Raw genomic sequence first — 72089 nt, 5'->3', positions numbered from 1 at the left:
CATTTAAGATCATATAAGTACCATACAAAAAAAGGTGAAAAACTCATCAAAAAATTCGAACAATAGCTAGATACGAATAGATCTTACTTCCTATATAATTTTTACCTTTTAAAATATATAAAATGGATTGAACATTTCAAATCACTCATAAATTCAAAGAAAATAACGTTTGATTGCAGCATTATGCCTTGGCAGGACTTGCTTCATTTACTTTTGGAAAGCTAAACTTAAAAGTTGAAATGGAAAAAAAGAAATATGCTTTAGTGGTGCATTAGTTGACTGAATGTATGGAAAAAGAAATATGCCTTAGTTCATGATTACAGAATAAAGTAGTGCATTAGTTGACTAAACATATGAAAATAGATATCAATACAAGATTTTATGTTTAAAAGGTGAATTTATAAAAGTTTAAGAAAAAAACGAAAAATAATTTTAATTAAAAATATAAATTAATATCTACAATATATATAATTTAAAAATTTAGGTGATTGTCTCAATCACTCCACTTATCCATCCCGGTATGAAATTCTCTCTGAATTATTGTAAATGGGAAAATGGTAAAAAATAAGCGGAGGGATCAATTATTTATGTTTTTTTTCTAAATCATTAAGTGGGAAAAATAGTAAAAGTTATTTTTAAAAAACATTAAATGTTCAATTTAAAATTTGTATAAATTTAGGGAAAATATTTGGGTCGGGTAAATATAATTGAGTTCAAATTTAATTTTTCAAGAGTAAAACATTAAATTAAAAATCAGCATTTAGTTTTAGAAATGCTATATTTAGTAAATTGAAAAATTAAGTTATATAGTTACAATATTAAGGATTAAATATATTAAATGCTAAATATATCTTTATCTATTTGTATTCTTTTTGTATTTTTATGAAAAAAAATAATTTAATTTTCATTTTAAATTAAACACTTACAAAAATAAATCATTGAAAATAAAAAATAAAAAACTTGTTTTATGGAAATATTTAAAAATGATTTTTGAAAAATAAATATGAATATGATTAAAGAAATTAGGGTAATGATTACATTGGCTATTAAACTTTAGTTTGTGTATAGATTTGGTCACTGAACTTTAAAATATTTTAATTTTAGCATCAATTTTTTATATTAATTTTTTAATCACCAAGTTAGTAAATCATTAAAGGCGTGATAACATGGTTGCTTCTTTCTTATTTTTGTGTAGAAAATAATATACTTTGAACTTCATTGATAGTCGATCATCACCCATCACTGATCGTCATTCATGACAAGATTGCTACTAAAATCTTCGCATTCCACAATTGATTTTCCACGAAAATCACTCAAAATTGATGAAAATTTATCTAAACCTTATGATTTCCTTCGATAGTCGTATGATGAGATTACCTTCGAGGTATATTGCTTGTCTCCTTGAAAGCATACTTCCTACCTTTTGGGGGTGTTTGGATCAAGAAATGTGGGATTCCCATGGGAATGGAATCCACATTCCCATATTTGATTGGCCGGGAATCTCATTCCCAGTAATATTTTATTATCAATAGTAGATTTTTGGGATATATTATCGGGAATGTCATTACCTCCATTTCCTTAGGTATTATTGGATTACCGATGTTTTGGACTAAAATGCCCTTAAATTTTTTTTCTTTCAAAAATACCATTATTCTGTCATTGAATAATAAAAATTCTACGAAGGTTAAATTACAAATTTATCCTTAAAATATTTTAGATTTACAAAAAAAAAGTCTATAATTAAAATTTTATATGAAGTTCAGGGGTTCAAATAAAATTTTACCTTTTCATTAAACCTTTTTATATTTTCAATTTTGTAAAAAAAATATATATATAAATTTTATGAATTCGATTTTTTTAAAGAAATTATATAAATATTATATAAATATTTTCCAACTTGTTAAAAAAATAAATATATAATAAGGACAATTTTGTCAAATATACATTCCAATAATCTTTTATTCCTTTAACCAAACACGATAATCTTATATTCCTGCTAAACAAACCAAACACAAAATACAACATTCCCAGTAATCCTATTCCCTAGTAATCTTATATTCTGTGAACCAAACACATCGTTTGTATTTTCAAACAAACACTCAAATCTTTCAAATATAAGAATATCTACAAACCCTCTAAAATGATGAAATTTTTATAATTTTGTGTGTCAGAGGTATTTAGAAAAAAAAATATATAAACTGATAAAGTGATATATATAATTTGATGAGATAAATTTATTAGTGTCTAAAGTGACTAAAAAGGACGTCTAAAAATAATAGTTTTTAACAACAACTAAAATAATGAAAAACCTTTAATTTTCATGAAGATGATAAAAAGGTAAAATAAAAAATATTTTTTTATCTTTCACGAATATGTCATGTTATCCATAGTTTAATGATTTAACAGTTTAAGGACAAAAAAATCAATGTAAAAAGATTAGTACTAAAATTGAAGTATTTTAAAGTTTAATAATCAAATCAATACTCAAATTACAATTAAGTGAGTAATGAGATAGTTTACCCTAAAAATACATATATGGGCCTCGGCCATCCACACAACAATAAAATGGGGAAAAAGAGCTCTCTTCAAACCCTCGCCTCTCCCCTCCGCAACAAAACACTGGAGAAGTATCTTTCTCTGCCTTCCTTTCTTTTCGACGCAGAGTTAGAGGCGGAGTCACTTCAACAATTCTCTCACACGCTCTTCTAAGAGGTAAATATTATCACTCTAAAATTATGCTAAAATGTCAGATCCAATGTTCTTCATTTTGGCTTTTACTTATTTATTAGTTATATGCTTACTCTAGTTTTACTTTACTGTATGTGATTTTAGATCTGTTTATTTTTTTTCCTTTTAGTTCGAAATGCTTTGGAATAAATGTAGGTTTCTTTCGGTAACTATCGCAATTTACTGCTCTTTTCTCTTTTATTGCAAATCAGTGGTGTAGAAATCTGTCAGACTGGTGTTTATTCCTTCGCTTACTGTTTGGATTCTTCAGATCTGTTGATTGAATTTGTTTACGGTACTGCATCTGCGTTTTCAAAATATGTAGTATTGTTTATTGGATTGCATGTTGAAGTACTTGCGTGCATATGGATATGGTAGATCAGGTGAAATTTTTTTATTTTTTATATTGTGTATGTAACTTCGTTGATATTGGATGGTGTAATAGCATAACCATCTATATACATGCTGGATTACCTGATCCATTCGTCATTTGGAGGATTGTTTAGGAGGATAATTTGATTGGCAGTGCGTTTCAGTATATTGTTTACTTTCTTGTTTTCCTCTGATGGTATTTATTACTTGCCTTCTGCTTGAAATTGATGTGATGATTAAGTTACTGAATTGATGAGTATCTTTTCTTCTGCTTGAACAGAGTGCGATACACCTGCAGGATATCATGTCAATTTACTTTGTTGTTCCTTTGCCTTTTACTTGTTACAAAGGCATTGTTTACTTGTTGCTGTAGCTGACATGGATGAATTGAATCAATGTTATGTTTGTAGATGATTTTGCCTAATTTTTGTGAAACACATTTCTATTTATTCTCTTTTTGTTGTACTCTTTGTTTATGCGCTCATTTGCATTCTTGCAGGGAATTGAAATGGATCACATTAAACACCCAACTGTCATGCAGAAAGTAGCAGGTCACTCCTTTCTTCTAGCCTCTCTCGGATGTTCAAGTTTTATGATGGATCTTTTAGGAGGCCTACTGCATACCAAGGAAATTTGCATATGGGAACTACTCCAATGCTGCATTGGGCTATCCTGTTGCTCATGCTTGTGGAACCATCAGTGACATGCACATTGTTCCATCAACAGCATCTGCCATTTGTGTTCAAGCTCCTTCAGAGAAAGGATTTACCGGCTTTGCTATTGATTTCCTCATGGGTGTGTTTCTGCTGCTGTATCTAAAACAGCTGCTGCTCCAATTGAGCGTGTTAAGCTTTTGATTCAGAACCAGGATGAAATGCTCAAAACTGGTAGGCTCTCTCAGCCCTACAAAGGTATTGGTGATTGTTTCAAGCGAACAATCAAAGATGAAGGATTTGTTTCTTTGTGGAGAGGAAACACTGCTAATGTCATCCGTTATTTTCCCCACCCAGGTTTGTAGCTTTATTTCATCTCTTTGGTTTTGTTGTTGAATATTGATTATTGCTCCTGTGTTTTATGCTTTTTGTTTTGCTCATTTTGCAACAGGCCTTGAATTTGCTTTCAAGGATTACTTTAAGAGGCTTTTCAACTTTAAGAAAGACAAAGATGGTTACTGGAAGTGGTTTGCCGGAAACTTGGCATCTGGAGGTGCAGCTGGTGCTTCTTCCCTTCTCTTTGTCTACTCCTTGGATTATGCTCGAACCCGTCTTGCCAATGATGCAAAGGCTGCAAAGAAGGGAGGGGAGAGGCAGTTCAATGGCCTTGTTGATGTCTACAAGAAGACCTTAAATCAACGGTATTGCCGGTCTTTACCGTGGTTTCAATATTTCATGTGTTTGGAATCATCGTTTATCGTGGTCTGTACTTTGGAATGTACGACTCTCTGAAGCCTGTGGTTTGACCGGAAATTTGCAGGTTATAGTATGATGTCTAAATTTATGTTATGTTTATGCCCTTTTTTGTTAATCAATGGTAGTAAGTTCTGACATTTTGCTCTCTTTTGCCCATCATGAATAGTTTCTTTGCTAGCTTTGCTCTTGGTTGGCTCATCACGAATGGTGCTGGCCTTGCATCTTATCCGATCGACACTGTTCGTAGAAGAATGATGATGACTTCGGGTGAAGCAGTCAAATACAAGAGCTCGCTCGATGCATTCGCTCAGATCTTGAAAAATGAGGGTGCGAAGTCTCTGTTTAAAGGTGCCGGGGCTAACATCCTTCGTGCTATTGCTGGTGCTGGTGTGCTTGCTGGATATGACAAGCTGCAGCTCATTGTGTTCGGAAAGAAGTACGGATCTGGTGGTGCTTAAACCTTTTATTTTTCTTTCTTTTTTACTTCCATAAAAGGAAAATGGTTGTTTAGATGGTGATGAAAAAGCTCCACTGTGAGAGGTTTATTTCTGCTTAAATAATTCAAATTTAGAGAACCGGGGAGTAGATTAAATTAGACATTTTCTCCTAATTTAATACTTAATTTTTTTTAAAAAAATCTGAATTAGGTACATTCTTAATACTTAACAAATAATCATTATTAATTTTTTTATAATTTATATTATCACATCATCGAAAGTTAATTGTAAAATATATAAGGTTGACAATAAAATATAAAGAATAGTAGATAAATTAGAAATTAAATACCTGGAAAATTAGAGTTTAAATATTAAGAATAAAAAATGCTTAGGTATTAACTTAAATTATTTAAGTTTATGTTAATGAAAATAATTTGAAAATATTATATAATTTTTTTTATTTATTTGAAATTTATGGTGTGGAAAGACTAAAATTTTAGGCTTATATATATATATATATATATAAAGTAATTGAATTAGATATTTTCTCGAGTTATTACTTGAAGAAACTTGTTGATAAATCGATATCTGATTTTTTTTTACCATCTATGATTTTGTTCAAATCATTTAGTAAACTCATATTTGATTTAATTTGCAAAATTTATAATAAAACAAAAAGTTTAGCTAAATAATTTGATAATTTTTGTGATTTGATCCATAATTTTGCCAGCTATTATAAATTATCAAATATGTGTATAAATCACTATATGAGTTAATCATGTTTCTTCATTTCAAGTTTATTCTCTTACCAAATATAAATCACATGATGAAATGCTATATAAATACATATAATTGATTATTGTTCAATCCAATCCCTCAATTTTAAATAATCGTATTTCTTCAATTACTCCTTTAGTTAAATCCATTTTGATCAAATTCTACCACTATAAAATGCTTATGTAACCTCAATTCTTACTTTTTAACAATAAATTTACTATTTACCTCTATAAAATAATCGAATCGTGTTTCTTTATTGTTTTATATTTTTTAAAATGTGTATTTTTGTCAGCTTGGATGTATGTGCTGACATATACATATCCTAAATCATGTCGTATTTAACCCATTCCATATGGATGAATATTTCATATGATATTGATGTGGTTGTATGCACATGATAATGATTCAAACAATAACCAATAACACTATTAATGACACAATTAAAGCACATTGTGGGAAAATTCTGATTAATGATATTAGTTGAAGCATATTTTCATTTATAGTCACTGGATGGATGATTCAATAGTGTTGACTGGAAATTCCGGTGATAATTGTTGGATATTGTTTTAGAAGTTGAAGAAGATAAAAGATTTTAGTACACTGTCAAAAATAACAGCTGGAGAGGAATATGCAGAAATTTAGGTCAAGTCTTGTTGGATTTTGTTAATGTGCAGTAAGATATGTCATATGCTGTGAATTGGCACTGTGCTTAATGTGTGGTAAGATTTATAGCCACATGGTATCTCAAAACCCTGCCTGCATGCTCTCACCCATCTTATCACTATATGGTCCCATTTGATACTCGCATCACACCTTTCAACGTTCCAACCCCAATGAATTAAGAATTTTTAAATAAATATTATTTTATAACTCTATCGGACAAAAGAAAAATACTCAAAAGTAACTGATTTAAACTCCACCCATCTTAAAGAGCAAGGAAAATATATTAATATCTACTTTTATGCATGATAAATACATTGTTTTTTTACTTTATTTTTGAACCATCTTTGCCTACTTTCCATTCTGCACGTTTGGGTTGCGAGTGTTTCCCAATGACGCATTGTTTCAAAGTGCTTGATTCCTTTCTTCTGTCCCTTCTCCACATTAGCCGCTTGCCTCTTCTCTTCTAATTCTTCCTCCAACTGCACACACAGCTGATTCAAAAACATCATCATCCTCAGATTAGATACTTTAATTTAACCCACCACTCGAATCAGGGATAGACGTAGGATCTTATGAGATGAAGATATACGCACCTTTAGTAAGCGGTCCTCTGCTTGGTCCAGCCGCTGAATGAGCGTTCCTTTGACCTGAGTCTCCACCATCACATCCATGGGACGGCAGTACTTCTCCAGACTCTTAGCCGTAGGCGAGAAATCGACCGACGACGGATGACCGTCGGTGCATGTGCTGGCCAACGTTCCACTTGAAGGTGTCGATGCACTAGAGCTCCTTGGGCTGGAAGACCTCAAGTATTGGCCATTATTATTGCTCCCTCTCATTTCCTCCAACTGCCTTAGCTGTGATCATCAACACCGTATTAACGTTAGGAGAATCTCCGGTGACAGTCAGGTCCGAACGACACTTTAAAATTTTTATTTCCATATTTGAAGGACACTTTAAAATTTTTATTTCCATATTTGAAGGAATCAAAGAGATTTCCCTCGACAATAAAACATCGTCAAATAAGTAAATAATCTAACGCAGCATGCATGCAAATGGGAAACCAAAACACCATACCAGGTTGTCTAACCGATCTAGTCTAGACAGAACCGGTTCTTCACCGATGATACCCATCGAGATTAGGTTTATGTTTCTGAGTTCACGAGAAATGAAGTTTGATGAACTTGGTGACCAGGAGAGAACTAGCTCGAGATGTGTCTTAAACCAACAGCGATGATATATAATGTAAGAAAATATTAATAAAGACTGTATACGTATTGGATGGATGATTACACGTGGGAGCATCCTAGCAAACTGCACAAGTGTCACCACTAAAATGTTGCACGTGTTTGAGGTATGGGGACGATAGCGATATTGCCAGGAATTCAAGATGGATAACGATAATTGATGAATTACACGTCATGCAATGGATGTGGGGTGAACACGTGGACATTTGCAGACCATAGATGTTATACGTACGTATATTTGTACGTATTGTTGTAAATCTACTGGTAAACATTTAAGGCATTGCTCGCATCATTTGCCTTGGCCCTGTAATGTAATGTAATGCAATGGATTAATGAATCTTGTTTCCTTACAATCCAGAGGAAAATTTCCATATTTTTGGTATCTTTTCTAAAGGAAAACCTCTGGTACTAACTTGTAATTTTATGAAATAGAATGATAGACTCCAATTTGCTTCTACACTCAAACATGTGTCTATATACTTGAATAAATAGCAGTGTTTTCCAGATGCTGCAACCATACGGCCTATATATATGGCACACCGGTCGGTGTCCGTTTTGCTGCCCCGTTGGAGCCTTCAGGAAGGTGTAGATGGATCGCCTTGAAGGTGAAAAAACTTACCAAAGAGAGACCCCATGATTGATAACCACTGTTGATGGTATAGAAGATTCCTACAACAACCCAAACCAAGTTTATGATAAGGAGATTGGATGGTGGGATGAGAAGGGTGTTCATTAGAACATGTAAAGTTCAGCAAAATCTGAGTGTTCATCGAATGTTTTCGAGGTAACAGTGAAGTTACTGTCAATACCCAACCAACTGATAAGTCTATGTGCATACATGCGAACGAAACATGGATTATGTAGAAGAGACTAACCTGTAGGATGATGGACTTGTTAGCAAGCAGACAGCAGGCAATGTGCAATACATGAGAAGAGGAAGCAGTGACCGGTAGATGGTAGTGTTAACATATGCGAACCGTTCAAGCTAACTTCAGCCTATCACCATAACCATATGAGATATGCAATGCCTACTTAAAAGAATTTCCACAGAACCAAGGACCCGTCAAGCACTTGGTTCAGACAATCTGAAAGATTAATAGGAGCAGACTCTTAAAAGGCTGGTCGTTTTGGCATGTACAAAAATGACTACCAACCATAGGCATGCATTTTGAGTCCTGTAGTAATATCTTCTGTAACAGAACCATAGATCCATCCAATCTGCAGGCACTGAAAACAATGAAAATTTAACTCCATTATGGCAGAATGAAGGGAAAGATTTAACAAGATGAAACAAAAATACACGCAGAGAGGACTAGAGACAACCCTGTACACAACAAAAATTGAAATTTAGAATGGAATAAAAGCAAGCATTTGATCAGCTTCCACCTTCCCAGATCGCAACATATTTATAAAATTCAAAACCGAGTTAAATACAGTCACTGATATAGGAGCACCAAAAACAAGCTTAGATTCATCTGCAATAATTTATTGGTTATATACCATACTCTTTCTTTTCTTCTAAACCCCGAAAACAATAATTTTTAAATAATTCAAGTATGTTACTAACATAAGCTCAATAACAGTGAAATCCAGCAATCAATCTTACGTGTAAAGTAATCTCACTATTTTGAACATTTCAGGTTCAGGGAAAATGGGAGAGAAGAACTTACCTCACTTCACCAGATTGTTTTGTCCTCATATTCATAGCTGATAACATCAATTGCTTCCTTAAGATGTGCTTCTGGCATAGAAGACAGAGGAACACCACCATTCTCCGGAAGTGCAGAGGCAACAAAAGCTGCCAGACTGACCAAGGTTTCTCCTGCTCATTTGAGAAACTAGTAGTGGCTTTTCATCATTAAACTCAGCACCTAATTTCACAAATCGCAATGCAGGATATTGATGGAACTTTTCCTCATTAGGTCAACAGGCATGAAACAAATAATCACCGCTTTAACTCAAAAACAAGAAAGTGATTAGTTTACCTTCAACACACTCCTTTATATCATTTATACTGAATACTGGCACAAGAGGATCAACAGTCTTGCCAGATTTCGTCTTGGCTGGTCCTTTTTTACTTGATTTTGATCTCTCCTTCTGAGAACCCGTAGAGAGTGATGAAGACCCGCTTCCCTGCTTTTCTATGCTTGGGGGTTCATATCCACATAAAGCAAACACAATGAAGACCATCCCGTACCTGACATAAACAGGTCCTCAAATGCCATCCACACCCTTCAAGTTTAAATATAATTTTACATAGTATATACGATGTGTCAAAAGGAATTCTATTGCTAGTATGTTCTACAAAAAGCTGACACATGATAACCATTTAGGGTCTAATTACTGAGTTTTGATTGCCAACATATTCCGGAATACTTTTCCTACGAAGCATAGAGAAAAATAAGCATAAAGTAAATAAATCAAGCAGCAAGAAAAATCATTCTCCAAACTTTTTCAACAGAATAAATATTCTAAAAAACACAAACTAAAACATTTAATGTCATCTGATTGTAAAAGCCTTAGGGGGTGTTTGGATGGGGGAATGTTGGATTCCCATGGGAATGGAATCCACATTCCCACGTTTGGTTAGCCCGGGAATCCCATTCCCGGTAATGTAAGATTACTAATAGTGGATTTTTTTGGGTATATTACCGGGAATGTCATTATCTCCCTTTCCTTAGGTATTATTGGATTACCGGTGTTTTGGACTAAAATGTCCTTAATTTTTTATTTTTTTTCAAAACATCATTCTTCTGTCATTAAATAATAAAAATTCTACGAAGGTTAAATTACAAATTTATCCTTAAATTATTATAGATTTACAAAAAAAAAGTATATAATTAAAATTTTATATGAAGTTCAGGGGTTAAAATAAAATTTTACCCTTTCATTAAACCTTTTTATATTTTTAATTTTGTAAAAATATATATAAATATTATGAATTTAAATTTTTAAATAAAATATATAAATATTTTCCAACTTGTAATATTATACAAATATATAATAAGGACAATTTGGTCAAATATACATTTCAATAATCTTTTATTCCTTTAACCAAACACGGTAATCTTACATTCCTGCTAAGCCAACCAAACATAAAATATAATATTCCCTGTAATCCTATTTCCTGGTAATTTTACATTCCCACTAGTAATCTTACATTCCGTGAACCAAACGCACCCTTAGTTGTATATGAAATAACTAGCAATAAATTTAACAAGAAAATTGATGTTTTAGTCATACTCATACCTCTCTAATGGAAGGAGATCAATTTTATGCCAACCTTTTCAGCATTTACCCACGAAATCTGCAGATTGTGTAGGTGTAGCAGAAACAGAAGTGTCATGCACAACCTATGAAATTTGCCTAGAACATTGACTATCAATGCTAAATGCATTCATATAAAAAAGCTTATACTAACATTAAGGAAACATGATTGAGCCGAAAAAGTCATTCATGTGCCAGGACCATGACAAATCACTTAACCTGCACAATTATTATCAAAAATAAAATAAAATAAAACAAAGCCAAAAGTGACTCTTGAGTAAATGTGTAACACAAAGTGCACATTCATACAAAGGTAAACGTAATATTATTTCAAATTCTATTGTGAGTCTATCATTAGCAACAAATCATTACTCCTTATAAAAGATGATTCTATCGCACTAACATAGAAGATTTAAGATCCATTCCATTCTTTCAAAGAAATTTTGTAAAGTTAAAATTTTTCAGATAATTCTAATATTGAGAAGAAGCCAGTGACTTACCATTCCGTTCTTTCATCGTTTCCTCAATTTTCTAATCATATGAAGCCATGTTAGTATCCATTCCCATTGTACAATAGGCAGCATAGTCAAGCAAAATACCGTTCCCTTTCATTTCAGAGAACAACTCCTGTGCTCTATTAATATCACCAAGTCTTTGATACCCAGCAATTAGAGCGGTATAAGTCACCACATCTGGGTTGATATCTCGTTTTTTCATTTCATCAATTAACAAGTTGGCCATATCCATACAATGTACATTGCAAAATCCATCTATTAGACAGGTGTAGGTAACAACATTGGGAGAATATCCTCTTTGCACCAATTCCCTATATAAAGCCCAAGCCTTCCTCATATCCCCAACTCTACAAAATCCAGCTATAACAGATGTATAAGAAATAGTATCAGGAATCAAGCCCCTTTCCAACATGTCCTTAAACAAATTCCATGCTTCATGCATGTCTCTGCTCTGGCAGAATATGTTGATAAGAATTGTATATGTAAAAGTAGTTGGTGTGACCCCAAACTTTAACATTCTAGTGTACAACATCAAGGTCTTCTTTAAGCTCAACTGTTTAGCAAATCCATCTAATAGGATGTTACAATGAACATCATGAAGAGTGTCCATTTTAAGCATTTGGGGAAGAAGTTCCCAAGCTTTGTCTATGCTGCTTTGCTTGCAAAGCCTCTTAATAAATCCATTATATGTATAAGTGTTGGGAAAAATGCCAAACTCATGCATTTCATTTATCAGTTTCAAAGCTTCCTCCATATGACCCGCATTGCAATACCCATCGACAATTACATTGAAAGTGAAGACAGTAGGTAAGACATCACTTTGCAGCATGATGTTGAAGAGTTCCAAGGCTTTATCCAAGAGCCTCATCTTACAGAATCCATGAATCAACCAGTTGAAACTGTTGGCAGTAGGAATTAAGCTATTGTTGATCATCTCATTAAAAAGTTCCATGGCAGAATCTAGATCCCCTTGAAGACAAAAGCCCTTGAGCAAGACACTGTAAGCAACCAGGTCATATTCATATCCGGAGGTAGCAAGATTACGGAACATATTCAGTGAAACATCTGCCAGTCCGCTCTTACAGAGCCCATCAAACAATGATGTATAAGTAACAAGCGAAGGCTTCATGTCATTATGTACCATCTCCTCAATCAAACTTAGACCTTTCACAGAATCACCTCGTTTACAAAACCCATCGACCAAAATGCCATAGCTATGAGCATCTGGTGATATCCCAGAATTCTTCATTTCTTCCAAAACTTTTGATGCTTCATACGGCTCACCTTTTGGCAAAGCCCATACATAACAGCATTATAACAGAAGCTATTGATAGGCTGGTTTCTAGATCTCAAAACTGAATGAAATCTAGAGCAAATTCAACATGACCAACACTACATACCCCATAAATATATGTACTGTATGTTACAACAGATGGGTTTATCCCATCTCCCTCCATATCCTCCATAAGTTTTGTTGCTTGTTCGATGTCTACACCCCTCCCATGATATCCTTTGCAATAAAAGTTCATCATAATCGTAGGTGTAAACATTAGGTGATGGCCCAGAGTTTTTCATTTCTCCAAACAAACTTCTCACAAATTCTCCTCTGTTTTCTTCAACTAAACACTTAAGCAACACCCCTCCCATGATATCCTTTGCAATAAAAGTTCATCATAATCGTATAGGTGTAAACATTAGGTGATGGCCCAGTTTTTTCATTTCTCCAACACACTTCTCACAAATTCTCCTCTGTTCTTCAACTAAAACTAAGCAAGAAGTTGCTGACTTAATACTTAGCTCAAGCCCAATTGCTTTAGCCTGCACAAAACGTCTACACCATTATCAAGCATCAAATTGGATGCAAACACCTTGATGAGCACATTGAATGTCAGCTGATCTATGGACATGCTCAGGCGAATCTAATAGATACGGTAATAATTCAAGCATATCATTCTTAGCTAGTCTGTAAGCAAACAATATCTCTAAGCAAAGCATGTGCTTCCATCTGCATCCCTGTCATAGCAAATATATGAACAATGATCCGAAACATATATTGAATGATCAAATCCATACATCTCTACAGCATTATGAAAACTTTTTTCCTTGCAGTGAACCAATTCAAGGACTTAAATACCCTAACACTGGGAAAAAGCCTGGGGTTTCTACAAAATTTGAACTTCTTATTCGGAACATGAACTTCCCCAACTCATTACTATCACTTTCAATTTAGGAAGCGTTCAAAGTCACGCTCTCCAACAACAATGCAGATGAAGAAGCATAATATACCGTAAAAGACATTCTTGTGGTGAGCAACAATTTGTCGAAGTAAACCGCATTGAACAAAACATGATTTTGAATAAGGCCAAATACCCATTAATACCCAGAGTGAAATTCACCAAAAAGTTTTCTGCCGTGGGATAGGCCACCATTGAAGCGTCTTCAGCACCATGCTTTGGAGGAGAAAAAAGAGCAACTAACTTTAAATACTCAAACTAAATAGACTTGTTTTAAAAGAATCGAATAATAAGAAAATGAAATCAGAGAAGATAGAAGAGAACACATATCAGCAAGTAGTAAGTGAGCTGAAATACCTCAATACAGAGCACGTTAATTTGAGCCAAGGAGAATGACTTGAAAAAGGGTTTGCTACAAACCTTACGAATTGGGAGATTGCAACTTTTAACGGCCACGGACACGTTTTGTGTCGGTTCAAAGAGGTGAACTTGACCTGAAACCGCTTCTCTTTGGAGTTTCATTTGTCTGCGCGCCTGTTATATACCTTAGGGCTGCAATTTCATTCCTGTATTTTAAAAATGAGCAAACTCAGTAAATTTAGGATAAACTACGACAGTCACTAAACTTTTAGGAATATTTCTTTTTAGTCACATAACTTTAACACTTATATTACTATCATTAACTTTGAATTTGTTTTAATTACGATCATCATTTTAAATTCTTTATTTAAAAAAATCTAAGACACCAAATTGACAATTTTTCGTAAAGATTAAGTTTTTTTAAGATTAATGAACAATCTTCGATCAATTCCAACTATGGAAAGACTTTGTTGAGCAGATTAACATAGTTCGATTTCAAGTTGATGTTCCAACTTATAGTGATAGATTTGAATATTTTAGTTTTTAGTTTTGATTGATGTTTGAAGAGATTAAAAGGTTTTTTCTTCGTTTTTAATCAAGAAAAGAAAAAAATGAGAAGAGTGTAGTTCGATGATCTATTCGATTGGAGAAACCATTGAACAACGGTAAAAGGAGTGAAAATATCATTTTAAAGGTTTTCTAATATATAACACAGTTTTTCGTTAATGGTTTAACGATCGAATAACCTAAATATTTTTTTCTCTAAATTGTTGTGACTATTGAATTTTATTTATTTATTTATGATCAAAGTGAAAGCACCTTCCAGTTAGATACATTAGTGTAGTTTATTAAAAAGATTTATCATTATTGTTCATGAAAAAATGTTTTTTTTTCTACCCACTTATCAATCCAAATACAAATGCTTATACTCTTATTTTCGTAAGATAAAAGAATATTATCAACAATGATATGGATATGTCATTTTCATACATTTTATAGATATTTGTCAATTCCTACCACTTTAGATAAAATTACACTTAACTAATATTTTTTTCATATTAAGGTATTTATTGTATTTTTAAGAGTAAAGTACACAAATGATCCTCGACTATAAGATATTATTTTGCTGATCCTTTGACTATTAAAAGTTATAAATAATTTCTCGACTATAGGGAGTTACTTTGTTGAGTCCATTAACTATTAGAACTTACAAAATGGTCACTCAATTATTCATTGTTTCAAATTCGTCATTTTCCGTTAAAGATTAACAATCATCCGAGATGGACGTTAACATGCTGAATAAGATATATAGTCTTTTGAGATTATGAGATCAAATTTATCATATCTCAGTCAGCAGATTAATGTTCAACTTAAACTATCGTTAATTTTTAATGGAAGGACGAGTTTAGACATAATGAATAGCAAGTGACCATTTTGTAAATTTTAATAGTCAAGGGACTCAACAAAGTAACTCCTATAGTTGAGGATCATTTTGTAACTTTTAATAGTCGGAAGACTTAACAAAACAATCTCCTATAGTCAATGGACTATTTGTGTACTTTACCCTTATTAATCAGATAACTAATTATACGGGTTGTAAAATTTTTAAATATTTTTATTTTAATATTACTTAATATTTAAATATTGTTTACATATATTTAAATATTGTTTACATATATTTAAATATTTTTTAATATTCAATGTGTTTAATACTGTATTTTATGATGTATTTAATATTATATTTTTTTAAATGTAACATCTAAATATATAGTTCAAGGTATAAATTTGATTGAGATAATGTAATTTAATTCGATATTGAGCTTTATTTCAATATGAAAATTTAACTTGCAAGCATATGAAAATGAAGCTATTATAAGATACTTAAATTCATTTGAATTTGATTTGATAATGAAGCGTTAAAATTCAAAATTTCAAGATTATTTTGTTATAAATTTTAATAAAAATATACATTTATAATATTTAATTTAAATTAATCGATTAATTCATCGGTTTACTAATTGTACAAAATAATATATATTCTGTCTTATATAAACAAACTTGTAACATTAAAAAGATGACACTATCTTGCTCGTATTTATATCCTACTACCTATATTGCACATAATATAATTAAAGACAAAGAGAATATCATAATTCATTCTCACCTTTCCTATTCCCAGCCTGTTAAGAAATCAACAATTGACTCCACACAGTTGCATCTGGCCCCGGTAACTCTAATGGTGAAGGGATCGATCCACACCCATAGCAACGAGAAAATGGAGGCGAGCAGAATCGATCACAGCAACGATGTCCGATTTTGTCGTTCCATCAGACCCTTCAGGAAGGGGTAGAGATGGATGATCACCCAGAAGGCAAAGAATAACTTACCAAGACAGGACCCCATGATTGATAACCACTGTTGATGGCGTAAGAAATTCATGCAACAACCCCAAGTAAATTTATTATAAGGAGAGTCGTTGGTGGGATGAGAAGGGTTGTCCATTTGAACAAGTAAAGTTCGGTGGAATCCCCGTGTTCATCCAATGCTTTCGATATAACTGTAAAATTGGTATCGATGTCAGCAAGAACACCCTGATTAATTCTTATCGATCGGTGTCGCACACATAATTTTTGATGATAGTCTCTTAGTAGAGATTTTCTGCATACACAAGATCTCAAATCCGAAAACTCCTTAAGCGATGTCAAGTTCCTTACAACCTGAATAAACCCGTTAATAGATGGGCTACAATTTTTTATCCAAAAACACCATAAGTGGTTTAGTTTCCGTTTCCTTAAATTTACTAATAAATAAAGCAAAAACTGCATCATTAAATATTTATCTTATTACATACTCCAGTGTCTTCCTCCAATTCGATCGTCACTTGCTTATTATCAATGACTCATTGATAAATAAACGAATTATACCTAGAACTAAACTAATAATTAATGAATTATTTTAACACATTACCAAAGAATAAAAATTATCATTTTTCCTTATCGAATTAGTACACAACTTATTATCAATATCAAATGGAGTATTTAGCTCGATTTTACAAATCATACATAATATTTAACATATTTCACAACGATACCACAATTTACGTATCACACACAAAAGTTAGCATGTTCAGATATCATTATAGTTTCATTGCAAAAGCACCATAACTTATGTTATCGAATCACATGTTAGTTGAATGCTCGAATTGAGCTAAAATTTAAGTATTAGACATTTTACACAACCTACCTACACAAATATAAATTCCTCGGATTACACTCACCTAATATGAACTTACGATATTTCTCGATTTTTCCATCATAATCGGCTAACAAAAGTATATGGAATAAATGCCATTAAAAAATCCAATAGTTGTATTCTTTAAAATTTGGTTCTTGAACTTTACGAATATATCAAAAGACCTTGAACTTTCATTAAAACAAATAAACGCATAGGAGACGAAGCGTCGTGGAGCTTGAGAGGAGAAATAGCGGTTATGGTCGTCGTTCGACGCTGGCGCAAGCTATATATGATAGGAGGAGAGTTGGCAAGCAAGGTAAGTGGGCAGTGTTGTTCCGGGGTTGGGCAATCCTGGATCGGTATAGGCAAGGAGAGGTTCTGATCGACATAATATCGGTTTCTCGGTCTTCATCGATAATACTAGTAAATGGTGTTTCGATCTGTATTGTATGAAGTGTTCAACGAAATGTAGACCCACAGACCGATGTGGGTGACCCGATCCGATCTGAAGTGTCACATTAGGGCCACCGGAGCTACCCACCGTAAAAATCTCGAAAAATTTAAAACTTTTATTAAACATATAAACTCATAAATGATTTATAAATACAAAAGTAAAATTTCTCAGTAATCCGAAATAACACAGATTTTTAGACTCGGATATAACAAAATACAACCTACATGCCCCCTAATCACCTGTACCATACTCTGCAAACAACGCCGGAAGAACTCCCTTACTGATATCGATAGATGCACTGGTATGATTCTTTAACCTGAAAAGGTGAGTAACAGAGTGAACTTTAGAAAGATCAGTAATACAGAACTACCAGATGATGCTGAAGACATGAAGATAACAGATAAACATATGTTTCCTTATTAGTTCCGACATCTATAGATTTTAGGCGGAGTTGAGGTCCCACTGATATCTCAGGTAGTAACAGACATTAAGTTTTCCTTTCAGAGGGAAATATTTCGGGTGCCTGGGTTAAGGAGATCAGGATAGGGTGTCTAGTGTGTTCCCACAAAACCATAATAGTCCCTCCAACCGAACGTCATATGCAGCTCCCCAGAACTGCATAACCTAAGGGAGTACCTTAGGGCCTAAGAGCCTACCCAAGAAAATTCTCGGGGCCACAAAGGCTTAGCCAAGAAAACCATCAGGGTTGCAGAGCCTACCCAAGGGTCGCATTAGGTCCATAAGGAATTACCAGTCGGTACAGAACCTATAAAAGGAATTAACCGCAACGACTGAACCTGTCAGAGTCTTCATATCATATCCCAAAGTATCCCGAGTAAAACATTTTCATTCAGTAAACAGAGATATCAGAAATTAGAGCAGAGATCAGAATAGAAATCAGAGAAAATATTCATGTGATTAGGGAACACACTAGAGGTTCCAGATATAGTTCAGAGATACTGGATAATCTTATCGGATAGAGAAACATGAATCTTCCATATACCGATAGAATGCCGAAAGTTAGAATCACTATCGGAAGAGTTCATTAGCTGACGGAATCATCAGTTATTTAGAATGCGATTTATCCGAATCATATAGTATTCGGACATGTTTCGGAGGCACTAGGTAATCAGAAGGGTATTCAGAGTCCTTTGCATTTGAGTTACTTGTGTTTTCAGATATGACCGGAGTGATTCTATTATTCAGGAAAATCAGGGGCATTTTGGGTATTATGTTCTTAGAGAATTCATAGTGATTTAAGTTGATAAGGGAGAAACGAAGATTTAGAGCATCTACGACTTGTGTCGATTTATCATAATATCGAGTTAACTCGAACTGTACAAGTCCCATCAATGATACCTATCAATCGGTCAAATCGTTGCACTTCCAGGGTATTCACTTTTTAATACAGACAATTCTTGTGAAATTGATCATCAGTGTTTCCAGACTTATCCAAGTTATTTACTTAATTCAAGGTCATCGGGGTACTCAATTCAATTAGTCAATTTTATCCCGGTCACTTCGGAGTTTCTAGAGCAATTCTGTCATTTCTGAAATTCAAATGCATATAGTTCTTTTATTCTATTCAACTAGGTCATATAATTTAGTCATTTTTGGTGCTCAGCGTTATTTCGGTCATTCAGAGCTTGAGAATATCCAATCCTTCCTAGGCTTCGTGATATTCTTGGGTCATTTGCATTCTAAGGTATTTTGGTGTAATATCCCAATCAGGGTCAGTGACTAATTGTAAATTTTGAAAATTTTGTGCTCGATTTTGAAATAAGATTCAAGGACTTAATTGAGAATTTTATTCTAGAGGACTGATTGGTAAATATGAAAAGGCTAAAAGGGTTATTTGGCAAGGAAAGATTTTTATTCTTTCCCTTTTAAGGGAGTAACGGCGTGGATGAGAGGAAGAAATATCAAAGCTTCCAGAGTTCTCCTATTCTCCTTTCTTCTTCTTAATACGTGCGAGGTCAAGGCAAAGGTGAGAGTTTTTACTAGTTGATTTTCAGTTGAATTTTAAGTTTGGTTTTGATTATCAAGTGACACTTAAGCTTAAGGAAAGGTTAATTTGTCATAAATTAATAAGGAAATGAATAGAAAGGATTAAAAGAAGGAAATGAATCAATGCAATCTTGGTAGGAAGATTGTTATTAGATTTCTAGTCTAAATTTGACTTGTCAAGGGTTTAATTAAGAATAAATTGAATTTGGAACACGTTGAAAATTGAGTGTAATTCTTGAATTACATGTGGAGGATAAATTTTGAGGTTAAGATGTGATAAATGAGCATAAGTAAGTTTAAGCATGTGTATGTAAGTTAAGAATATAAAAGGAATGATAGATGAAGTGTTTGAGATGAAATGGAGTAATTTTTATGCTGAAAATAGGATTTCTGGGCTAGGGGTATCGGTACCCATTCAACAGGTACTGATACCCTCTCAAACGAAAAAGAATTTCAGAATGCAATGAGGGTACCGATACCCTAAGGAGGGTATCAATACCCCCTAAAGGAAAATGTGAATATTGGTTTATTAAGTTTGTTAAGTTGGTAGTATCAAATTACAAGGTGTAGGTATCTAATAATTGCCTTAAATGTATATTATGTCGATACAGAGCCTGAACGAGTTCCGGAACATTTGGCAAATAAGATCGATCGAGAAGAAATAAAGGATCGATATTGACTAGTGAGGTCAGGTGAGTGCATACAAGTTTTTTATAATGTTTAATGGAAATAAGACTTGCGACAAGTCTATTTCCTATTAGAATGTATGAATTTATGATCATATGCATATGTTTGATTTGAGTATTTGTGATATATTACAATATGTGTTAAATGATTTGTGTGAATACATGTAGTGTGATCATTATATGATTACATGAGAAGGGTGATGAGTTAAATAGAGTAGAATATAGAGTAATATGAGATAGTGAATGGAATTGAGTATAAATGATAATACCAAACTATAAGATAAGTGTTATAGACAAGAAGTATACTTAGGAAAACTATGTACAGTAGTTATGTAAAATTAACCTAAATAAATAGATTAACTAGTATACAAATAATATAGATATGCAATATAAATTATATCTTATGGTATAAGTAATTATGAGAATAAATGAAAAAGCGAGATAGATAAGTATTTACTTATAAGATAATATGAGATTATATGAATATATATAAACTTTATGAGGAAGACTTAGGTGTCATATTATAAGGTATGTGAATATAGGTATATAAGATGAGCTACATGACTATGGATTAGGTGAAATTAAGTGGTGAGAATGATACAGAAAAAGATATAGAGAATATGTTATGAGAAGATATAGAGCAAGTTATAAGCTATATGATCTGATTTCTGTGAGTACATGCATGTGATAATCACATGATATGAACATATGATATGGGTTATATGACAAAAATGATATACATGCCACTCAGTGGGACTTATACGAGCTGTGGCGATGTGCACAACCTCAATGTACTCGCATATATTTAGTTCTCACGGAGATACATGAGCTAATAAAGAGACAACAATTAATATATTACATGTAATGTATATACTTTGGTGATATGAATAGTATATATGATTTATATGATGAGTGTATATTACTTGGTTAAATAAATAATCTGTTGATTAACGAATAGAAGAGGATGATTTTATAAGATATATTATAGAATATTGATAGTGGGATAATTATAGATGGAAATAGTGTGTGACATGTATATGTGTATATTACGTTGTATATAATATATTATATCTTTTGGTGTGGCATCATGAGATGATATGTTCATGCATTTTTTTTGAATAGTTAGATTTATTTTATAAGTTTAATGCCTCACTAAGTCATAGACTTAGCGCATAATTGTTTTACATGTAGGTTACAGAAGAGATAAGAGAAGCTAAGAGGAGCAAGACATGTCAGCATCTTCCTTACGAATATCGGATCAGAAACATATTAAATATATGTATTTTGTTTTATAGAATGTAGTTGGCATGTAGTTTAAAGATTTGAATAATATAAGCTCTGATATGTTTTGTAAAATCTATTTATGTCAATTAATATAAAATACTTATTTTATCGAATAATTAGTTGGATTTTCATCCTTATGTAAAGGAAAATAATTTGAAAAGTCAATGTGACACCTCAGACTCGGATCCGGTCGAATATGGATTGGGGCGTTACATTTAATGGTATTAGAGCTAAGGTTTAGCCGATTCTAGGCTTAAACGAAGGTAAAAGAGTTTTAAAATGTGTACATGTCAACATATAGTGAAATTTCTGATCTGATATTGTAAGGAGTATGTTGTCTTGCTGATAGAATTAGATTGCTAAGTTATAATAGAAGTATGATTATGATAATTTCGAAGTAAAGTAAAAGGTGATATTCCTGATGTGATAGTTATTCACCTACCCTGTCAGGTAGGATGAAGAGTGGACACCTCAGGAAGTGTCTCGTAAGATCAAAGGTTGATTTCAAAATGTTGAAGTCATATTAGAATAGTATAGAAGATCTTCATTATTTTAAATCAAAAAAACGATATGGAGTATTTTTATTATATACATTATAAGATAGAATATGGTGATCAAGTGTCACTATAAGAATGTTAAAAAGATCAAAGGATGTGGTGAGTATTTGTATAAGAATTCAAGAATAGATGCATCAGTGGCAAGTGTATAAGAGAAATATACCCGTAAAAGACATTTCTTGTGGTGAGCAACAATTTGTCGAAGTAAACCGCATTGAACAAAACATGATTTTGAATAAGGCCAAATACCCATTAATACCCAGAGTGAAATTCACCAAAAAATGTTTTCTGCCGTGGATAGGCCACCATTGAAGCGTCTTCAGCACCATGCTTTGGAGGAGAAAAAGAGCAATTAACTTTAAATACTCAAACTAAAGATAGACTTGTTTTAAAAGAATCGAATAATAAGAAATGAAATCAGGAGAAGATAGAAGAGAACACATATCAGCAAGTAGTAAGAAGTGAGCTGAAATACCTCAATACAGAGCACGTTAATTTGAGCCAAGGAGAGAACTTGAAAAAGGGTTTGCTACAAACCTTACGAATTGGGAGATTGCAACTTTTAAACGGCCACGGGCACTGTTTTGTGTCGGTTCAAAGAGGTGAACTTGACCTGAAACCGCTTCTCTTTGGAGTTTCATTTGTCTGCGCGCCTGTATATACCTTAGGGCTGCAATTTCATTCCTGTATTTAAAAATGAGCAAACTCAGTTAAATTTAGGATAACTACGACAGTCACTAAACTTTTAGGAATATTTCTTTTTAGTCACATAACTTTTAACACTTATATTACTATCATTAAACTTTGAATTTGTTTTAATTACGATCATCATTTTAAATTCGTTTATTTAAAAATAAATCTAAGACACCAAATTGACAATTTTCGTAAAGATTAAGTTTTTTAAGATTAATGAAACAATCTTCGATCAATTCCAACTATGGAAAGACTTTGTTTGAGCAGATTAACATAGTTCGGATTTCAAGTTGATGTTCCAACTTATAGTGATAGATTTGAATATTTTAGCTTTTAGTTTTGATTGATGTTTGAAGAGATTAAAAGGTTTTTCTTCGGTTTTTAATCAAAGAAAAGAACAAAAATGAGAAGAGTGGTAGTTCGATGATCTATTCGATTGGAGAAACCATTAAACAACGGTAAAAGGAGTGAAAATTGTCATTTTAAGGTTTTCTAATATATAACATCAGTTTTTCGTTAATGATTTAACGATCGAATAACCTAAATATTTTTTTCTCTAAATTGTTGTGACTATTGAATTTATTTATTTATTTATGATCAAAGTGAAAGCACCTTCCATGTTAGATACATTAGTGTAGTTTATTAAAAAAGATTTATCATTATTGTTCATGAAAAAATGTTTTTTTTTTCTACCCACTTATCAATCCAAATACAAATGCTTATACTCTTATTTTCGTAAGATAAAAGAATATTATCAACAATGATATGGATATGTCATTTTCATACATTTTATAGATATTTGTCAATTCCTACCACTTTAGATAAAATTACACTTAAACTAATATTTTTTTCATATTAAGGTATTTATTGTATTTTTAAGAGTAAAGTACACAAATGATCCCTCGACTATAAGATATTATTTTGTTGAGTCCTTTGACTATTAAAAGTTATAAAATAATTCCCCTATAGGGAGTTACTTTGTTGAGTCCATTAACTATTAGAACTTACAAAATGGTCACTCAATTATCATTATGTTTTAAATTCGTCATTTTCCGTTAAAAGATTAACAATCATCCGAGATGGACGTTAACATGCTGAATAAGATATGATAGTCTTTAGAGATTATGAGATCAAATTTTATCATATCTCTGTCAGCAGATTAATGTTCAACTTAAACTATCGTTAATTTTTTAATGGAAAAGGACGAGTTTAGAACATAATGAATAGCAAAGTGACCATTTTGTAAATTTTAATAGTCAAGGGACTCAACAAAGTAACTCTCTATAGTCAGGATCATTTTGTAACTTTTAATAGTCGGAAGACTTAACAAAACAATATCCTATAGTCAATGGACTATTTGTGTACTTTACCCTATTATTAATCAGATAACTATTATACGGGTTGTAATTTTTAAATATTTTTATTTAATATTACTTTAATATTTAAATATTGTTTACATATATTAAATATTGTTTACATATTTAAATATTTTTTAATATTCAATGTGTTTAATACTGTATTTATGATGTATTTATATTATATTTTTTAAATGTAACATCTATATAGTTCAAGTATAAATTTGATTGAGATAATGTAAATTTAATTCGATATTGAGCTTTATTTCAATATGAAAATTTAACTTGCAAGCATATGAAAATGAAGCTATTATAAGATACTTAATTCATTTGAATTTGATTTGATAATGAAGCGTTAAAATTCAAAATTTCAAGATTATTTTGTTTATAAATTTTAAATAAAATATACATTTATAATATTTAATTTAAATTAATCGATTAATTCATCGGTTTACTATAATTGTACAAAATAATATATATATTCTGTCTTATATAAACAAACTTGTAACATTAAAAAGATGATAGGACACTATCTTGCTCGTATTTATATATCCTACTACCTATATTATGCACATAATATAATTAAAGACAAAGAAAATATCATAATTCATTCTCACCTTTCCTATTCCCAGCCTGTTAAGAAATCAACAATTGACTCCACACAGTTGTACATCTGGCCCCGGTAACTCTAATGGTGAAGGGATCGGTCCACACCCATAGCAACGAGAAAATGGAGGCGAGCAGAATCGATCACATAGCAACGATGTCCGATTTTGTCGTTCCATCAGACCCTTCAGGAAGGGGTAGAGATGGATGATCACCCAGAAGGCAAAGAACAACTTACCAAAGTCAGGACCCCATGATTGATAACCACTGTTGATGGCGTAAGAAATTCATGCAACAACCCCAAGTAAATTTATTATAAGGAGGAGTCGTTGGTGGGATGAGAAGGGTTGTCCATTTGAACAAGTAAAGTTCGGTGGAATCCCCGTGTTCATCCAATGCTTTCGATATAACTGTAAAATTGGTATCGATGTCAGCAAGAACACCCTGATTAATTCTTATCGATCCGTGTCGCACACATAATTTTGATGATAACAATATCTCAAATCCGAAAACTCCTTAAGCGATGTCAAGTTCCTTACAACCTGAATAAACCCGTTAATAGATGGGCTACAATTTTTTAATCCAAAAAAACACCATAAGTGGTTTAGTTTCCGTTTCCTTAAATTTACTAATAAATAAAGCAAACTGCAAATCATTAAATATTTATCTTATTACATACTCCAGTGTCTTCCTCCAATTCGATCGTCACTTGCTTATTATCAATGACTCATTGATAAATAAACGAATTATACCTAGAACTAAACTAATAATTAATGAATTATTTTAACACATTACCAAAGAATAAAAATTATCATTTTTCCTTATCGAATTAGTACACAACTTATTATCAATATCAAATGGAGTATTTAGCTCGATTTTACAAATCATACATAATATTTAACATATTTCACAACGATACCACAATTTACGTATCACACACAAAAGTTAGCATGTTCAGATATCATTATAGTTTCATTGCAAAGCACCATAACTTATGTTATCGAATCACATGTTAGTGAATGCTCGAATTGAGCTAAAATTAAGTATTAGACATTTTACACAACCTACCTACACAAATATAAATTCCTCGGATTACACTCACCTAATATGAACTTACGATATTTCTCGATTTTTCCATCATAATCGGCTAACAAAAGTATATGGAATAAATGCCATTAAAAAATCCAATAGTTGTATTCTTTAAAATTTGGTTCTTGAACTTTACGAATATATCAAAAGAGTACCTAGAACTTTCGTTAAAACAAATAAACGCATAGGGAGACGAAGTGTCGTGGAGCTTGAGAGGAGAAATAGCGGTTATGGTCGTCGTTCGACGCTGGCGCAAGCTATATATGATAGAGGAGTTGGCAAGCAAGGTAAGTGGGGCAGTGTTGTTTCGGGGTTGGGCAGTCCTGGATCGGTATAGGCAAGGAGAGGTTCTGATCGGCATAATATCGGTTTCTCAGTCTTCATCGATAATACTAGTAAAATGGTGTTTCGGTCTGTATTGTATGAAGTCTTCAACGAAATGTAAGACCCCCAGACCGATGTGGGTGACCCGATCCGATCTGAAGTGTCACATTAGGGCCACCGGAGCTACCCACCGTAAAAATCTCGAAAAATTTAAAACTTTTATTAAAACATGTAAACTCATAAAATGATTTATAAATACAAAAATAAAATTTCTCAGTAATCTGAAATAACACAGATTTTTAGACTCGGATATATAACAAAATACAACCTACATGCCCCCTAATCACCTGTACCATACTCTGCAAACAACGCCGGAAGAACTCCCTTACTGATAACGATAGATGCACTGGTATGATTCTTTTAACCTAAAAAAGTGAGTAACAGAGTGAACTTTAGAAAGCTCAGTAATACAGAACTACCAGATGATGCTGAAGAACATGCAGATAACAGATAAACATATGTTTCCTTATTAGTTCCGACATATATAGATTTTTAGGCGGAGTTGAGGTCCCATTGATATCTCAGGTAGTAACAGACATTAAGTTTTCCTTTCAGAGGGAAATATTTCGGGTGCCTGGGTTAAGGAGATCAGGATAGAGTGTCTAGTATGTTCCCACAAAACCATAATAGTCCCTCCAACCGAACGTCATATGCAGCTCCCCAGAACTGCATAACCTAAGGGAGTACCTTAGGGCCTAAGAGCCTACCCAAGAAAATTCTCGGGGCCACAAAGGCTTAGCCAAGAAAAACATCAGGGCTGCAGAGCCTACCCAAGGGTCGCCTTAGGTCCATAAGGAATTACCAGTCGGTGCAGAACCTATAAAAGGAATTAACCGCAACGACTGAACCTGTCAGAGTCTTCATACCATATCCCAAAGTATCCCGAATAAAACATTTTCATTCAGTAAATAGAGATATCAGAAATTAGAGCAGAGATCAGAATAGAAATCAGAGAAAATATTCATGTGATTAGGGAACACACTAGAGGTTCCAGATATAGTTCAGAGATACTGGATAATCTTATCGGATAGAGAAACATGAATCTTCCATATACCGATAGAATGCCGAAAGTTAGAATCACTATCGGAAGAGTTCATTAGCTGACGGAATCATCAGTTATTTAGAATGCGATTTATCCGAATCATATAGTATTCAGACATTTTTTGGAGGCACTAGGTAATCAGAAGGGTATTCAGAGTCCTTTGCATTTGAGTTACTTGTGTTTTCAGATATGGCCGGAGTGATTCTATTATTCAGGAAAATCAGGGGCATTTTGGGTATTATGTTCTTAGAGAATTCATAGTGATTTAAGTTGATAAGGGAGAAACGAAGATTTAGAGCATCTACGACTTGTGTCAATTTATCATAATATCGAGTTAACTCGAACTGTACAAGTCCCATCAATGAAACCTATCAATCGGTCAAATCGTTGCACTTCCAGGGTATTCACTTTTTAATACAGACAATTCTTGTTAAATTGATCATCAGTGTTTCCAGACTTATCCAAGTTATTTACCTTAATTCAAGGTCATCGGGGTACTCAATTCAATTAGTCAATTTTATCCCGGTCACTTCGGAGTTTCTAGAGCAATTCTATCATTTTTGAAATTCAAATGCATATAGTTCTTTTATTCTATTCAACTAGGTCATATAATTTAGTCATTTTGGTGCTCAACGTTATTTCGGTCATTTCAGAGCTTGAGAATATCCAATCCTTCCTAGGCTTCGTGATATTCTTGGGTCATTTGCATTCTAAGGGTATTTTGGTGTAATATCCCAAAATCAGGGTCAGTGACTAAATTGTAACTTTTGAAAATTTTGTGCTCGATTTCGAAATAAGATTCAAGGACTTAATTGAGAATTTTATTCTAGAGGACTGATTGGTAAATATGAAAAGAGTGGAAGGCTAAAAGGGTTATTTGGCAAGGAAAGATTTTTATTCTTTCCCTTTTAAGGGAGTAACGGCGTGGATGAGAGGAAGAAATATCAAAGCTTCCGGAGTTCTCCTCTTCTCCTTTCTTCTTCTTAATACGTGGGAGGTCAAGGCAAAAGGTGAGAGTTTTTACTAGTTGATTTTCAGTTGAATTTTAAGTTTGGTTTTGATTATCAAGTGACACTTAAGCTTAAGGAAAGCTTAATTTGTCATAAAATAATAAGAGGAAATGAATAGAAAGGATTAAAAGAAGGAAATGAATCAATGCAATCTTGGTAGGAAGATAGTTATTAGATTTCTAGTCTAAATTTGACTTGTCAAGGGTTTAATTAAGAATATAATTGAATTTGGAACACGTTGAAAATTGAGTGTAATTCTTGAATTACATGTGGAGGATAGAATTTTGAGGTTAAAGATGTGATAAATGAGTATAAGTAAGTTTAAGCATGTGTATGTAAGTTAAGAATACAAAAGGAATGATAGATGAAGTGTTTGAGATGAAATGGAGTAATTTTTATGCTGAAAATAGGATTTCTGGGCTAGGGGTATCGGTACCCATTCAACAGGTACTGATACCCTCTCAAACGAAAAAGAATTTCAGAATGCAATGAGGGTACCGATACCCTAAGGAGGGTATCAATACCCCCTACAGGAAAAATATGAATATTGGTTTATTAAGTTTGTTTAAGTTGGTAGTATCAAATTACAAGGTGTAGGTATCTAATAATTGCCTTAAATGTATAATTATGTCGATACAGAGCCTGAACGAGTTCCAGAACATTTGGAAAATAAGATCGATCGAGAAGAAATAAAGGATCGATATTGACTAGTGAGGTCAGGTGAGTGCATACAAGTTAGTTTATAATGTTTAATGGAAATAAGACTTGCGACAAGTCCATTTCCTATATTAGAATGTATGAATTTATGATCATATGCATATGTTTGATTTGAGTATTTGTGATATATATTACAATATGTGTTAAATGATTTGTGTGAATACATGTAGTGTGATCAGTTATAGGAACTAATATGAATGATCTATATGATTGCATGGGAAGGTTAAATAGGTTATATGATAGGTGATCATACATGTTACATAGTATATGTGATCAATTATAAGAATCATTATAATAGATTTATATGATTACATGAGAAGGGTGATGAGTTAAATAAGAGTAGACTATAGAGTAATATGAGATAGTGAAGGAAATTGAGTATAAATGATAATACCAAACTATAAGATAAGTGTTATAGACAAGAAGTATACTTAGGAAAACTATGGTATAGTAGTTATGTAAAATTAACCTAAATAAATATATTAACTTAGTATACAAATAATATTAGATATGCGATATAAATTATATCTTATGGTATAAGTAATTATGAGAATAAATGAAAAAGCGAGATAAGATAAGTATTTACTTGTAAGATAATATGAGATTATATGAATATATAATATAACTTTATGAGGAAGACTTAGGTGTCATATTATAAGGTATGTGAATATAGGTATATAAGATGAGCTACATGACTATGGATTAGGTGAAATTAAGTGGTGAGAATGATACGGAAGAAAGCTATAAGAGAATATGTTATAAGAAGATATAAGAGCAAGTTATAAGCTATATGATCTGATTTATGTGAGTACATGCATGTGATATATGTCACATGATATGAACATATGTGATATGGGTTATATGACAAAAATGATATACAAGTTACATAAGAATGAGATATGAGATTATATGTTTATATGATATGATAGATGATATGTGAACATATGCAAATGACATATGTCATATGAAGTGAATGATCATATGCACATGAATATATAAAGCATAAGAAAAATGCCCATGTTATATGATACGAGAGCTATAGGTATAGTTGGCATGCCAAGAGTCGAGGGTCTACGCGGTCCTTCAGGACAAATACATAGGTCCTTCGGGACATACTCACATGTCCTTCGGGACATATTTCACATGCCACTCAGTGGGACTTATACGAGCTGTGGTGACAGCGTATGTGCACAACCTCAATGTACTCACATATCTTTAGTTCTCACGAGTATACATGAGCTAGTAAAGAGACAACAATTAATATATTACATGTAATGTATATACTTTGGTGATATGAATAGTATTATATGATTTATATGATGATGTGTATATTACTTGGTTAAATAAATAATATGTTGATTAAAGAATAGATATAAGAGGATATGATTATAAGATATAAATTATAAGAATATTGATAGTGGGATAAGATTATAGATGGAAATAGTGTGTGACATGTATATGTGTATATTACGTTGTATATAAATATATGTTATATTATTTTGGTGTGGCATCATGAGATGATATGTTCATGCATTTTTTTTTGAATAGCTAGATTTATTTTATAAGTTTAATGCCTCACTAAGTCATAGACTTAGCGCATGATTGTTTTACATGTAGGTTACAGAAGAGAGAAGAGAAGCTAATAGGAGCAAGACATGTCAGCATCTTCCTTACGAATATCGGATCAGAAACATATTAAACATATGTATTTTTTTTATAGAATGTAGTTGGCATGTAGTTTAAAGATTTGAATAATATAAGCTCTGATATGTTTTGTAAAACCTATTTATGTCAATTAATATAAAATACTCATTTTATCGAATAATTAGTTGGATTTTCATCCTTATGTAAAGGAAAATAATTTGAAAAGTCAATGTGACACCTCAGACTCGGATCCGGGTCGAATATGGATTGGGGGCGTTACATTTAATGGTATTAGAGCTAAGGTTTAGCCGATTCTAGGCTTAAACCGAAGATAAAAGAGTTTTAAAAATGTGTACATGTCAACATATAGTGAAAATTTCTGATATGATATTGTAAGGAGTGTGTTGTCTTGCTAATAGAATTAGATTGCTAAGTTATAATAGAAGTATGATTATGATAATTTCGAAGTAAAGTAAAAGGCGATATTCCTGATTGTGATAGTTATTCACCTACCCTGGCCAGGTAGGATGAAGAGTGGACACCTCAGGAAGTGCCTCGTACGATCAAAGGTTGATTTCAAAAAGTTGAAGTCATATTAGAATAGTGATAGAAGGTCTTCATTATTTTAAATCAGAAAAACGATATGGAGTAGTTTTATTATTATTACATGGATAAGATAGAATATGGTGATCAAGTGTCACTATAAAAATGTTAAAAAGATCAAAGGATGTGGTGAGTATTTGTATAAGAATTCAAGAATAGATGCATCAGTGGCAAGTGTATAAGAGATATGGATATATAGTTTATAAATTTGAGACAAAAGGATAGTATTATGTTTAAGGAAGAATATAGATACGATAAGGGTTTGCATTCTAGATGAGAAAAGTTAGTGTTGGCTAACAAGATTATGTGAGGAAAAGTGTATTGGAATTAAAAGATTTGAAGATATTGTCAGGATAAGTTAACAAATAAGAAGCGGATATTGATATAGTTGTGTATCTCGATCATGTAAATGTGACGTAGTAAAGGAGATAAGGATTCATATGTTTGAGGAAAGTTAAAGAGTAATAGAAAAGTTTAAGAATCAATATATCAGCAATCAGTTTATAAGAAAGAGAAAGTTAGAATGCTTGAGTTTAGAAATAGAGGAATCATAATGTGTAGGGATATGAATGTAGTTGGATAAGTCGAAGAAATTGTAGTTAAGTTATTCAAAAGAAAATGATGTATGTAAGTGAGGTATGAAGAGCTTGTGCCTAGACTTAAAAGAATATTATTGGTGTTAAAATTGTTCTTTTCAAGAAGTGATGAATTGTGTTAAAGAACTAGAGAGATCTCAAAAGAATTAAGAGAATTCGTATCTCACAAAAAAATCAACACTATCGAAGAGAGACAGAGATTATGATTTTCAACTACAAACTCGGTTTGAACTAGTTGTATTCCATGTCAAAGGATAAAATCTGACGAAAGTCAGACCATTTAAGCAGTAAAGTTTGGTACTGGAAAATTAAATAAGGAATTGAGGATGAATATGAAGAAAGATATGAAAGTGGAATAATGGATTAAGAGTTATGTTAGAATTATGTTAATTGAAGAAGAACAAGTCTTTAAAATGATTAAGTAAGATATGGATATGGATGTGGTTATATATATATATATATATTGATCATATAAATATGATGTAAGCAAGGAGATGAGTATTTATATGTTTTAAAGGGAGTTTTGAGGAACGAAAAATACAAGTACAAGATATGATAAAGAATGAGATTTTGTATAGGTGAAGTTGATTATCAGAATTATGAAGATCTGATAAAGATCGATAATCAGGGATAAGTATAAGCGATAAGAAAAGAGTATGTGAACATTAAAGAAAAGATATGATATGTGTATAAGAAGATTTTGATTTTTGAAGGAATGAAAGAATAAAGGGATATGAAAAGTCAAAGATGGAGTTAAAAGGATTCAGTATGACAAAGGTTATATGGAAGTGTAAATAATAAGTTTGATATAGAAGTAAGAAAAGTGTGCAAGGTGATGTGAAGCGATTGTTTGATTATGTAAAGTATATGTTTAATCACAATTAAATAAGATTTAAAGTTCTATTTTTGGTCAAATGATGATGGAATAAGGGTTTGGTTATGATGTTGAGGGATAAAAATTGATGTTATTGTCTACATGATAAATGACATTATATGAATTTTAGAGAGATCAAAGGAAAATGAAGAATTGAAAGAGAGAAGACAGAAATGGATTAAAGTTACTGGTTACTATTTATATGATAAGTGACAGTAGATAAATGAATAAGGGAAAAGGGTAGTTGAAGAACTAAAGAAAAGAAAGACAAATTTCTGACAGTGACAAGAAAGATTAAGTAACATGAGAAAATTAGAAGATATGCTTTTATTGATATGTGCAATGAAAATTCGAGGATGAATTTTCTTAAAAGGATGGGAGATTTTTCCCAAAATCAGGGTCAGTGACTAAATTATAAATTTTGATAATTGTATGCTCGATTTTGAAATAAGATTCAAGGACTTAATTGAGAATTTTATTCTAGAGGACTGATTGGTAAATATGAAAAGAGTGGAAGGCTAAAAGGGTTATTTGGCAAGGAAAGATTTTTATTGTTTCCCTTTTAAGGGAGTAACGACGTGGATGAGAGGAAGAAATATCAAAGCTTTCAGAGTTCTCATCTTCTCCTTTGTTTTTCTTCATACGTAGGAGCTCAAGGTAAAGGTGAGAGTTTTTACTAGTTGATTTTCAGTTGAATTTTAAGTTTGGTTTTGATTATCAAGTGACACTTATGCTTAAGGAAATCTTAATTTGTCATAAAACAATAAGAGGAAATGAATAGAAAGGATTAAAAGAAGGAAGTGAATCAATGAAATCTTGGTATGAAGATAGTTATTAGATTTCTAGTCAAAATTTGACTTGTCAATGGTTTAATTAAGAAGTTAGAAGCAATAGAATTGAATTTGGAACACGTTGAAAATTGAGTGTAATTCTTGAATTACATATGGAGGACAGAATTTTGAGGTTAAAGATGTGATAAATGAGTATAAGTAAGTTTAAGCATGTATATGTAAGTTAAGAATATAAAAGGAATGATAGATGAAGTGTTTGAGATGAAATGGAGTAATTTTCGTGCTGAAAATAGGATTTCTGGGCTAGGGGTATCGGTACCCATTCAACAGGTACCGATACCTTCTCAAACGAAAAAGAATTTCATAATGCAATGAGGGTACTGATACCCTAAGGAGGGTATCGATACCCCCTAAAGGAAAAATGTGAATATTGGTTTATTAAGTTCGTTTAAGTTGGTAGTATCAAATTACAAGGTGTAGGTATCTAATAATTGCCTTAAATGTATAATTATATCGATACAGAGCCTGAACGAGTTCCGGAACATTTGGCAAATAAGATCGATCGAGAAGAAATAAAGAATCGGTATTCTAGAGGACTGATTGGTAAATATGAAAAGAGTGGAAGGCTAAAAGGGTCATTTGGCAAGGAAAGATTTTTATTATTTCCCTTTTAAGGGAGTAATGACGTGGATGAGAGGAAGAAATATCAAAGCTTTCAAAGTTCTCATCTTCTCCTTTCTTTTTCTTCATGCGTAGGAGCTCAAGGTAAAGGTGAGAGTTTTTACTAGTTGATTTTCAGTTGAATTTTAAGTTTGGTTTTGATTATCAAGTGACACTAAAGCTTAAGGAAATCTTAATTTGTCATAAAACAATAAGAGGAATAGAAAGGATTAAAAACGGAAGTGAATCAATGAAATCTTGGTAGGAAGATAGTTATTAGATTTTTAGTCCAAATTTGACTTGTCAATGGTTTAATTAAGAAGTTAGAAGCAATAGAATTGAATTTGGAACACGTTGAAAATTGAGTGTAATTCTTGAATTACATATGGAGGACAGAATTTTGAGGTTAAAGATGTGATAAATGAGTATAAGTAAGTTTAAGCATGTGTATGTAAGTTAAGAATATAAAAGGAATGATAGAAGTGTTTGAGATGAAATAGAGTAATTTTCGTGCTGAAAATAGGATTTCTGGGCTAGGGGTATCGATACCTATTCAACATGTACCGATACCCTCTCAAACGAAAAAGAATTTCAGAATGCAATGAGGGTACTGATACCCTAAGGAGGGTATCGATACCCCCTAAAGGAAAAATGTGAATATTGGTTTATTAAGTTCGTTTAAGTTGGTAATATCAAATTACAAGGTGTAAGTATCTAATAATTGCCTTAAATGTATAATTATGTCGATACAGAGCCTGAACGAGTTCCGGAACATTTGGCAAATAAGATCAATCGAGAAGAAATAAAGGATCGGTATTGACTAGTGAGGCCAGGTGAGTGCATACAAGTTAGTTTATGATGTTTAATGGAAATAAGACTTGCGACGAGTCTATTTCCTATATTAGAATGTATGAATTTATGGTCATATGCATATGTTTGATTTGAGTATATGTGATATATAATACAGTATGTGTTAAATGATTTGTGTGAATACATGTAGTGTGATCAGTTATAGGAACTAATATGAATGATCTATATGATTGCATGGGAAGGTGAAATAGGTTATATGACATGTGACCATATATGTTACATAGTATATGTGATCAATTATAAGAATCAGTATAATAGATTTATGTGACCAGACCGCTCCAGCCGATCAACAAACTCCATGGCTGGCAGACAACACCCACGCGCAGGGGGTGATGCGTACGGCGGCTCTGGTCTTCGATTCGTCATGAAATTTTCTAGATTTGTAGTTCGACACCTCGAGAGTCTCGTGCAAGTGTTATTTTCAACGAAACATAACAGATTTCAAAATTTTAAAACTTAAGAACTTCTCCAACGGTGGCCGGCGAGTGACGTTGACGGAGCAACAATAGCAAAACAATTTCAGTTGGGTTTTGAGTGCACGATGACAGTGAGTCTGATGGTGCAGATGGTGTGATGATCGGGTGGCCAGATCGATCGGAATCGACGAAAACAACTTTTTCAGACGCTTGCATTTAGGTCCCCTACTTTTAAAACTACACACAGTCCTCAATTTCCAAAATGTAAAAAAATCAATTCGTTACGATATATTAGTCCCCATAATCACATGAACTTATTAAAAAGAATAGCTCACAGGACGCCGAAAACCACAGGTCGAATCACAATTCCTAGAAAACTAGTACCAGCAGTCTCTCGGATTGAGCCTGACGATTTCACTATGTCGATACTCACAACCAATTCCTTGATTTAAAGAAAAACCAAACAAGAAGATCAAAAAAATTTAGCCTAGGACCCTCTTTCACTTCTATTTTGATAGACTGAATATCTTTCATAAGGAGTGCTAAAAGTTTTTGTTGAGTTAATCGATCGACGGAATCGGCCAAGAGGGGGTGAATTGGCAATTAAAAATTTCGTGGAAGCTTTTGCAGAAATTGAAAGTAATTGCACAGCGATTTACAGTGGTTCGACTTTCTCAAACAAGTCTACGTCCACTACCTTAGCTCCACACTAAGGATTTCCCAACAAATTCACTAATTTGTTCTTTCTTTTGAGGCCAAGAGATAACCTTACAAAATCCCTCAAGAGTATACCCCAACTCTTGAGAACACTCTTTTTCTCAAAGAGAATATTACAAATTTGCAAACTTACAAGAAAAACCTCACAAGGTAAGATGTTTGCACAATTCTAGAACAAGAAAAGAACACTCAAAGATAATTACAAATGAGCACAAATGGTGTTCTTGAAAGCAAAATGAATATTGAAAGGAAAATTGACTTGATTTGCACAAACTTGGTGTTTGATGCTTTCTCTCTTGTTTCTCTATGATTTCTTGTTGATCAAGGGCTTCAGAACTTGTTAATACACCTTGAATCACTTCTGAACGTTGGGGATAATTAATGAAGATAATATAGCCGTTTTAGTGTGAAAACAATTATAAAACAGCTTGGAGCGGGGGAATCGTTCCCCCTCATAGGGAATCGGTTCCCTAAGTGTAAAATTCAAATATTTCGACCGTTGAACAGGGGGAATCTGTACCCCCTATGGGGGAATCGGTTCCCTCCGAGTATTCTGGAAATCTCGGAGCCAAACCATTCAGGGAATCGGTACCCCTTGGGGGGGAATCGGTTCCCTCTGAGTAATCTGGAATTTTGGCTTTGAAATGGTTCGAAATACTTTGAAAGATTATTTTGAAATTGTTTTAAGATTAAAACTTAATTTTACACTTAAGAAAGGATTAAAAATGATTTTTAAAATATTTTGAGTAATGTTTTGATATTCGAATAATTATAGAATATACTTAAAATCATTTTGGAAAATCTTAAAATTAATTTAACTTAATTTGTATACGAAATCAACAAATGTTTTCAACAATCTCCCCCTTTTTTATATAACAAACATTTTGTAATTTTAAGATTTTTGAAATCAAGTTTTGAAATTCTCCCCCCCTTACTTTAACACTTCTCCCATTTATCATTTTAAAACACATTTACATTTTAAAACACACTTAAAACACACACTTACACTTCTCCCCCTTTTTGTTAAATAAAAAAGATTCAAAGAAACATGAAAAACATTTAGCCAATTGATTAGGTATATGTATGCATAAGCTGCTAAGATCACAATTAAGAGAAACGTTAGCCATTAGTTCCGTAATCAATATTCATAAATAAGTATATGGCAAAATTGGTCATATTGCTAATAATGATGTAAATGATGCAATAATAAATAAATCACACCAAACATATAAGTTCAAACCATCCATAATCCAAACAAATTCACAATCCTCAAATTCAAACATCCCAAAATATTCAAATGTTAAAACAATAAGTGTGGAAGTAAACATTTAATCACATATCCGGATCAGGAGGAGGAAAACGACGCAGCGGCCGTTCGTTAGTGAGGTCATTAATACGTACGTTGGTTGCTTCATTATTTGCACGCATTTCCCTAAGAATTTCTAATTGTTGAGCTCCCATTGTGGATAAATGCGACTCTATAGAATTAAAGCGCGAATCCATGGTCGCATATCGGTAACAAATGTCTCCAAATTTGAAAATATGGAGGCATTTGAGTCGATTGTTGTGCTTGCTCTTCGGGATGCTCCTCGGGCTGCTCAGGTTCATCTTCAGCTTCATCGATGTCTCGCATTAATTGCTCGAGATCTTCGTCACTTCGGGTGGAGCTTGTGAAGAACTAGCTCCCGGAGTAATTGCAGAAGATCGAACCCATTCACCGTTTTCTTTATTTTGACCCATCCCGCTCTTGTTAAAGAAAGAAAGATTGATTTGTTTCTTAAGAGGAAAAACGGCATCTAGACCAACTCGAAGCTCGGCTTTAGAAAAGAGATTACTAAGGATACAACCGTAAACTAGGGAAGAACAGAGTTTCTTATTTGGCACTAGGTTAACGGTTTCAACGATCTCAGCAAAGATAATCTCGTAAAGGTTTATTTTTATGTTGTGTTCAAAACAATGCAACCACCATAGGTCTAAAGCTCTAAGAGTAGAATAACGACCCCCGGATGGTCGAAACCACCAAATGATCATGAGATGAAGAAAACGCTCATGAAGATCTAGAACACTTGCACTATCATTCGTTTATATCGTGAGCCTAAAACTTGTTTTTCATTTGATACCTTCATTATCCAAGCCTAAGGCATTGGCTATGTAATCCGGATCAAGATGGAAATATTGACCTAGGAGGTAGGAACGTACTCCTATGGTTTTGGTCTTGTCACGATTTTTGATACAAACGGCATTACAGTAGAAGATACGAACAAGTTGATGATAGACAACGGGTTCAAGTTCGAAAAGTTTATCAAATTTCCATTCGTGCAAGATAGGGAGATATTTAAAGTTAATAGCAACCATAGCTTGAAGAGATGGGATACGTTCTTCCCTAATCTTATACGAGTCAAAATATTGGTAAAACCAATAACGATAATCTTTAGGACCTGGTTGATTGAAACAAGAATTTTGGATAGTCAAGTTAGGATCAAGATTTGGAATAGGATTTTGAGGAATAGGAGGAGGATTTGGAGGTGGATTTGGTTGACGACTAGAACGACTAGATGAAGACCTAGCACGTTTAGGATTAGACATGGTGAAGGAAATCGGAATTGATTGGATAACCTGCAATTTTAAAAACAAATGTATGCAATTTAATTAATCCCAAAACTCAATTGAGTCCTCAATATTTCAAGATTCTCTAAATCAATCCTAATGGGCAAAGTTTTTGAAAAACTTTTGAAAAATATGGTTTTGAGAAACAATATATGTATAGTTTTCATAACAACAACATAATTTAATCAAAACACAATAATTTGAAAAACAATTTTTTTTTAAATTTCGAAAATTTAAAATTTTTGTGTTTTTGATATTTGAAGTGTTTTTCGATTAAAATCAATGATTTGAGGCAATAATGGAGATTTGAGAAATTGAGAGAGAGAACGGCGGAAGGGTTTTGGTTTTGGGGTTTTGGGTGTTCTGGCCCGATTTTAACAGAACCCCAGGGGGTATCGATTCCCCTGTGGGGGGGAATCGGTTCCTATTCAAAGGGGGAATCGGTTCCCTCATGGGGGGATCGATTCCCTCTGCACCAAAATGCTAAAATCTGATTTTTAAGCACACAAAATGCTAAATTAATTTTCTCTAGTGGTATAGGCAACTCATATATTGAAAAATATTATGTTCAAACAATTAAATTAATCTTTAAACATTATTTGAACATAAATTAATTTTCACTAAGAATCATAACTCCCCCTAACTAATAGCAAGAATGCAATCAAAAATTATTATTATAAGCATTTTTCAGTATTTATTAAAAGTGCTAAATTATTTTAAACACTAAGTGAAGATAGGTCAGTTAAACATAATTCTCTTCTAAGTGTCCAAAATCTTTCCTTGTCTAAGGGTTTTGTAAATATATCCGCTAATTGATGCAAAGTATCAACATATTCTAGAACTACATCTTCCTTAGTGACATGGTCTCTAATGAAGTGATGTCTTATTTCAATGTGCTTAGTTCTAGAGTGTTGGATGGGATTTTTAGTGAGACAAATAGCACTAGTATTGTCACACTTGATAGGAATGGTACCTACTTCAATTCCATAATCAAAAAGTTTTTGTTTCATCCATAAAGCTTGTGCACAACAACTACCGGCTGAAATGTATTCCGCTTCAGTGGTAGATAATGCAACACAATTTTGTTTCTTTGAAAACCAAGAAATCAGCATATTTCCAAGGAATTGGCAAGTACCGGAGGTGCTTTTCCTATCTAATTTGCATCCTCCATAATCCGCATCAGAAAAGGCATGCAAGCTAAAGCTAGAGTCTCTAGGATACCAAAGTCCTAAACTAGGAGTGTCCTTAAGGTATCTAAAGATTCTCTTAATAGCTAGTAAATGTGATTCTTTAGGACATGATTGAAACCTAGCACACAATCAAACACTAAACATAATATCTGGTCTACTTACGGTTAGATAAAGCAAAGAGTCAATCATTGACCTATAATTTACATCTACACATTTACCTCCTTCATCTAAGTCAAGCTTTGTTGAAGAGCTCATTGGAGTGTTATGAGGTTTCCCATTTTCCAGTCCAAACTTGTTGAGCATATCTTTGACGTACTTAGCTTGATTAATGAAGATGCCATCTTTTCTTTGCTTGATTTGGAGTCCCAAGAAAAATGAGAGCTCCCCCATCATGCTCATCTCAAACTCACTTTGCATTAGCTTAGAAAATTCTTGGCAAAGAACATCATTAGTAGAACCAAATATTATATCATCAACATAAATTTGAACTACTAATAAATCTTTACCTTTATGCTTTAAAAACAATGTAGTGTCAACCTTTCCTTTTGAAAAACCTTTTTCAATTAAAAAATTTGACAATCTTTCATACCAAGATCTAGGAGCTTGTTTTAAACCATAAAGAGCTTTTGTCAATTTAAGAACATGATCTGGAAATTTTGAATCTTCAAAACCTGGAGGTTGTTCCACATACACTTCTTCTTTTATAACCATTTAAAAATGCACTTTTCACATCCATTTGATATAATTTAAATTCATGAAAACATGCAAATGCTAATAACATTCTAATTGCTTTCATCCTAGCTACGGGAGCGTATGTTTCATCATAGTCTATGCCCTCTTCTTGAGTATACCCTTGAGCAACAAGTCTAGCCTTGTTTCTCACTATATACTCTCATCAAGCTTATTCCTAAATACCCATCTAGTACCTACAGTAGATTTATTACTAGGCCTTTCAACTAATGTCCATACTTTACTTCTCTCAAATTGATTTAACTCTTCTTGCATAGCCATAATCCAATGTTCATCATTTAATGCTTCTTTAATATTCTTAGGCTCTATGCATGAGATAAAGTAACATAATTACAAATATTTCTAAGAGAAGATCGAGTTGTTACCCCTTTTGATGGATCACCTATAATTTCACCATCCTTGACATAGTTGTACTCTCTTGGATAAGATACTTCCCTTTCTTCAATGGTTGGATTCTCAAGAGGATCATGAGTTTCCTCATTTTTCGTTTCTTTTTGATGATGGTTCTCCAACTTCATGTCTAACGTCATTTGTATTTATAACACTGCATCATCATTCACACAAGAATCCTTTCTCGGAAGGGGATTATCATCGAAAACATATAGACTCTTCTACAACTAAAGTTCTTTTATTAAATACACGATAGGCTTTAGAATTTAAGGAATAACCCAGAAAATTCCTTCATCACTTTTAGCATCAAATTTGCCAAGGTTTTCTTTACCGTTGTTTAAAACAAACATTTACATCCAAAAGGATGAAAATAACTAATGTTAGGCTTTTTTATTTTTGAGAATTTCATATGGAGTTTTCTTTAAAATTGGCCTAATCATTACTCGATTTACAACATAACAAGCGGTATTTGTGGCTTCCGCCCAAAACTATTTTGGCAAATTATTTTCACAAAGCATGGTTCTAGCCATTTCTTCTAAAGTTCGATTTTTCCTCTCAACAACTCCATTTTGTTGAGGGGTTCTAGGTGCTGAAAAATTATGGCTAATACCATTAGAATTACAAAACTCAATAAATCCAAGATTTTCAAATTCAGTTCCATGATCACTTCTAACACTAGGATAGAGTAACCTTTTTCATTTTGGATTATTTTGAAAATGTGATGAAATTTTCTAATGCTTCATCTTTTGTACTTAAGAATAGAACCCAAGTATATCTAGAAAAGTCATCTATCAAGACAAATGCATATTGTTTTCCCCAAGCTAGTAGTTCTAGTTGGCCCAAAAAGATCTAAATGGATCAATTGTAATACTCTACTAGTTGATACATCATTAATAGATTTAAAAGAAACTCGCTTTTGTTTTCCTTTAGCACATGCATCACAGATTTTATCATTATCAAATTTAAGCTTAGGCAACCCTTACTAAGTCTCCTTGAATTAACCGTTGCAAAACACTCATACTAGCATGACCTAGTCTCCTATGCCATAACCAACTATCATGCTCATCCTTAGCAACTAGGCATAAATTAGTCATCAATAGAATCTAAATGCACCATGTAAATGTTTCCTATTCTATGACCAACAAGCATAATCCGATTAGATGCAATGTCAATGACTTTACAACCATTAATTTCAAATAAGACATTGAATCCTTTATCGCATAATTGACTAATACTCAATAGATTATGCTTTAATCTATTCACATATAAAACATTCTTAATTTGTATGGAAGAGGTATTACCTATTGTACCAATACCTTCAATGTGACCTTTTGAATTGTCTCCAAAAGTCACTTCTCCTCCATTTTTGGCGTTAAGCTCAATGAACGGCTCACTTCTCCTCCATTTTTGGCGTTAAGCTCAATGAACGGCTTTGTCTCCGGTCATATGTCTTGAGCATCCACTATCAAGGTACCATGAATTGAATTTGTTTCCCGTGCCTTGTAGCAATCTCATTTCCCTACAAACATAGATTAACTTTTGATTTTTGGTACCCAAATTCTTTTGGGTCCATATTCATTAGTTTCCAAAATCCTAGTCCCCTTAGGTATCCATTTGTGTAGGATATTTTTATCTTTAGTAGTAATGAGTTCTTTAGGAACCCACATACTTCTAACGATTTTTCCATTAGAGGTCTTTGGGGACCTCTATGATTGTAGTTTCTAAAACTTTTCTAACAAAGTTGGATTTGAATTTCCACCTTTTCAAAATATTGTTCCAACTTTATCAAAAGAAGTTTTAAGATCATCAATTTTCTTTGATGATCATCATTGATCTTTGAAAGTAAATTTTGCAAATCTAAATTTTTCTTTTCAAAACTCTTCTAGTTGATTTGCAAGTCTTGATTTTACTTTCAAGATCGTTGCTGGTTTTGGATATGAGTTGTTTTCATTTTTCAATTTTGAAACACATCATTTTATATTTTAAAAATAATTTCTCATAATCCGAAGCCAACCCATTATATTCCTCAATAACTCATCATAAGATAAATCATCAAAATCGGATGAGTTAGAGGTTACCTTAGAATCCCCGAATGCCATCAAGCACAAGTTTGCTACTTCTTGTTCCTCTTCATCGGAACTTTCTTCATCGCTCCATGTAGCCACATGAGCCTTGTGCTTATTCTTTGATTGACCCTTTTCTTTAATTGTGGCAATCATTTTGACATGCCCCGGCTTTTTGCATCATAGCAATGATTGGGTCCTTCTCTTTGTTCATTTTTGAGGCCTTCGTTTCGTTTGAATTTTCTTCCTCGGTAAGGTCTCATCATTTTTCTGAACCGTTTGGCAAACAATGTCATTTCCTCATCATCATCATCATTATTATTAGAATCACTCTCATCTTTTGTGGATTTGAGAGCAACTCCAATGTTTTCTTCTTCTCCTTCTCCTTTGGTGTCTTCAACTTTATCAGGTCCACCTCATCTTCAAGCATCATCTCATGAGTGAGGAGTGAACCGATAAGTTCTTCAAGAGTTAAGGATGATAGGTCCTTATACTCAATGATTACCGTCTTCTTTGATTGCCATGATTTTGGGAGGGAGTAGACTAACTTCCTCACAAGCTTTTCATTTGAGATGATCTCTCCATATGATTTGAGACCATTGACAACGTTAAAAATCTATCCGTCATAGCTTTGATGTCTTCATTTGGTTCATCCTGAAATTTTCATAGCTATGCGTTAGAATACTAATTTTGATTTCTTTACCTCATCGGTACCTTCATGTGTGACTTGAAGCTTGTCCCATATTTCTTTGGCAGTTGTACATGATGAAACTCTTCCGTATTCATCTGGTCCAAGAGCACAAAAATAATATGGATGGCTTTGGAATTGAGCTGGAACATTCTTGTATCTCCTTCACTCCACAACCTTGGATGAGTGAGAGGCTTGATGTATCATTTTTCTACGGCATTCCATGCTCCCATGTCACTTGCTTGAATGAAGTACATCATTCTATTATTCCAATAGCATATTAGCCCCATTGAAGAAAGGAGGCTTGTTGACGGGCATCGAATTGAGACCGGAGTCGTAATTTGAAGTGGAGGCCATTGATGACTTTGTAATCGATGTAACGTTTCCCGAATCGACTCAAGAGGCGATTAAACCTTCAAATGAGTGAGGCTCTGATACCAATTGTTGAGTTAATCGATCGACGGAATCGGCCAAGAGGGGGGTGAATTGGCAATTAAAAAATTTCGTGGAAGCTTTTGCAGAAAATTGAAAGTAATTGCACAGCGATTTACAGTGGTTTGACTTTCTCAACAAAGTCTACGTCCACTACCTTAGCTATCCACACTAAGGATTTTCCAACAAATTCACTAATTTGTTCTTTTCTTTTGAGGCCAAAGAGATAACCTTACAAAATCCCTCAAGAGTATACCCCAACTCTTGAGAACACTTTTTTTCTCAAAGAGAAGATTACAAATTTGCAAACTTACAAGAAAAACCTCACAAGGTAAGATGTTTGCACAATTATAGAACAATAAAAGAACACTCAAAGATAATTACAAATGAGCACAAATGGTGTTCTTGAAAGCAAAATGAATATTTAAAGGAAAATTGGCTTGATTTGCAAAAACTTGGTGTTTGATGCTTTCTCTCTTGTTTTCTCTATGATTCTTTTGATCAAGGGCTTCAGAACTTGTTTAAATACACCTTGAATCACTTCTGAACGTTGGGGATAATTAATGAAGATAATATAGCCATTTTTTAGTGAAAACATTAATAAAACAACTTGGAGCGTGGGGGAATCGGTTCCCCCTCATAGGGAATCGGTTCCCTAAGTGTAAAATTCAAATATTTCGACCGTTGAACAGGGGGGAATCGTACCCTATGGGGGAATCGGTTCCCTCCGAGCATTTTGGAAATCTCGGAGCCAAACCATTCAGGGGGGAATCGGTACCCCCTTGGGGGGGAATCGGTTCCCTCTGAGGAATCTGGAATTTTTGGCTTTGAAATGGTTCGAAATACTTTGAAAGATTATTTTGAAATTGTTTTAAGATTAAAACTTAATTTTACACTTAAGTAAGGATTAAAAATTATTTTTAAAATATTTTGAGTAATGTTTTGATATTCGAATAATTATATCGAATATACTTAGAAAATCATTTTGGAAAATCTTAAAATTAATTTAACTTAATTTTTTATATCGAAATATCAAAATGTTTTCAACAGTTTTTATTAAGAAGAAAGAAAGAAAATTAGAAAGTTTTGGTTCAAAACTAACACTGAATATCCATATCATTGACATGCAATTCCAGAAACAAAAAAATTCAATATAAAACACACAATGCGAGCTAAAAATGGGAAAGTGTGAAAGATGAAAAGCTTACTTCCGGATAGCCTAAAAGAGAAAATAAATATCTTCTTGCAAGTGAGGGGATAGGATAAGAAATAAACGCAATCGGTGTTGCGTTCCAACAATTCTTCCTCCATTTTTTTCTTTGTAAATAAAAAACTGAAAGACAAGCACTGCTTGGGTTTACAATTTACATGGCGGAAAATTGAAGAACAAAAACCAAACGAGAGGCATGTGAGCGAAAGAGACTGAGGGTGAATGTGTTGTTTGGGATTTCATTATATTTGATCATCTGTTGGAAAATCTTTAACCACAAGGATTAAACGAAGAAATTATTATGTCATTTATACAAAATAATTTCAGCTTTGTTGGTGACTTTTAACAATGATACTTAATTCATCTTAGTAGTATTTGTCAACTCTGCATTTCTAACCCCATTTTTTTTTCTCACAAGCATTTCATCGAACATCTATACTTCGCCTGAGATGACCTGTATCTAACATTACACCTTGAATCGTTGATGATCTCGATAGTTCCTTGGTCGAGTCTTCTCACAATGGACCCTTATTCAAGTCAACATCTCTACATAATTCAAAGTTAGATTAGAATTTATCATTCATCCCCGACTGAAAAGTTACGCTGGAAATGAGAAGAGAGAATCGAAAAAGTAAATTCGAGATCGAAAAGGAATTTGGGGTTTAGAATGAAATTGATGATTGTGTTACAAGTTTTAAAAGTTGGGGGGCCTAAATGCAAGCGCCTGAAAAGTTTAGTGACCATATTGTAAATGTACTAACGGCAGTGTAACGGTATCAAACGGCCGGTTACGTCGAGGGACCATATTGCAAACGGACTAAATGTTGGAAGACTGTATTGTATGTTTTAAAAGTTGAAGGACCTAAATGAAAGCTTTAGAAAAATTTAGTGACCATTACTATACTTTACCCCTAAGACAATGAAACCAAAACAGTGCAAGTCCACCCTAGTACCATCCGTACTAATGACAAAGCAATTAAGGAAGTTCAATCGGCAACGTAAATTATGAACTCATGGAATTTGATTTCACGACATTAAGAGTTTTCGTTTTCACTAGACGCATTAAATATCGAACTGATCATGGATTCTCAAGCCCACAACAGTTCCAAATCGAGACTCTCATAATGTTCGGCCGACGAGTTCCAAGAACATCCAAACTTGGTTGAAATTTCAACCCACGAGTGTCAAAACAACGATTTGAGTTTTAGCATATGATTGCTTGGCTATATCTACCTCATTGATATTTAATTCACTTTTTAATTTAACCTCTAGATTTTTAATATAAAATTATTCTTAACTAAATATTTGGATGTGCATTAAATTAAAAAATGAAATATAAATCTTAACACTTAATATATTTTAAATTTATAAATAAAATTTTTAATCCTTTTTTAAATTTTTGCAAGAAGTTAATAATCAAAAGGCAAATTGCACCCCCAAAAAAAATCAAGGACCCAATTGCATATCAATGCAAAAAGATATACCCTTGTTTAAATATTAACTTTCAAATTTAATAAAATATTTATTTAACTTCTCAATTCCGACTAATTAAAATAGATGAACTAAATACGACTAAGCAAAACCCAACTCGACTCGAAAAATCGATCTTTTTGACTCGAATTGACTTCAAGTTGTAATTGCATAAACTTAACTCGAAAAAAGTTTTAAATTCAAATCGAGTTATAGAATAGAACTCGAATAGTAACTCAAATAACTCAAATTTTTTTTGTAATTAGTGCATTGATTTTTAAGTTTAAGTCAAGTCCATCGACTCTGTATAATATATGTATAATATAAATAAAAAAATATGAAGCAATATATATGTGTTGCATATAGTTATAGAAAATCGCTTAAATTATAATCACATAGTATCATAACATTATAAATATTTACAATTATATTTAAACATGACTCGATTCGAATTTTATAAACTCAACTATATTCAATTGGACTCGATTCAAATGTTATAAACTCGACTTAAAAAAATTAAATCAAGTTAAAGTTATAAAATAGGATTCGTCAACTCGAATAACTCAAAAATTTTGACTCGACTCGGTCGAATGCTCATTCTCATGATGAAATTCTTGATTTTCTAAAAATAGACGAATGAATTTTGTATTTAGATCTTATTAAATTGTACCCAATAAATTTCCCATATACCTTGCTCATTTTTTTCAACACTAGAGTCTTGATTGAACAAATCACTCTCTCTTAGTCCTGTAAACAAACCGAACGAACACGAACGGGGTAAGTTCATGTTCGTTCGTTTAACTTTAACCGAACAAATGAACGAACATGAATATAAATGAACGAAAAATTTATTGTTCGTGTTAGTTCGTTAAGGAATGTAGCTTGTTCGTGTCGTTCATGTTCGTTCATTTAAATGATAAACGAACACAAATGAACGAACATAAAAGAATATAATAAACGAACGTAAACGAACACAAATGAACGAAAATAAACGAACACAATAAACGAACGTAAACGAATACAAATGAACAAACGTAAACGAACACAATAAATGAACGTAAACGAACATAAATGAAAATAGATTTTTTTTTCTTTCCTAACAATTTTAGTATTATATTTTAGTTAATTGTTTTGATTTTTTTATTTGTATTTAAAATTAATTGAATTTTAAAATATTTATGGATATCATATTAAAATTTATTGGGCTTTAATATTTTAAATGAGTCTAGAGAGATTGTACTAAACATAAATGAACGCACAAAAACGAACATATTACCGAACGTTCATGAATGTAAATCATGTTCGTTCATTTAATTAAAAGAACACAAAATATTGTTCATATTCGTTCGTTTAATAAATAATGAACATAAACGAACTTCCCACCAAACAGTTCACTGAACGTTCGATTCGTTTACAGGTTTCCTCTAAAGTCCCGCAACATTTTTTCTCGGATTGATTGACTATAAAAAGGATAGATAAGAAAATTAGCATTTTTTTCTAGTAAAATATGATGTAATAATTAATTTTTCACGAGTTTTTTAAAATATAATAATTAATTGTAAAATATTTTTATGGGTGGAATTAAACCTTTGATTTTATAATTAATAAACGAGAGTAAATATAATAAAATTTTCTAACTACCAATAACAATTTTTTAATAGTCTAAGGTGATTACAATGTAGTGTATGCTCATTATCTTTCTTAAATATTGAAAACAAACATATATCCCACATACACAACTGCTCGAACCCATAACATAAAAGGAGAACAACACTCCCTTTAATTACTGAGATCGTTCAATATATTCAACTATCGATAACTACTATATGTGCATTAATAGGGATAAATATATGATTTTATATTAAGAGGTACGAACCTTTAAGAAGTTATATTAAAATTTTGAATTAATTGTATCACATGTCATCAAAGTATGGTTTTCATTTTAAATTGGTCTATAAAGTTTTATGTATTTCATTTTCATCCCTAAACTATGACTATCATTCTAACTCCTCAAACTTTTGAGCATTTCAATTTCATCCTCAAACTATGACTTTCATTCTAAATCGGTCCCCAAAAATTTTAAACATTCCAATTTTATCCCAAACTATACATATATACTAATCACATCTATTGTTAATAAAATCGTTAGACCAAGTTATATTATTATATATGTGTTTGAAAAAATTTAGGTTAAAATATGGTTGAAACTAATTACATGTTTGGATAAATTTGGGGATGAAATTGGAAGATTCAAAAGTTTGGGACCAATTTAGAAAGAGGGCCATAGTTTACGAATGAAATTAGAGTGTTCAAAAGTTTAAGGACTAATTTAGAATGAGAGTCATAGTTTGGGGATGAAATTAGAATATTCAAAAGTTTAAGGACCAATTTGAAACGAGAGTTATAATTCAAGACATATGATACAATTAACAATAAAAATTTAGACTATAAAATTTTAAAGAATGTAAAATTAAATCATTAATATCAAATATAAAAAAATCTAATTTTTAAGAATGGGTATGGTCTCAATACTCAGGACAGATGTATATAGAGAGTCCCTCCCAAAATTTTCGATATAATAATATTTTAGGTCTTTATCAATTTAAACTTAACTAAAATTAGATTTTTTTCCAATCTTATTTTGTTGATTAAATATTTAATAAATCTCTATTACTTTGAACTTTAATATTGTGTCCATCCCAATATTTAATCCTAACTTCGTTACTGTTGATATCTCTAGGTTTATCATTAATATCAAATATAAAAAATCTAATTTTTAAGAATGGGTATGGTCTCAATACTCAGGAACAGATGTATATAGAGAGTCCCTCCCAAAATTTCGATATATATTTTAGGTCTTTATCATTTAAACTTAACTAAAATTAGATTTTTTCCAATCTTATTTTGTTGATTAAATATTTAATAAATCTCTATTACTTTGAACTTTAATATTGTGTCCATCCCAATATTTAATCCTAACTTCGTTACTGTTGATATCTCTAGGTTTATCTGTGTATTAGCACACCACATGATTACACGTGCACTTTTGGCAAGTTCATTGGTCCACCATTGTGGGCATTGCCATTTCCAATTCTTTTAGGCATAAATTCATGTATGCAACCATTTTCTTTTTACCAAAATCAATAATATAGTTAACAAGAGGTTGGTACTTTTGCAAACTTTGGATGCTAATTCCATTACTTATCTAGTTTGCCTTTGAATTCTGTCAACTATTTAATTAGCATGCCACGCAACAAATATATAATTTTTTAACAATTAAATAGGTTTAAGATTACTTTATAAATTTTAGTTTGACTTCCCATTATAGATTTAGCATTAACATATGCATATAATTTCGTGGCAGTTAAGAGCAGTTATGGCATAATACTAACTGTCATTTTCATAATATATATACACATAACGGATCTAAAAATATTTTTGAGGGTAGACACACATAAAATCTAGATAGATACCATTAGTAAAATAAATAATTAACCCAAAAAATTCGAATTTCAAGATATCGATATATATACTGATGAATCTGATCATATATATATATATATGGAAAGCTGCGTATGCATGCATGTATAAACGGTGCTACTATTACTGGATGTGCGTTAGGTATAGTTATACAGCAATTGTTTTTCAATCTATTAGGTTATTTAATTTTGGTATTAGTCCACCTATATTTTACTTTTTTGTTGAAAACCGCCTGACCATCTCCGGCCAAAGCGCAGCAAATTAATTCCTCTACTTTGACTTGGACCTGCTGGTTTAGTTTTAACGAATAGAATAACTGATTATGTCAACACATGCATTGCAAATTACTAACAATTACTTTTGGTTTAGTTCTTGCCATTATCTTGGTATTTGATGAACCGAGAGTATAATATACATAATCAATAAATCACAAGATATCATTTGTTAAAAATAATTTACATGATCAGGAGGCGACAATTATCATTTGAAAAAAATTAAAATTACTCAGTATATAGCAATTTTGCCTAAATAAAGCTTTGGGAGAAAAATGATTGGTATAGGGAAGTGAAAAAATTATTTTTTGAAGTAGAGCAAACTGAATAATGTCGTTGAGAAGACACTAGAAGTATCCAATGTCTTCGGAAAGTCCGCCGTAACACACGACGTCTTTAGACTCTTTACCACCGGCGTTGTTTTAAACTTGAAGACTACAGTAGAGAGGGAGGCTAGCCATGGCAATTTGACAGGAGCTTGAAGACGACGTGTATTCCGACCTTTTTTTTGAGGACGCCAGGAACTAACGTCTTCTTATAACACTATTTTTTTAATAGTGTGGGGTGAGTATAATGTAGTATCTGTTCAGAATTTTTCTTATTCATTGACAACGTACATACACCTTACAGACGTAGCTAATCGAATTTGAACCTCGAAAAATAACACTCCCTTTAACTTCAGAGGCCACTTAATACCAATATCACGATTTAGAGAGAGAAAAAAAACTATAAATTAAACTAAAGAAACAAAAAACTCTATTATAAATTTCTCACACACATTTTTGAATTGGTCAAATTCTTCTATTATATGATTTAATTCTTGTACTATGTTTTGAAAAATTTTGTCTAGATATTTTTAAAATATTAAAATATCGATTAAATTTAAATAAATTAGAGAAATTTAATTAAGTTACATTCGCTTAAAATGTTTAAATAAAAAAAAAAAACATGGATTGTATAATTTATACATAATACAAAAACTAACAACAATTTTTTTATCATTTATATTTTCGAACACATTAAAAGCAAAATGAATATATGAATGATCGAAATTCAGTAGTTGATAAATAAGAATAAAATTAAACCATCATTAGTTAAGTTAATTTCCCCATTAGTTGACAATAAACAAATAAAGAAATGAGTCTGACTTCATCACCCATCAACATGTCTCTATAATTCTATAATTAATTTAATTTCGCAAAATTCTTAAGAAAGGTAACCTAATTTAAGATTAAAAAAATAAAAATGAACGCGACTAAAATGTATTAAAAAATATAATATTTTAAATTAGACGCAACTTAATATGTGACATTCTTTATAAAATTTTCGGTTGCAACCTTGCCATATATAACATTTTAAATTGCGTTTAACAACATTAAATTACGTTTAATCTAATCTTATATATTTTTTTATCAAATTTTAGATCACACTTATTTCTACCGTATTTAACCGTATCCTAATCCGCCACAAAGCAAACACCCCATTAATGTCCATTAGACATAGGTAATATTAATTGTGTCGAAATTGAACACCACCATCAATCTTGCCTATAAAAACAAGTGCACTTTATGACAAATTAACCACATCGGCTCCTTTCAAGTATTCAATCAATCTTGCTTTTTGTCTTTAATTTAGTCCAAAAGAAGTACACAATGTTCCTAAAAACTCATTGTCTCCCACTCCTGTTCACATTAATCTCTTTGTCATCCTGCTTTAGCATCGGCAGTTACATAAAGGACCCATTTCACGTCGATTTTGGTCACGGCCGTGCTTATCACCGCCTGACATCCTATCGTCCGTACTTTCCCACTTTTGGCCATGTTCCCAACGGACGGAACTACCGTAATCCCTACTCGGCAAACCGGTTCGACTACAATGCTAAAGTGCATGGTCCGACAACTCCAAAGATAGTCAATGTCGATGATTTTGGAGCAAAAGCCAATGGAGGAGACGATTCTCAGGTACTCATAGTTTCACTTTTTCGGGTGATTTGTTCTCCCTATGATGATCATCGTGCTATAAATTTTTCGACGTAGGCATTCGAGCAAGCTTGGAAGTATGCTTGTTCATCTTCTCAAGGAGCTACTATGGTTGTCCCTAAGCAGAAGACTTATCGTCTTAAGCCAATTAACTTCTCAGGGCCTTGCAAATCTCCTCTCGTATTGAAGGTGAGTTTTCCGGTATGCATGGTTCTCGGCGAAGCCGCACATCATCGTTATCGATTGTTAACGTTTTTCCTATGATTATAACATGATAGATCTATGGAACAATCAAAGCTACCGTGGATCACTCGGATTACGAAGATAATGGAAGACGATGGCTATACTTCGATAACGTTCAAAATTTACGAGTCGAAGGTGGAGGCACCATCGACGGCAGTGGTAGAACATGGTGGGAAAAGTCCTGCAAAATTAACGAAGCCCTCGTGAGTGATTTTTGTAATCAAAATCATTTGTACCAATCAATTAATGTTCAATATTAACAACTGATTTTGATTCTCCTGTTTTGCAGCCATGCAAGGAAGCCCCAACTGTAAGCCGGAATTTTATAAATTATCTCCTTTAACATAAAATCTTGCATTCGTTCCTGTCTACATGTATTAACGTTTGCTCTTTGCAAATGCAGGCTGTGACCTTCAATGAATGCACTAACCTGAGAGTAGCAAGTCTGCAGATAACAAACGCACAACAAATGCAACCTTACGTTTCAACAATGTGTGAACGTCGACGCGTTTAACCTTCAGGTGAAAGCACCCGGGAACAGTCCCAACACCGATGGGATCCATGTGACCGGAACCCAGAATATCAACATTAACAACTGTGTCATCGGGACTGGAGATGATTGCATCTCGATCGTGAGCGGCTCGAAAAATGTACATGCCACCGGTATAACTTGTGGTCCGGGACATGGAATCAGGTCTCGAGTTCGACACAAACAGTTTTCGAATTCAGGCACATTTTTAATTAATATTTTCTAATGGGAATTGTTCTATTTGCAGCATTGGGAGCTTAGGAGCTGGAAATTCCGCCGCTTTTGTGTCCAATGTAATAGTTAATAAAGCAACACTTTCAGGAACCTCTAATGGAGTGAGAATAAAGACTTGGCAGGTAACTAATTCGATATAAATTCATTTTTGACGTACTATTTTCGAGTCGAGTTTAAAAAATTCTTGTAAAACGATTGTGAAGAACAATTATCAAAACTGCTTTAATTTAATTGAAAAATGATTACAACATGCCAACGACTTCAAACAAACCACTTTCATTAGTTTTCCACTTGCTTCTTGACTTGCTATTCACAATTTGTTTACCTAAAGTTTCAACCATCGACCAAGAAATTCATTCATTCATTGCCTAATTCCAACGAAATTGTAAAGGTTTACAAATAAATATTCATTGCCTATATTAAAATATATTATTTCTAGTATATATGTTCGGAGTTTGTGATTATCTCTTTTAATAATATCTTCTCTGAGTATATATTATAATCTGTTAACATGATAAATTCTTATTACAGGGTGGATCGGGATATGCCAGAAACATTAAATTCAAAAATATTGTGATGAACAATGTTACTAACCCTATCATTATTGATCAGAATTATTGTGATCAACAAAAACCATGTCACAAACAGGTATTTTTTTCTTCTTCTATCAGTTAATAAATTTTAGAATAAACTACGTATTGAGTCACTCAATTATTCCCGCGATTTCATTTTGGTCACCTAACTATTTCTTTTTCAAAATCATTCTTAAAGTTACGTTTTGGTCACCCACCATTAAAAAATTAACTGTGATGTTGACGTGTCACTATAAGACAATGTCACATCGTCATTAAAAAAATAAAAATTAAAAATTATCGCGTTAGTAGTTCTGTTAGTTTTTTAACGGCGAGTGATCAAAATAAAACCAAAACATAACTTTAGGTGTGATTTAGAAAGAAATAAGTTGGGTGACCGAAACAAAACCACGAGAATAGTCGGTGACTAAATGCATAGTTTACAATAAATTTTAAATATATTAATTGTTTAGGTTGATGAAGATATATGCATGCATGCAGGGATCAGCTGTGCAAGTGAGTGACGTGCTTTACCAGAACATCAGAGGAACGAGTGCCTCCGGCGTGGCCATGAAATTTGATTGCAGCCGGAGCGTTCCTTGCCGGGGAATCTACTTGCAGAACGTGGCTTTAAGGGCTGAAGAAGAAGATAATACACAAGCTTCGTGTGCTAATGTTAGGTTATCTTATCGAGGAGATGTTTCTCCACCTTGCTCGTCACGGAATTAAGACAAGCTTATCTGTTCAACTATAAAATATGAAATACATTTATGTATAATGTTAATATATCAATCAAAATAGAGATATATTAATTGATCGAATAGTTAAAAATGTTCATGTTATCCTATTTTGTTGGAATTCAAATTTCTGACATTTAACTAAATGCATTTCATGTAGGCTCTATACTTAATCAAAAAATATATCAATTGAAATGTAGTAACAATGAAACTGTTGAAAGAGTTTGAACATTTAAATCAAATGATCATACTATAACTTTTCATAATCGAGTTAAGTTTGATTATACGACTGATAATCTGACAGCAATAGGCGGTGACTAATGGACGGTGGTGACAGAAGTTCATCGAAATTTAGTTCACACCTTGGCTAGTACAATAAGGATTGAGATTGCGGTTGTAGTTCAGATCTGGATACAGATCCATTTAAAAAATACCATGTTTGGTTTGACAGGAGCATAGAAGAAAATTTTCGAGATAATATTAGGGAGGTAATTGAGACGAGATAGATCGCAAGCTATTCGAGATCGACTCGGTTAAAACTCGATCAATTCTCGAATTGAATAGATTAGACTCGAGCTTGAATTCGAATTCTTAACGACCTGAAGCGAACTACTTGATACCCAACTCAAAAAGCTTGCGAGCAACTTGAAAAAATAATATATTAAATTTTTAGACTTTTTAAATTAAATTATTAATAATATTAACATTTATATGTTGTTCTTTTTATAAAAAAATTATAATATAAGACTTTCATGTACTTAAGATTTAAGTTCGAGTTTGAATTTAAGCTTCAATCGAGCTAAGTCTAAGAATATTTGGAGTTCAAGGCTTTTTAAGCTCGAGTCGAGCTTCAATTTTTTTATTTTGAATTGAACTTGAAAATTTTAAGCTTGCGAGCTTTCAAGTCGACTTGAGATTTAATTTTTTATTTCGAATTCAAGTTTAACTTGATAATTTTAAGCTCATAAGTTTTATATTTTTCGAATCGAATCGAATTGAATTGAATTATATATTTTTTGAGGTTATATATCAGAAAGATTAACGACAAACAAAAATAATCAAAAAAGAATGAAAAATAAAATACACTAAAATTTACGTAAAAAACCTAAAAGATAAAAAAAAAGAGATAAAATAAAAGAAATTCACTATGTAGAAAGAAGTGCAAGGTTTATTACAACTGTTACAAACTCTATCAGTAACTAACTCTCTTAGTAACTCTCTCATCAAAACCCTATATCCTATTTTCTATTCATAGGGAAAGGAAACAAAAGGAAACTTACATAGGAAGAATCATACTTTAACTGAATTTCCTTTCTTGATCAATATAAAAGCGATAGAATAATTAAAGTTTTAAACATACTGTACTTCATGAACTCGATCCAAGAAAAAATTGAAATGGAACTATTGTTAAAATCATACGTAAAGTTATGTTTTATTTCATTATGGTCACCTACTGTTAAAATATTAACATAACTCACATTTTTAATGATAATATGGAATTATCTTTTGGTAACACCCCAATATTACCGTTAAGTTTTTAAAAGAGAGTGACCAAAATGATACCAATACTAAATTTTATGTATGATTTAAAAAATAATAATTAAATGACCAAACTTGAAAAAATGTAATAGTTAGAATATTACACGTGTAGTTTACCCAAAATTAAAAAACATGTGGAAAAAAGTTATAAAATGCGAAAAGTTCATTATACAAAATGTGACACTCTCATACCGATGTAAGTGACTCGATCTGATCTGAGGTGTCACATTAGGGTCACCGGAATGACCTACAATAAATATCCATAAAAAATTTAAAATTTTTGTTAATCCATTTAAAACCGTAAAATAATTTATAGATAAAATATAAGTTCAGAAAATCATTTATATATTAAAATAAAATACTCTAATATCCAGTAGTAAAACAAGTTTCAAACTCGAATATAAAACAAAACACAACCTACATGCTCCCTAATTACATGCATCGTATTCCGCAAGCAACACAGGTAGAACTCTTTTACTGATGTCAGTATAAGCACAAAATCAAACTCTTTAACTTGAAATGGCAAGTAACAAAATGAGCTTTGGAAAGCTCAGTAATATAAAACTACCATATGAATGCAATAAGTCATCGGTATATGGTAAGGTATAGATTTCCTTAGTGGGACATACATTATCATATTCTATCGATGATTTCATATTTTATCGATGATTTCATATTTTATTAGCTAAGTCTTCAGTTACAGATAGGAATTCACGGTCTAAAGGAAATATTCAGAAGATTAAATTGAAGGGTCTAGTGTATTACAACAAAACAGAGAAATGTATATAAATCCTTTAAAAACATTAGTAGTTTAAAACATATTTTAAAACCACAGTAATACCCTCTAACCGAACATTTATATATAATTCTCCAAAACTACATCCATAAGGACTTACCCTAAGAACACAACAAATGAGTCATCCTGAAGGAGTACTTTGGGGCCTATGGGCCTACCCAAGGTCTCCTTAGGTCCGTAAGGAATTACCAACTTGATCAGAGTTGAACCTCCATACTCCAGAATCCTACCCATACAGTTTCCCGTAGAAATCAGATTGAGCAGTAACTTTAATATCAAAATCATGATACAGTTGAATGTTGTAAAATGACAATGTAGTTATTTAAATCACATGAATTCCTTCCATCTGTAAACCAAAATACAGTCCCCCTACTAAGGGAGTGCATTGGGGTCTTAGAGCATACCCAAGGAATACCTTAGGTCCATAAGGAATTACCAGCTTGATTAGAGCTGAACCTCCATACTACAAACTACCCAGACAGTGTCCCAATAAAACAGTTCAAGTAATAATCAGTAGATTTCATGATCCATAAATTAGGAATGATTATATTTCCAGTGAAAACAGGTAACCATAGAGCACATATTAGGTAGCCATAGTTCATAAACAGTAAACAAATACATCATTAAATAAAAATATCGAAGAGTTAAAAGATTCAGTTAAACAGTAACTTCAGTAAATCACATTTCAGAACAAATAAAATAATCATATAACACATAGGGAACACACTAGAGGATTTAGTGATTTTCCAAAGGTATTTGGTATTTATCATGTAGGAAACCATGAAACTTTTGTAAATTGATAGGATTCCAGAAACAAGATCCTTATAAAAAAAAAGGGGTTTGATAGCTAACAAAATCATCAGCCATTCGAGAAGTGATTTATCAAGATCATATAGTACTCAAATATTTTTCGGAGGCATTAAGTAGTCTGGAAGGTATTCAGAATCTTTTACATCAGAGTTACTAGAGATTTCAAAATATGATAAGAGTGATTTCATTATTCAGGCAATCAGAGGCATTTTAGACATTTTGGTTTCTTGAAGAATTCTTAGTAATTTAACCCAATGAGAGTGAAACAACAATTTATATTATTTAGGATTTATATCGAATTATCAGGATTTAGAGTCCAATTAAACTATCCAATCCCAACACCGCGATACTTTTCAATCATTCAGACCGAGGTACTACACCATTATTGACTTCTTAATATTGATTTCTCTAGTTGAACTGATCACCTTCAAAATCATCGTTGAATAGATCTTTAGGAAACGAACAGGTAGTCCAAAGGTGTTTATTTCATTTTTGTATTACAACGATATCAAAAGCTGTCGACGTACTTGATTTGGGGTTCTTAACCCTTGTGGACTGTACAACATATAAGTTCATCGGCGTTTCCAGACTTGTCCAAGTCATCAACTAAATTCCAGGTCATAGAAGGTACTTAGGTCATTTAATATTCAAGTTTATTATGGTCATTTCAGAGTTTCTTGAGTGATTCAGTCGTTTCAACGATTCGAATACGTACAATACTTACATTCAGTTCAACTTTGTCATATAATATAGTCATTTTACACTTCAAGGGTAATTTTGGACATTTTCTTCAATCCAGTCTTCCCATTTAATTCAATTTTCTGAACAATTCAAACATAAATAATACTCCCGATGTTTTAGTCTTTAGTTGTTTGTTGATAAATCAAGAATTCTAAGTCTTGTACCCTCTCGGATGTTAGGATATAATTAACAACGACTTTCCGAACAGATCAGGAATTTAACAAGTGAATCTATAGTTTGTCAGATTAAATACGAATTCTCAGGGTACTTTCACTATCATGGTCAGTTTGGACCATTTTTACCTCATATGGGTAATTTCGTAATTTCTTAACCAGGTGATACACACCGTATAAAGGCGGGATGGCTAAAGTGGAGGGCCGCTACTGGAGTTTTATGTGACAAGAAGGTGCCTCTAAAACTTAAGGGAAAATTTTATAGAATGGCAATAAGACCAGCGCTGTTGTATGGATCAGAATGTTGGGCAACCAAGAAGGATCACGTAAGGAGGATAGAGGCCGCAGAAATGAGAATGCTTCGATGGACATGTGGTAGGACTCTGTGGGATATGACGACAAACTCTGCTATTAGGATGTCCTTGGGGGTGGTGTCTGTTTCCAAAAAATTGAGGGAGGGAATACTACGGTGGTTTGGGCATGTCCTTAGGCGACTACCGTCGGATGCGGTCAGGAGGGTAGAGTCGATTACAGTCGACGGTGCCAGAAGGAAAGGACGACCAAGGAGGAAGTGGGAAGACTGCTTGAGATCTGATTTGATGGAGTTAGCCCTTACCGAAGACATGACCTCTCATAGGAAAATATGGAGGCTAAAAACTAGGGTAGTCGAGTAGTGTGGGTCACATCTATAGGGTGTATCATCTCTGTCTTCTTTTAATGCCTTTGTAGTAATTTCCATGACTTCTACTTTTTATACGTTTCTGTTATTGGTATTTATGAAGGATTGGAACTGGGCTTGATATCGTTGACGTTTGTTTATCATTCTCTTCATGTTTCCTCTTTTAAATTTAGCTGGGTCTTATGTTTCTGTCTATATGCAGAGATTCTTTCGCAGGGATTATTTTACAGGGATTAATTCCCATTACAAACGCACATATGATTTTAATGACTGCATATGAATACTGTTTAGCTATGTATTTATTTATACATGCATTGCATTTTATCTATATTTTTAATTTTCTGACTGTCGGAGGTCTTTCACGAAAGCTACTCCCAACCTGGCGTTGGTAATGCCTACTACCCTACCTCCCCCTTACCCCATACATATGGGAATTGGGTTTTGTTGTTGTTGTTGTTGTTCTTAACCAGGTGATTATGATATTAAAACTTTTAATGAAAATAATTAGAATTTAAAGATTCTAAGGTAAATCGCTTTATTGGTTAATCATTGAACCTAAAATTATTTCTTATTGTCTTCTAGTGTCTTATACGTGTAATATAAGTATTATTCAGTTTAATTACTTTTCATCGCATTTAGATCGAGTTTAGAAATATATTAATCTCACACCTGTATCCAAACATATTGATCTATGCATTAACTAACGCCAACATGTTCCATAAAACATACATAAGGTAGTAATATATTAACTGGATTCTCGAACCATAACAGTTAACCAATTAAACTCTATTTGATCGCCCTCGAACTTTAATTCCACGTCCCATAATATCGCAAATACATGGAAAACCAATTACATTAGAAACGTAACTTAAACGTGAATATTCGTATTGAACCTGGAGATAAAATGTCGAAAACAGCTTATCGGGATTGGATTTGGAGAAAAAGACTTTGGATTCGGACTCAGGACGTTGAAAAATAATAAAATATGATTTTTCAAAAAAATTGATTTTTTGGTAAAAGTCAACAGTCAAAGTCAACGGGTTGACTTGGACGAGTTTACAATCTAGGTTGACTCAGGCGAGTTGACTCAGTTCAGACCGATTTGATTGGACCGATTCAGTCTGACTAGACCAGTTCCAGAAACCTCCTGGATCGACGGAGGAGCCCCACGCGCACGCGGCGGCGCATGACTGCTCGTATGGCAACGATAGGGCCTGAGGAAAATGGCCGATTACTCCTTAAACATTCTCACACCAAAACAATCTCAAATTAACTCAAAAATCAAACCACAATCAAGCCAAACTCAATTAAAATTAATAAGGATAGAAAATGTTTACCCGTCGTCGAACAGACAAAACAACGATGATGGACCGATCCACTGACTGGTCTTGACTGGAATTGCATATTGAGTTTAATGATGCAGGCAGTGTTGTGCTCAGGTCACGTAAGTGGTTGGAATCGACGATTTTCAACAGTGAAAGTTTGGTTTTCGATGCTACTTCAAATCGTTTTCCACTGTAAACGACGACATTTCTCAACGAAGTGGGAGTCAGGTTTCGTTCGTAAGTCACTGATGAACACGACGGTGGTGGCGATGATAGCCACGACATTTCTGTAATAAATTATTAATAGGAGCCTAGTCTAGTGGCTAGAGCATGGGTTCAAGCCACTAAATCCCCATTTTTTATTTCTCAACTTATTAGAATAAATTTACCAACGATTTCAAAACCGAGATGCAAACTTTTAAAAAATTATAATTTGGTCCTCAATTTTCATTTAATTAATTTTTTTGGGTGTTACACAAAACGATTTCGATTTGTTTCCAGGGGCGCAGTAAGAGCAGAGTTTGCAGAGAAGACGAAGAAAAAAGAGAGAGGAAGCCATGAACGCCCCCGACCGTTACGAGAGATTCGTCGTCCCTGAGGGAACCAAAAAGTACACTCTTTTTTACCCCATCTCTCTTTCCTTGAATCATCTATTTATAATTTATCACACACTGATACGTATTCGTTGGTTGAAAATTTTAGGGTTTCTTACGAGAGAGACACCAAGATAATAAATGCAGCGACTTTCACTATTGAGAGAGAAGACCACACCATCGGCAACATTCTTCGAATGTACGCTTCATTCTATCTTCTAACCTTTTAAAAATTCGTCTCTTTTTGCTTATTATGCTTGATTAAGCGGCTAAGTATTTGTCTTTCCCCCCTTTTGTTAATGATGCTGAACAATCAGGCAATTGCATAGAGATGAGAACGTTTTATTTGCTGGTTACAAGCTTCCTCACCCTCTTCAGTATAAAATCCTTGTTAGGGTCAGTCTTTTTATTTGTTGGATAGGGCTAAACGCTTTTAATTTTTGGATTTATCGTATGCATTTGATTGCCTTTTTTTTGGGGTTTTAACCGATTTGATGTAATTCCATAGATCCATACGACCAGTCAGTCTTCTCCGATGCAAGCGTATAATCAGGCAATCAATGACCTGGATAAGGAACTTGATCATTTGAAGAATGCATTTGAGGTGTTATATTTGTTTTGTTTTTCCTTTCATAACTTATTAGAATTACTATTAGTTTATATTCCATTTACATTGAGGAAATCGTAGTGCTTCACGAAGCCGTTGTATCCAACTGCAATGTAGTTGAAAGTATCTAACTTAGGATTCCATTAAGAAATTCAAGTGCTTATACTGCTGCATCTCCAAATTTATGATAATTGCCTAATATCCCATAAAAGATGTACCTTTACTTGTTGTAGACTAGTCGTTCGTGTTTTTATGTAGTTTTGCACATAAAATTGGTTGCTTCACTTCTTCACTAGAATGATATGCTTAAGATGCATTTGCAAGTATCTGTGACAATTAGGATTATAATTCTCTCTCTCTATCTCACACATGCACACACACGTTCAGAAACTTTCACATATATAGCATTTTACTTAAAGAGTCGAAATAGTTTATTAATATGTTAATGTTAAAAACCATTCTTTATTTTCATAGTTTCGGTGAGTGCCGTGCTTATATTGAGCTTCATCCTCACACTTTGTGTTTCGATTTGTAGAATGAGGTAGCAAAGCATGCAAGGGACTTCTAATGCATGTTCGAGGAGCTAACTTAACTGGTGCTTTTGGGTTTTGAGTTGAAAAGGAATTGAACCAAAACCTTTGAGACATATTTCTCATTTGCAGTTGTGATGCAATTAAAAGCTGCAATGCATGTTAGGGAAGCTTTTGTAATGACACTATTATGTAGTCTGTCTCAAAACTGTTCAAGAAACAAACCTTATCCATTCTGTATTTATGTTTTTGTCCCAATTTCGGATATTGTTTTCAATTGTTAAGTCCTAGTGTCAATACCGTATTTACTCTTGCAACAATAAGAGAATATTGCCCCTCGATTAGTGTAGGTCTCTTATGAATCTGCAAGATGCCTCTCATCATAAGCAACTTTCCCACCTGCTACATTTCTCCCTTAGAATTGAACAAAAGCACTCGTCATCAAGCTTCATCTCTTTTCCTTGCTCTGCTATACTTGCTCTGTTAATCACTCTTCGTGGTGCATGTTCTGAATCTTTGTCTACTAGGAATCTAATTACTGTGAGCTTTACTCCTGAATGCCACGCTGCACGACCAGCACAGGCTAGTGCTTCTCGATCATCTTTAATACGGAAAGTGCAAGCACTCGGCTCGGCTTGATTGCTGCCCTTCTCCTTGCTTGTTCTATTATATGCTTCACAACAACCGGTGTGTGCACCACGGATAAGAATATCACGGTCACCACTGACACGTGGTGACATCGATCCTTCCTTGCTGCCATTGAATTGAAATAAGGAATCAATTTTACTTTACTATTCTTTTAGAAATGTATCAGTTTTGGTTGGAAAAGCTAACCCTGAGTTCTTCAACGGCCAGGTATAAGTGGAAATGACCCTTTGCCGTCAAGAGTAATCCCACTGCTACCAAATAGGGGTGCACAAAAAATCCGAATATCCGATTTTGCGAAAAAAATATCTGAAACTGGATTTGGGAAAAACCGGTTTTTTTTAACCGGATCGGATTTTTTTAAACCGGTTATTTTAACCGGTTTGGAGAAAAAAACCTAGACGGTTTTTTTACCGGATAAAAAACTGGTTTTTATCCGAAAAAAAAACCGGTATGGGTTTAAAAAACTAGCCGTTAATATAGCAGTTGGGGGGGTTTTGTGACCGTTTTTTTCTTTAAAAAATTACCATTTTACCACCCTAAACATGTATAAATAGGTTGAGGATGTATTTGGTTGATTACAACTTTCTCAAATCTTATTACACAACACCTAAACATCTCTCAAATCTTATTTTTGTAATTTTTTGTTCATCATAAGTAACACGACTGAATCTTCCGTCGGGGGAAACCTTGAAGTCGTGAGAGTGATCGAACACACTCGAAACAAAGATATTTGGGATCACTACGATTTATGTGAGATGTCAAATGGCTCAAGGAGGGCGCGTTGTAAACTTTGTATAAAGTTTCTTGCATCGGAAGGAAACACAACGTTGAAGAACCATTTGACAAAATCATGCAAGGCACTTCGCTCAAGATCGGATCCTAGTCAATTGAATCTTACACCGCAAGGTGGTGTTTTTGTTTACGACAACGAAAAATTACGAGAAGCGTTTACAAAGTTCGTGATTGCAAAAGCATTGCCGTTCGACCACTTTGATGATGAAGATTTCACGAAAACAATTCAACAACTAATGCAACCACGTTATACTCAAGTAAGTCGTACTACCCTTAGAAGAGATGCTAAAATGTGGCGTACGGCGAGGGAAAAAATGATTTTAGGATTCCAAGAACACCGTTATGGTGTGTCGATTACATGTGACGTTTGGAGTTCCCCTCATAATACCGGAAATTCTTTTTTAGCCGTTACGTCACATTGGTTAGATCAAGATAATTGGCAAATGATGAAAAGAACAATCGCGTTTGAATTATTCGGTGAGCTGCATACCGGTGCTAATTTATTTACACTTTTAAAAAGGATAATTTGTCTTTATAAATTAGAAAATAAAGTTTTTTCTATATCCTTTGATAATGCATCGAATAATACAAACGCGGTTCCAAGATTGAAAATATTACTTTCACCGATTTTAGACGGTGCGTTTTTTCATACCCGTTGCGTTGCACACATAATTAATTTATCCGTGCAAGCCGGTTTGGAGGTTATTGAGCCGATTAGATTAGAATTTAAAACAATGATAAAATCGGTTCTTTGTAACAACAACAAAAGACTAAATGATTATAAACGATTTTGTAAGTCCGTTAATAAAAAAGCTTTGGGTCCTAATTTGGATTGTCCAACTCGTTGGAACTCAACTTGGATGATGATGCATATTGCCTTAAGGCAAAGGGAAACATTGCAAACATTTCACGATCGACCTTTCGAGAGGGGTCATGTCCCAAACATTTATCCGGATTCGAGTTGGGAAACTATAGCCAAAATAACCGATTTGCTTGGGGTTTTTAAAAATGCAACAACTTTTTTATCCGGTGTTTATTACCCTACTAGCCCGTTGGTTCTTAATCAAATATTTTTGTTGGCTACCCGACTAAATGACTTTGAATTTGAAACCGAAGTTTTTCAAGAAATTGGCTTTGCAATGAAGGAAAAACTTTTAAAATATTTTAAGGAGATTCCCCCCATTTTTACTTGTGCCGCCGCTTTAAACCCAACGTTAAATGTTGGCGGGGTTGAAACACTAATTGAACAAATTGCGTTTGCTTTTAATCTAACCGATGATGAACCCAACTTTGTCCAAAACCAAATAAATTATTTTAACAAATGTTTTCGAGACATGTTTGCAATTTATTTAACTAAATACAGATCAAGTAGTGTAATACACGATCAAATGAGAATGAATGCGGAATCATCTAGTAGACGTCCAAGTAACATAAATTTGAATCTTTTTAACACTCTTGTAAATTCCCAATCCAAACGATCACGTACTACCACCCCAAGTAGCAAGTTGGGAAATTACATGTCATGCGATTTTCTATCAAAAATGACATTTGAAGAGTTTGAAAGTTTGGATATTTTGGCTTGGTGGAAAGAAAAGGAAGCACAATTTCTGATTCTAGCCGCCATGGCCCGTGATTTACTAACCGTCCAAGCTTCTACGGTAGCTTCGGAATCCGCTTTTTTCTGTTAGTGGCAGGGTTATATCGCAACGGAGATCAAGACTAAGTCCCGAGTCGGTGGAAGTATGCATTTGTTTAAAGGATTATTTGGATGGAGCGGTTCGTAAGCAACATATCACCACCCTAGAAGATGCAATTGATGCCGATTTGGAAGCAAACTTACATATTGAAGAAGTCGAACTTGGAATATCCCCTCCAAACGAAGAAGGCGAAGATGATGAAGAAAGAGCAATGTAGTTTCAATTATCGTAAACTTGAAGAACTTGAAGTTTTAAGTATTTGAATTTATCGAACTTGGAAGTTTTTAAGTATTTGAATTTATCAAACTTGGAAGTATTTAAGTATTTCAATTATGTTGAGTTAATCGATCGACGGAATCGGCCAAGAGGGGGGTGAATTGGCAATTAAAATTTCGGTGGAAGCTTTTGCAGAAAATTGAAAAGATTTGCACATCGATTTAGAGTGGTTCGACTTTCTCAATCAAAGTCTACGTCCACTACCTTAGCTATCCACACTAAGGATTTTTCACAAATTCACTAATTTATCTTTCTTTTGAGGACAAAGAGTAACCTTACAAACCCTCAAGAATTATACCCCAAATTCTTGAGAAAACTCTCTCCCAAAGAGAACAATACAAATTTGCAAACTTACAAGGAAATCCTCACAAGGTAGATTGTTTGCACAATTCTAGAACAAAGAAAAGAACACTCAAAGATGAATACAATTGAGCACAATATGTATTCTTGAAAGCAAAATGAATATTGAATGAAAATAGGCTTGAAATGCTCAAACTTGAGGTTTGATGCTTTCTCTTTGATTCTCTCTTGATTCTAGTTGCTTGATGTTTCTTGTCTTTGATCAATGGCTTCTAAGCTTGCTTAAATACACCTTGAATCACTTCTGAAAGTTAGGGATAATTAATGAAGATAATATAGCCGTTTAAGTGTGAAAACATTTAATTAAAATGCTTGGAGCGTGGGGGAATCAGTACCCTCTCATAGGGAATCGGTTCCCTAAGTGTAAAATTCAAATATTTCGACCGTTGAATAGGGGGAATCGGTACCCCCTATGGGGGAATCGGTTACCTCCGAGCATTCTGGAAATCTCGAAGCCAAACCATTCAGGGGGAATCGGTACCCCCTTGGGGGGAATCGGTTCCCTCTGAGCAATCTGGAATTTTTGGCTTTGAAATGGTTCGAAATACTTTGAAAGATTATTTTGAAATTGTTTTAAGATTAAAACTTAATTTTACACTTAAGTAAGGATTAAAAATGATTTTTGAAATATTTGGAGTAATGTTTTGATATTCGAATAATTATATCGAATATACTTAGAAAATCATTTGGAAAATCTTAAAATTCATTTAACTTAATTTGTTATATCAAAATATCAAAATGTTTTCAACAAATTATCGTAAACTTTATTGCAATTGATGACGATGTAATTTTAATAATATTAAAATCGGTTTTTTTATAACCGGTTTTTTTAAAAAACTGGTTTTTTTAAAACCGAAACCGGTTACACCGGTTAGGATATCCGGCCCTCCAAACCGGTTAGAAACCGAACCGGTTATTTTATAAACCGGTTTTTTTTCTATGGGAAAAAACCGGATCGGATAAAAACCGATCCAGATCGGATTGAAATCTGACTTCTGTGCAACCCTACTACCAACCAACCAACCTAACGTTAAGCCAAAAATGAGTGCTCCACAAACTTTGTCGATTGTTACTTGTACGATTTTTAATAACTAAACTAAACTAAACATTACTATATAATTGTACAAAAAATTAGATAATTATAAATCTAAAAGTGTCTCCCAAAATTTTTATTTTTTTTTATTGAAATGCATAGATCCAAAAATGGGCGTTTTCCAGAAATATCACCTATACCCTATATTATTCCCTGTCAGGCACCCTTCAGACTATTTTTCTCGATCTAACACCCTTTGCAGTAAGGCGCGTCACCTGCAGCGCGCTTTACGCTGATATGACGCCACGTGGGGTAAGACGCGCCCCTGCAGCTTGCTTTACACTGATATGGGTCAAGTGGTGTATAGCGCGGGACAAGGGCCGCGCTTTACCTTTAATGTTGACACGCGTCAGAAAGGCGCGCCCCCTGCGGCGCGCCTTAGGTTTAATTACCCACCTACCCCGGTCATTCACACCCTACCCCCTCCCTATAAATACCCCCATTCTCAATCATTTTCATCACACCAAATCCTCTCAACTTCTCTCAAATACTCTTATATTCTATTTTAACTGTTTAAGGTATATTTTATTATATTTAATATTTTGTTTTTAATTTATTTAAGTATTTAAGTATTTAATATTTTATTTAATTAATTTTTTTTGCAGATATAAAATGGAAAGAGGTCTACCTCGCTTTGATGGAAATCATATATCGCAACATTTTATTGATACGGTAACATTTTAACGTTTTAATATAATTTAAATTATTAGTAATAATTTATTTATTTATTTAATGCATGATTATTAGTTTAAAAATTAATTTTTGTAATTATTTAATTTTAGGAGAGGGGTCATGTATTAGATCCTTTTATTAGGAACCTTAAGTTAGTGATACCTAGCCGTGTCTTGTTGTATTTAGTAGAGGCTGTATTCGGTCACATAGGTAGATATGAGGGTAACTGTAAGATAGAACCATACTTTATTTCTGCCTTAGTGGAGCGGTGGAGGCCGTAGACCCACACATTCCATCTTCCGTGCGGAGAGTGCACGATTACACTTGAGGATGTTTCTATTCACCTGGGGTTTCCGGTGGATGGAGATGTGATATCGGGGATGGCGCACGATTCATGGACGTGTCCCGAAAAGTTTTAACGGTGGTCGGATATCGTTAAATTTGTTAGATGCCAATTTTCGGGAGTTGAGCGAGGACGCCTCTGATGATGAAGTTAAAATGTATGCACGGGCATGCATACTGCAGCTGATAGGAGGGTTGCTGATGCCGGACAAATCACGCAACCAAGTTCATTGTATGTGGTTACGACATTTTGGCGACTTTTGTCTGGCCAGATCACTCAGTTGGGGCTCGGCAGTTTTGACTTTCCTGTATAGGGAGATGTGTCGAGCCACTGACTACAAGAAAAATGCTATCGGCAAATATCTCCTTCTGCTGCAGTCTTGGGAATGGTATCGATTGTCCTTTTTATGTCCCGTTGTCAATAACCCATTCGTATTTCCGCTACTATTGAGGTAATTATAAAATTGATTTCGTATATTAATCATTTTATACAGTGTATAATAAATTTTATTTTCCTTGAATAGGTGGTCTAGTGATAGGAAAAATCATCAGGAGCTACCTGATAATTTAGAAAAAAATAGGGTGTTAATCGATCAGAAGGCTGGCACATAGGTATGCATTTTAATGTTTAAAAATCGATTTTAGATTAAAGTTGTATAATTAGATTATTATTTTGATAAAAATTATATATATTTGTTTTAGTTTGAATGGGTGACATATTCTAATGATGATGTGAAGATGGTGATCCCACCTGAGTTGAGGGGCACATTAGATGTTTGGATGACGATGGTCCCTTTGATCTGTTATGCGACCGTCGAGTGGCACTCCACTGATCATGTGCTCTGGCAATTTGGTTGTTTTCAACCAATTTCGGAAGCACCTCGCAATATGGACGAGTTGCATAGCACAGATAGACGCGGCAATATCGATACAGATTGGCTGGTGAGGCATCATGAGTGGGTCGTGCTGTGGGAGGATCGACATCGGCGCCTTCCCCATAGAGAGCACATATTTACTAACCTCTTGATGGTTACTGAGGGTTATTATGAGTGGTTCAATAGTAACAGGAAACTGTTTCTGCTTTCCGAGGATGCACGAGGGTAGACTTTTCAGCGACATCGATAGAGACGTTCACCGACACAGCACTATCGTCCCTCGACTCGTGGACGGAGAGTAGGTGCTTCCGGTTCATCCTCAACTGTACTAGCAGGACCTTTACAGTAGCCACCGTCTACAGCGACTTACATACCGCAACCATATGTGATGTCGCCATCGTCGTTCCCTTACCCGATGCCGTCGTCGCCACCGTCACCTGGTTTTATGACCCCGCCACCACTATCGTCACAGATTGGACTTGAGGTTCATATGTCCACATTTTGGCGAGTTCAGCCTCATAACCCATGGTCACAGCACATAAACCTCCTGTACAATTTTCACACTCAGCGATGTCTGGGTTTTATGAGTTTTCACAGTTTTCACAGGCCGGTGGGATAGTCAGTCATACACCTCCAAGATCCTTATTCTATGAAGATGCTTCATCGTCATCAGCTCCTCATCAACCTAATGTAGCTGCTCAGGATGACGACGACGACGACGACGACGATGGTGATGATGATGACAGCGAGGAGTCACAACCACTGATACGAAGAAATCCTTCTCGAGACCAACAACCACCGCCCTGCGGAACACATTCACGTCGTAGGCATCGATGTATTTTGTTTTTTATTATATTTGTATTTAGTTGTTTATTGGAATTTTTTATTGTAATTTTTTTATTATTTATCATTTAATACTTACTTTATTTCATTAATTTTGTTGGATTTATTTTAATTTATTTTGTAAATTTGTTGGACTTTTTGTTAATGTATTTTGGTTAATTTTGTTTATTACCATATAATATCAGTTATTGTAATTTGTTTATCATTTGCCATTTAATACTTATTGTAAGTTTGTTGTATTTAAAATTATATTTAAATACCAAATTGTTATAGTTTTGATAAAATTTAATAATTGTGTTCGATAACTTTCTTCAGTTTGTCACTTATTGTAAGATCGAATGACATTAACTTGAAGTAAATACAAATTAAAGTACATGAATCCTTATTTGATAAACAACTATATCAGTTCCTCATCAATTGTTACTTGATGACAGTAGAAGTGGACATGTTTTTCTAGTGTGTCATGGGTTTCTACAATGCCCACATCTTCTGTCTTGTCTAGATCTTTCTCGAATATCCATTCTACAATGAATTCGATTGGATTTTGGACGACCACACTCCCTCAATAAAGTTGGATTTGGTACAATCAGAAGTCAATCCTGAACCTCATCAGGGTCTTTGTCATTACCTATATGGGAACTCAAATTCGTATACCTTAAAAACTTCAGATAGTAGGTATACAGGATCCACAAAACAATTATAATCTTGACGTGTATGCGAGCAAGCTGCTATTATATGAGAGTATGAATACTTCAGAGCTTGAAAAAACCCGCAGCCGCACGTTCTGTCCCGTAGATTTACTCTTAACGACACATCTTTAATCCCTTGAAGAGGTCGCGACAACTCTGTGATACGAAACATTTCATGTCTTCTAGAGAAGCTTACTACATACATTCCATTTGATGCAACAATTTTTTTTGTAGATCTGCAACTAACCTAGGGTGATAGACATGACCGCCTTGCATCCAGGTTTGAGCTTGTCCCCCGAGCTTTGCAAAAAGCGCCCCCAAACAAAAATATGTAGTTTTTCCAAAGTCGCTACATGTAAGTGACGTGCACCCTTTAAGGTTGAATTGATTGCCTTAGCCAAGTTGGTCGTCATATGTCCATATCGATATCCACCATCATATGCGTTCGTCCACATTTCTTTATCGATGAGGCTGATGTAATCGTATCCTTCCTCGTTTTTCTCCCGCAAATCTTGAAGTATTGATTCAAATGTTTAAGGAAGTAGTTCGTAACATGATCAAAAAAGTATAACTTACTTACTTTCTTTGCAAAATTAAAAAGATCGAAATAAAACAAACTACATCAGTTTCACTTACCCATGCGCACAATTAATTGACGCTCATAATTCTTCTTGTACCTTCCATGGTAGTTCACATCAATGTGTCGGAGACAATACCTATGTTGGACATGAGAGTATGGATACTTCAGAGCTTGAAAAAACTCGCAGTCGCACGTTCTGTCCCGTAGATTTACTCTTAACGACACAACTTCAATCCCTTGAAGAGGTCGCGACAACTCTGTGATACGAAACATTTCATGTCTTCTA

General features: G+C 33.4%; 5 protein-coding genes and 1 pseudogene across 7 annotated transcripts; 3 read left to right on the top strand and 3 right to left on the bottom strand.

Moving 5' to 3' along the window:
- The first annotated feature begins 2581 nt into the window (after window positions 1-2581).
- Window positions 2582-5083, top strand: LOC120165133 (annotated as a pseudogene).
- A 1594-nt stretch (window positions 5084-6677) lies between these two features.
- LOC120165132 lies at window positions 6678-7647 on the bottom strand. 2 transcript variants are annotated; one of them, XM_039174718.1, is made up of 3 exons: window positions 7463-7647; window positions 6979-7242; window positions 6678-6864 (listed from the first exon to the last, which is right to left on the bottom strand). In XM_039174718.1, exons 1-3 carry the CDS (start codon window positions 7517-7519, stop codon window positions 6682-6684), a joined length of 504 nt encoding a protein of 167 aa, XP_039030649.1. In that variant the 5' UTR covers window positions 7520-7647; the 3' UTR covers window positions 6678-6681. The 2 variants fall into 2 exon arrangements, with proteins under 2 accessions (XP_039030649.1, XP_039030648.1); XM_039174717.1 differs by having other exon boundaries at window positions 6678-6876; window positions 7463-7645.
- Window positions 7648-7974: 327 nt separating this feature from the next.
- On the bottom strand, window positions 7975-13043 carry LOC120165142 (pentatricopeptide repeat-containing protein At3g22470, mitochondrial-like). Of its 2 annotated transcripts, XM_039174728.1 has the most exons (7): window positions 11400-13043; window positions 11054-11118; window positions 10882-10939; window positions 9618-9829; window positions 9303-9503; window positions 8508-8859; window positions 7975-8301 (listed from the first exon to the last, which is right to left on the bottom strand). In XM_039174728.1, exon 1 carries the CDS (start codon window positions 12661-12663, stop codon window positions 11431-11433), a length of 1233 nt encoding a protein of 410 aa, XP_039030659.1. In that variant the 5' UTR covers window positions 12664-13043; the 3' UTR covers window positions 7975-8301; window positions 8508-8859; window positions 9303-9503; window positions 9618-9829; window positions 10882-10939; window positions 11054-11118; window positions 11400-11430. The 2 variants fall into 2 exon arrangements, with proteins under 2 accessions (XP_039030659.1, XP_039030658.1); XM_039174727.1 differs by having other exon boundaries at window positions 9303-9829.
- Window positions 8779-9822, bottom strand: LOC120165453 (probable cellulose synthase A catalytic subunit 8 [UDP-forming]). Its single transcript, XM_039174967.1, has 3 exons — window positions 9618-9822; window positions 9313-9454; window positions 8779-8956 (listed from the first exon to the last, which is right to left on the bottom strand). Exons 1-3 carry the CDS (start codon window positions 9820-9822, stop codon window positions 8779-8781), a joined length of 525 nt encoding a protein of 174 aa, XP_039030898.1.
- A 20389-nt stretch (window positions 13044-33432) lies between the features above and the next one.
- On the top strand, window positions 33433-63178 carry LOC120165318 (DNA-directed RNA polymerases II, IV and V subunit 11). Its single transcript, XM_039174865.1, has 7 exons — window positions 33433-33438; window positions 55046-55056; window positions 61734-61816; window positions 61909-61998; window positions 62117-62195; window positions 62308-62403; window positions 62942-63178. The coding sequence occupies exons 3-7, from the start codon at window positions 61764-61766 to the stop codon at window positions 62972-62974; spliced, it is 351 nt and encodes a 116-aa protein (XP_039030796.1). The 5' UTR covers window positions 33433-33438; window positions 55046-55056; window positions 61734-61763; the 3' UTR covers window positions 62975-63178.
- On the top strand, window positions 52445-55169 carry LOC120165317 (polygalacturonase QRT2-like). The gene is given in 9 exon segments (XM_039174864.1): window positions 52445-52810; window positions 52886-53017; window positions 53107-53274; window positions 53361-53381; window positions 53475-53543; window positions 53545-53765; window positions 53848-53956; window positions 54366-54482; window positions 54908-55169. Coding segments are annotated over 9 exon segments (1374 nt in total). The 5' UTR covers window positions 52445-52501; the 3' UTR covers window positions 55136-55169.
- Window positions 63179-72089: the final 8911 nt, after the last annotated feature.

Source organism: Hibiscus syriacus, unplaced genomic scaffold (assembly GCF_006381635.1).
Source record: "Hibiscus syriacus cultivar Baekdansim isolate YM2019G1 unplaced genomic scaffold, ASM638163v2 tig00111582_pilon, whole genome shotgun sequence".
Lineage (NCBI taxonomy): Eukaryota > Viridiplantae > Streptophyta > Magnoliopsida > Malvales > Malvaceae > Hibiscus > Hibiscus syriacus.
This window is presented reverse-complemented; position numbering and strand designations above follow the sequence as displayed.

What these genes read in the sequence shown, in the direction of transcription:
- LOC120165132 (XM_039174717.1), bottom strand. Translation starts at nt 7,519, where the DNA reads ATGGGTATCATCGGTGAAGAACCGGTTCTGTCTAGACTAGATCGGTTA. An exon ending in TAGATCGGTTAGACAACCTG is followed by an intron (nt 7,243 to 7,462) that starts GTATGGTGTTTT and finishes TGATGATCACAG; the next exon opens with CTAAGGCAGTTGGAGGAAAT. An exon ending in CAGAGGACCGCTTACTAAAG is followed by an intron (nt 6,877 to 6,978) that starts GTGCGTATATCT and finishes TTTTTGAATCAG; the next exon opens with CTGTGTGTGCAGTTGGAGGA.
- LOC120165453 (XM_039174967.1), bottom strand. Translation starts at nt 9,822, where the DNA reads ATGGTCTTCATTGTGTTTGCTTTATGTGGATATGAACCCCCAAGCATA. An exon ending in TATAAAGGAGTGTGTTGAAG is followed by an intron (nt 9,455 to 9,617) that starts GTAAACTAATCA and finishes TCAAATGAGCAG; the next exon opens with GAGAAACCTTGGTCAGTCTG. An exon ending in TATGAGGACAAAACAATCTG is followed by an intron (nt 8,957 to 9,312) that starts GTGAAGTGAGGT and finishes TGTTGTGTACAG; the next exon opens with GGTTGTCTCTAGTCCTCTCT.
- LOC120165142 (XM_039174727.1), bottom strand. Translation starts at nt 12,663, where the DNA reads ATGAAGAATTCTGGGATATCACCAGATGCTCATAGCTATGGCATTTTG.
- LOC120165318 (XM_039174865.1), top strand. Translation starts at nt 61,764, where the DNA reads ATGAACGCCCCCGACCGTTACGAGAGATTCGTCGTCCCTGAGGGAACC. An exon ending in AGTATAAAATCCTTGTTAGG is followed by an intron (nt 62,196 to 62,307) that starts GTCAGTCTTTTT and finishes GTAATTCCATAG; the next exon opens with ATCCATACGACCAGTCAGTC. An exon ending in ATTTGAAGAATGCATTTGAG is followed by an intron (nt 62,404 to 62,941) that starts GTGTTATATTTG and finishes TTCGATTTGTAG; the next exon opens with AATGAGGTAGCAAAGCATGC.